This window comes from Anolis sagrei, chromosome 5, assembly GCF_037176765.1.
Source record: "Anolis sagrei isolate rAnoSag1 chromosome 5, rAnoSag1.mat, whole genome shotgun sequence".
NCBI lineage: Eukaryota > Metazoa > Chordata > Lepidosauria > Squamata > Dactyloidae > Anolis > Anolis sagrei.
In genome coordinates this window covers 3,394,163-3,466,251 of record NC_090025.1, presented here as the reverse complement: position 1 = coordinate 3,466,251, position 72,089 = coordinate 3,394,163, and the positions used below count along the sequence as shown (strand labels likewise).

At 45.0% G+C, this 72,089-nt stretch overlaps 1 protein-coding gene and 1 long non-coding RNA gene across 2 annotated transcripts; one reads left to right on the top strand and one right to left on the bottom strand.

Annotated features, from left to right (window-relative positions):
• Positions 1–41,456: 41,456 nt before the first annotated feature.
• LOC137097049 (uncharacterized) lies at positions 41,457–54,961 on the bottom strand. The gene is made up of 2 exons (XR_010909941.1): positions 54,725–54,961; positions 41,457–42,846 (listed from the first exon to the last, which is right to left on the bottom strand). It is a non-coding gene; the product is annotated as an uncharacterized lncRNA (long non-coding RNA).
• Positions 54,962–55,949: 988 nt separating this feature from the next.
• Positions 55,950–68,603, top strand: LBX2 (ladybird homeobox 2). Its single transcript, XM_067468445.1, has 2 exons — positions 55,950–56,927; positions 66,922–68,603. Exons 1-2 carry the CDS (start codon positions 56,531–56,533, stop codon positions 67,410–67,412), a joined length of 888 nt encoding a protein of 295 aa, XP_067324546.1. The 5' UTR covers positions 55,950–56,530; the 3' UTR covers positions 67,413–68,603.
• Positions 68,604–72,089: the final 3,486 nt, after the last annotated feature.

The window sequence follows — 72,089 nt, the reverse complement described above, 5'->3', positions numbered from 1 at the left end:
TGATGGATCTGGACCAAACTTGTCACTAATATACAATATGCCCAAATACGAACACTGGTAGAATTTTGGGGAAATAGACCTTGACATTTGGAAGTTGTAGTTTCTGGGATTTATAGTTCACCGACAAGCAAAGAGCATTCTGAACCCACCAACAATGGAATCAAACCAGTCTTGACACACAGAACTCCCATGACCAACAGAAAACACTGGAAGGGTTTGGTGGGCATTGACCTTGAGTTTGGGAGTTGTAGTTCACCTACATCCAAAGAGCACTGTGGACTCAAATAATGATGGATCTGAACCAAACTTGCCACTAAAACACAATATGCCCAAATGTAAACACTGGTAGAATTTGGGGGAAATAGACCTTGACATTTGGGAGTTGTAGTTGCTGGGATTTATAGTTCACCTACATGCAAAGAGCATTCTGAACCCCACCAATGATGGAATCAAACCAATCTTGACATACAGAACTCTCAACACCAACAGAAAATACTGAAAGGTTTTGGTGGGCATTGACCTTGAGTTTAGAGTTTTAGTTCACCTACATTCAGAGAGCACTGTGGACTCAAACAATTATGGATCTGGACCAAACTTGTCACTAATACACAATATGCCCAAATGTGAACACTGGTAGAATTTCGGGAAAACAGACCTTGACATTTGTTGCTGGGATTTATATTTCACCTATAATCAAAGAGCATTCTGAAGGGAAGGAAGGAAAGGAAAAGGAAAGAAGGAAGAAAGGAAGGAAGGAAGGAAGGAGTGAAAGGAACGGAAGGAGAAGGAAGGAAGGTAAAAGTGAAAGGAAGGGAAGGAAGGAAAGGAAGAGGAAGGAAGGAAGGAAGAAGTGAAAGGAAGGGAAGGGAAGGAAGGGAAAGAAGGAAGGAAGGAAGAAGTGAAAGGAAGGGAAGGAAGGAAGAAGTGAAAGGAAGGGAAGGAAGAGGAAGGAAGGAAGGAAGGCAGGAAGGAGGGAAGGAAGGAAGGAAGGAAGGAAGGAAGGAAGGAAGGAAGAAGTGAAAGGAAGGGAAGGGAAGGGAAGGAAGGAAGGAAGGAAGGAAGGAAGGAAGGAAGGGAGAGAGAAAAGAGGGAGGGAGAGAAAGGAAGGGAGAAAAGATGAAAGCAAGAAAGAAAGATGAAGGAAAGAAGAAGGGAGGGAGGGAGGGAGAGAGGAAGAAGTGGAAGGAAGGGATGGAAAGGAAGGAAGAGGAAGGAAGGAAGGAAGGAAGGAAGGAAGGAAGGGAGAAAGAAAAGAGAGGGAGGGGGAGAAAGGAAGGGAGAAAAGATGAAAGTGAGAAAGAAAGATGAAGGAAATAAGAAGGAAGGAAGGAAGGAAGAACTGGAAGGAAGGGATGGAAAGGAAGAGGAAGGAAGGAAGGAAGGAAGGACGGAAGGAAGGAAGGAAGGAAGGGAGAGAGAAAAGAGAGGGAGGGGGAGAAAGGAAGGGAGAAAAGATGAAAGTGAGAAAGAAAGATGAAGGAAATAAGAAGGGAGGAAGGAAGGAAGGAAGGAAGGAAGGAAGGAAGGAAGGAAGAAGTGGAAGGAAGGGATGGAAAGGAAGAGGAAGGAAGGAACGAAGGAAGGAAGGAAGGAAGGGAGAGAGAAAAGAGAGGTAGGGAGAGAAAGGAAGGGAGAAAAGATGAAAGCGAGAAAGAAAGATGAAGGAAAGAAGAAGGGAGGGAGGGAGGGAGGAAGAAGTGGAAGGAAGGGATGGAAAGGAAGGAAGAGGAAGGAAGGAAGGAAGGAAGGAAGGAAGGGAGAAAGAAAAGAGAGGGAGGGGGAGAAAGGAAGGGAGAAAAGATGAAAGTGAGAAAGAAAGATGAAGGAAATAAGAAGGGAGGAAGGAAGGAAGGAAGAACTGGAAGGAAGGGATGGAAAGGAAGAGGAAGGAAGGAAGGAAGGAAGGAAGGAAGGAAGGAAGGAAGGGAGAAAAGAGAGGGAGGGGGAGAAAGGAAGGGAGAAAAGATGAAAGTGAGAAAGAAAGATGAAGGAAATAAGAAGGCAGGAAGGAAGGAAGGAAGGAAGGAAGGAAGGAAGGAAGGAAGGAAGGAAGAAGTGGAAAGAAGGGATGGAAAGGAAGAGGAAGGAAGGAAGAAGTGAAAGGAAGGGAAGGAAGAGGAAGGAAGGAAGGAAGGAAGGAAGGAAGGAAGGAAGGAAGGAAGGGAGAAAGAAAGAAAAGAAGAGAGGGAGGGAGAGAAAGGAAGGGAGAAAAGATGAAAGTGAGAAAGAAAGATGAAGGAAATAAGAAGGGAGGAAGGAAAGAGGGAAGGAAGGAAGGAAGAAGTGGAAGGAAGGGATGGAAAGGAAGAGGAAGGAAGGAAGGAAGGAAGGAAGGAAGGAAGGAAGGATGGAAGGGAAAGAGAAAAGAGAGGTAGGGAGAGAAAGGAAGGGAGAAAAGATGAAAGCGAGAAAGAAAGATGAAGGAAATAAGAAGGGAGGAAGGAAGGAAGGAAGGAAGGAAGAACTGGAAGGAAGGGATGGAAAGGAAGAGGAAGGAAGGAAGGAAGGAAGGAAGGAAGGAAGGGAGAAAAGAGAGGGAGGGGGAGAAAGGAAGGGAGAAAAGATGAAAGTGAGAAAGAAAGATGAAGGAAATAAGAAGGCAGGTAGGAAGGAAGGAAGGAAGAAGTGGAAAGAAGGGATGGAAAGGAAGAGGAAGGAAGGAAGAAGTGAAAGGAAGGGAAGGAAGAGGAAGGAAGGAAGGAAGGAAGGGAGAAAGAAAGAAAAGAAGAGAGGGAGGGAGAGAAAGAAAGGGAGAAAAGATGAAAGTGAGAAAGAAAGATGAAGGAAATAAGAAGGGAGGAAGGAAAGAGGGAAGGAAGGAAGGAAGAAGTGGAAGGAAGGGATGGAAAGGAAGAGGAAGGAAGGAAGGAAGGATGGAAGGGAAAGAGAAAAGAGAGGTAGGGAGAGAAAGGAAGGGAGAAAAGATGAAAGCGAGAAAGAAAGATGAAAGCGAGAAAGAAGGAAAGAAGAAGGAAGAGGAAAGAAGGAAGGGAAGGAAGGAAGAAGTGAAAGGAAGAGGAAGGAAGGGAAGGGAAGGGAAGGGAAGGAAGGAAGGAAGGAAGGAAGGAAGGAAGAAAAGAGGGGGGAGAGAAAGGGAGAAAAGATGAAAGCGAGGAAGAAAGATGAAGGAAATAAGAAGGGAGGAAGGAAGGAAGGAAGGAAGGAAGGAAGGAAGAAGTGAAAGGAGGGGAAGGAAGGAAGGGAGAAAGAAAAGAAGAGAGGGAAGGAGAGAAAGGAAGGGAGAAAAGATGAAAGCGAGAAAGAAGGAAACAAAAAGGAAGATGAAAGAAGATAGGGAAGGGAAGGAAGAGGAAGGAAGGAAGGAAGGAAGGGAGAAAGAAAAGAAGAGAGGGAAGGAGAGAAAGGAAGGGAGAAAAGATGAAAGTGAGAAAGAAGGAAACAAAAAGGAAGATGAAAGAAGATAGGGAAGGGAAGGAAGAGGAAGGAAGGAAGGAAGGAAGGAAGGGAGAAAGAAAAGAAGAGAGGGAAGGAGAGAAAGGAAGGGAGAAAAGATGAAAGCGAGAAAGAAGGAAAGAAGAAGGAAGAGGAAAGAAGGAAGGGAAGGGAAGGAAGGAAGAAGTGAAAGGAAGGGAAGGAAGGAAGGAAGGTGGGAGAAAGAAAAGAGAAGTAGGGAGAGAAAGGAAGGGAGAAAAGATGAAAGGAAGAAAGAAGGAAAGAAGAAGGAAGAGGAAAGAAGGAAGGGAAGGAAGGGAAGGAAGAGGAAGGAAGGAAGGAAGGAAGGAGTGAAAGGAAGGGAAGGGAAGGAAGGGAAAGAAAGGAAGGGAAGGGAAGGAAGGAAGAAGTGAAAGGAAGGGAAGGAAGGAAGGAAGGTGGGAGAAAGAAAAGAGAAGTAGGGAGAGAAAGGAAGGGAGAAAAGATGAAAGGAAGAAAGAAGGAAAGAAGAAGGAAGAGGAAAGAAGGAAGGAAGGAGTGAAAGGAAGGGAAGGGAAGGAAGGGAAAGGAAGGAAGAGGAAGGAAGGAAGGAAGGGAGAAAGGGAGAAAGAAAAGAAGAGGGGCGGAGAGAAAGGAAGGGAGAAAAGATGAAAACGAGAAAGAAAGATGAAGGAAAGAAGGAGGAAGGAAGGAGGGAAGGAAAGGAAAGGAAGGAAAGAAGGAAGGAAGGAAGGGAAGAGAGTAGTAAGAAAAAGGAAGGGTTGATTGACATCGGTGGCTTTCGTGGGGTGCGAGGAACTATCTCCCCCCCCCCCGCCCCACTCCCCGTGTGGGTTTAGCTGCCCCGCTCTTTTTAATTAACCTTTCCGCGTCTCGCCCGGCAGCTCCGGGCACACGTGTGAATGGTATCGCTGACCCGCGACCAGAGCGGATCGATGCGGGGGGGGGGGGAGGCGGGAAACACCCCCCCCCCCACCCCGCAGGGATGGCTCGGAGGAAGAGGGGAGGGGGAAGGCCTGCAAATCCTGAATTCACACCTTGTCCCCTGATGGCAAGAAGGGAGGAAGGGGATGAGTACCCCCCCCCCCCCCCAATTTGGGCAAGAGGTGTGAAGCCCCCTCCCCACTTTGAGGACCAAAAGGCAGGCCCACATCTGGCCAGGTGCCAATGCTTCTGGTTAGGAAGGGGAGGAGGGCAGCATTTGGTTGGGGAGACCCCTCCCCTCCTTTCCTCTCCCTTTTCTGCAGGCAGACCCCACCCCCATTTCACATTCAAGACCCCCACCATAAATACCACTGAGAATGAATACTTTTGAAACATATTTATGACATAACTTTAGGAATTCAATCCTTTTGGAACAATTTTGGTGATGGCTTTCATGGCCAAAATCACTGGTTTGCTGTGAGTTTTCTGGGTAGCATTCTCTCCTGATGTTTCACCTACATGTGTGGCTAATAGCATCTTCAGAGGTCTGTTGGAAAGGAGGCAAGTGGAGTGTATTGTTGGATCATGTAAAAACGAGTTAGTGAGTGTGTTAACTGAAAAATGCAAGGCAAGAAGGTGATTGGTTGAGCCATGCCCGAGAGGCTAGCTGAGCCTGGGAGTTTTGGCAACAGTTACATCATTTTTCGGTTTTCTGTGCAGGAGCTTGCCAAGAAAAGTCAGAGTGCAGTTGGTGAGTGTGTTAACTGAAAAATGCAAAACACAAAGGTGATTGGTTGAGCCATGCCGAAGAGGCTGGCTGAGCCTGGGAGTTTTGGCAACAGTTACATGTTTCAGTTTTCTGTGCAGGAGCTTGCCAAGAAAAGTCAGAGTGTATATTTTCTGTTTCTGAGCTGTTGGAAGAAGATCCTTCACAGGGACTGATCTAATTTCCCTGGGAAGGGAGTTCCACAGCTGAGGGGCCACCACTGAGAAGGCCCTGTCTCTTGTTCCCACCAGGACAGAGAACAGGGCCTCAGACCACCTTAAACTCCTAGGTAGTTCATAGGGAGAGATATGTTTAGACAGGTAACCTGGGCCGGACTGATCTAATTTCCCTGGGGAGGGAGTTACACAGCCGAGAGGCCGCCACTGAGAAGGAGCTGTCTCTTGTTCCCACCAGGACCGAGAACAGGGCCTCCTCAGACCACCTTAAACTCCTAGGTAGTTCATAGGGAGAGATACGTTTAGACAGGTAACCTGGGCCGGACTGATCTAGTTTCCCTGGGGAGGGAGTTACACAGCCGAGAGGCCACCACTGAGAAGGACCTGTTTCTTGTTTCCACCAGTTGCACCTGCAAAGAAGGCAGGACAGAGAACAGGGCCTCCTCAGATCACCAAGAAGGTGATTGATTGAGCCATGCCTGAGAGGCTAGCTGAGCCTGGGAGTTTTGGCAACAGTTACATGTTTCGGTTTTCTATGCAGGAGCTTCTGAGTGTATATTTTCTGTTTCTGAGCTGTTGGAAGAAGATCCTTCACAGGGACTGATCTAATTTCCCTGGGGAGGGAGTTACACAGCCGAGAGGCCGCCACTGAGAAGGAGCTGTCTCTTGTTCCCACCAGGACAGAGAACAGAGCCTCCTCAGACCACCTTAAAATCCTAGGTAGTTCATAGGGAGAGATACGTCTAGACAGGTAAGCTGGGCCGGACTGATCTAGTTTCCCTGGGGAGGGAGTTACACAGCCGAGAGGCCACCACTGAGAAGGACCTGTTTCTTGTTTCCACCAGTTGCACCTGCAAAGAAGGCAGGACAGAGAACAGGGCCTCCTCAGATCACCAAGAAGGTGATTGATTGAGCCATGCCTGAGAGGCTAGCTGAGCCTGGGAGTTTTGGCAACAGTTACATGTTTTGGTTTTCTGTGCAGGAGCTTGCCAAGAAAAGTCAGAGTGTATATTTTCTGTTTCTGAGCTGTTGGAAGAAGATCCTTCACAGGGACACCCAAGAACCATTTGAATCTCTCTCAAACGACGACGTGTGAGTCAAAGCAACTATCCCAAGTCTCAAGTCCTCAGTGAGGAACAATTCAGTCAGCTTAGAAAAGTCTTTAAGTATCCTGTTTGTTTTTGGATGCTCTGCTATATTTTAGGGTAGTTTCCCCTAACAAGTTTCCCCTACCAGTACTAAAAAAACTCTAAAATGATAATAGTCAATTAAGAATAAAACTCAACACAAGGGAATTCCGGACAAGAAACAATCAGGGACAGGTAATCCTCTCTCAACAAAGGATTCCCCCAGGCAGTAACAAGCCAAACCTAAAAATTGTCAGGCCATCAAATGCTAATCAAGGTGGCCAATGGAAACATCCACACCTAGCTCCAAGAGACAAGAGTTCTTTCTCCCACCCTGGACTTTCCAACAAAGGATTCCCCCATGCTGTAAGGAGTCGCACCTGGAACTGCTAGGCTATTAAATGCTGATCAAGGTGACCAATGGAAAGATTCATGTCTAGCTCCTAGCTCCAAGAGACAAGAGTTCTTTCTCCCAACCTGGACTTTCCAACAAAGGATTCCCCCATACTGTAAGGAGTCACACCTGGAACTGCTAGGCTATTAAATGCTAATCAAGGTGACCAATGGAAACATCCACACCTAGCTCCAAGGGAAGGAAGGGAAGGAAGAGGAAGGAAGGGAGGAAGGAAGGGAGAAAGAAAAGAAGAGAGGGAGGGAGAGAAAGGAAGGGAGAAAAGATGAAAGCAAGAAAGAAGGAAAGAAGAAGGAAGAGGAAAGAAGGAAGGGGAGGAAGGGAAGGGAAGGGAAGGAAGAGAGAGGAAGGAAGGAAGGAGTGAAAGAAGGGGAAAAAAGAGGAAGGAAGGAAGTAAGAAAGAAGGAAAGAAGAAGGAAGAGGAAAGAAGGAAGGGGAGGAAGGGAAGGAAGAGAGAGGAAGGAAGTAAGTAAGGAAGGAAGGAAGGAGTGAAAGGAGGGGAAGGAAGAGGAAGGAAGGAAGGGAGAAAGAAAGAGAAGAAGAGGGGGGGAGAAAAAAAGGGAGAAAAGATGAAAGCACAAAAGAAGGAAAGAAGAAGGAAGAGGAAAGAAGGAAGGGAAGGAAAGGAAGGAAGGGAGAGAGAAAGAAAGAAAGAAAAGAAGAGGGAGGGAGAGAAAGGAAGGGAGAAAAGATGAAAGCAAGAAAGAAGGATAGAAGAAGGAAGAGGAAAGAAGGAAGGGAAGGAAGGGAAGGGAAGGAAGAGGAAGGAAGGAAGAAGTGAAAGGAGGGGAAGGAAGAGGAAGGAAGGAAGGAAGGAAGGAAGGGAGAAAGAAAAGAAGAGAGGGAGGGAGGGAGAGAAAGGAAGGGAGAAAAGATGAAAGCACGAAAGAAGGAAAGAAGAAGGAAGAGGAAAGAAGGAAGGGGAGGAAGGGAAGGGAAGGAAGAGAGAGGAAGGAAGGAAGGAGTGAAAGGAGGGGAAGGAAGAGGAAGGAAGGAAGCAAGAAAGAAGGAAAGAAGAAGGAAGAGGAAAGAAGGAAGGGGAGGAAGGGAAGGGAAGGAAGAGAGAGGAAGGAAGGAAGGAAGGAAGGAAGGAAGGAAGAAAGGAAGGGAGAAAGAAAGAGAAGAAGAGAGGGGGGGAGAGAAAAAAGGGAGAAAAGATGAAAGCACAAAAGAAGGAAAGAAGAAGGAAGAGGAAAGAAGGAAGGGAAGGAAGGAAAGGAAGGAAGGAAGGAAGGAAGGAAGGAAGGGAGAAAGAAAGAAAGAAAGAAAGAAAAGAAGAGGGAGGGAGGGAGATAAAGGAAGGGAGAAAAGATGAAAGCAAGAAAGAAGGATAGAAGAAGGAAGAGGAAAGAAGGAAGGGAAGGAAGAGGAAGGAAGGAAGGAAGAAGTGAAAGGAAGGGAAGGAAGGGAAGGGAAGGAAGAAGAAGGAAGGAAGGGAGAACTCCTGCTTTGGGAAGTGCCCATCTCTAATGGGAAGAGAGGCAAACCAGGGAGCCCTTGGCATTTCCAACATAGGGGGGCCACAGGGTTATGGGACCTGTGGCCATGGGCATCCACTCCCCTCCTCATTCACCCTTTCCCCCCTGAACTGCCCCCAATTTGTCATCATTTGCGAGGGGTGATGAGATGCCCCCCCCCCCCCCAACCCTCTTTTCAGGTGAGCTTGGCCTGCCTGCCTGCAAAGCTTTACTCGCCGGGGTCATCCATCTTGCATGCGCTGCGCATGGCTGTCAGCAACTCAGACAAACCATTTCCTCATTTCATTGCCCCGGCGAGGGGTGAGGTGGAGGTTCCTGGAGAAGCTCTAATTGAAGCCGCATGTTGGCGAGAGCAGAGAGAGGGCATGGGGGGGGGGGGGAGGGGATGGGGGGGGGGGGACACAGGCCGGAGGGGAGCAGGGGGGGGCCTTTCTTCCCCCCTTGGCAGCACACCTTGTCCTGGCCGCACTCTGTTAGTGTATAGGCAGGTATAGGCCAACTTGGGCCCTCCAGGTGTCTTGGACTTCAACTCCCACCATTCCTAACAGCCTCAGGCCCTTTCCTTTCCCCCCTCAGCCGCTTAATAATAATAATAATAATTATTATTTATCGTGTCATCCGCAACCAGAACATTGTATTACATTTCAAACAAACAGATTAAAAAAACCACAAATTTTGCAAACTTGGTAGCTGATTAAATGTCCTTTAACCAGTCTCTGGCCCCTTGGAGTGCTTCTGGTGTTGCCGCAAGAAGGTCCTCCCTTGTGCATGTGACGGGGCTCAGGGTGCATTGCAGCAGGTGGTCAGTGGTTTGCTCTTCTCCGCACTCGCATGTCGTGGATTCCACTTTGTGGCCCCATTTCTGAAGGTTGGCTCTGCATCTCGTGGTGCCAGAGCGCAGTCTGTTCAGCGCCTTCCAAGTCGCCCCGTCTTCTGTGTGCCCAGGAGGGAATCTCTCATATGGTGTCACCCACGGATTGAGGTGCCGGGTTTGGGCCTGCCACTTTTGGACTCTCGCTTGCTGGGGTGTTCCAGCGAGTGTCTCTGTAGATCTAAGAAAACTATTTCTTGATTTGAGTCATTGACATGCTGGCTGAGACCCAAACAGGGGATGAGCTGGAGATGTCTCTGCCTTGGTCCTTTCACTATTGGCTGCTACTTCCCAGCGGGTGTCAGGTGGTGCAATACCGGCTAAGCAGTGTAATTTCTCCAGTGGTGTAGGGCGCAGACACCCCGTGATAATGCGGCATGTCTCATTCAGAGCCACATCCACTGTTTTAGTGTGGTGAGATGTGTTCCACACTGGGCATGCGTACTCAGCAGCAGAGTAGCACAGCGCAAGGGCAGATGTCTTCACTGTGTCTGGTTGTGATCCCCAGGTTGTGCCAGTCAGCTTTCGTATGACGTTGTTTCTAGCGCCACTTGCTCTCTGCATTGGCAACCCAACTCTTGTGTTCCTTTGGAAGGCTGGCATTCCCACAAGCAGGCGGGTAATCCTACTTGAGCAGTGGAAATCCACACTCAGCGGTTGCACTACACCTCCCTCCTGCTGAATGCATGACCAATGGTGCATCTGCCCATGTGCCAGCTGCTTCCTAACAACGGGGAATCAGGCACGACGGCTGTTTCTGGAGTCCCAGGAATCCAGTGACATTGGGGAGGCACGAGCAGCTGGCAACACCATCCAGGAATGCAGAACCACAAGCCTGGAGCCCTGCAGGTCAGTCCCAGTGGGGAGCGGTGAGTCTGCTCGCAGGTAAATCCAGGTGACTCCACCTTTCTCCTCTAGTCACCATAGGTGAGTTGGTGGCTGCTGGAATCACACCACGTCTAATTCTGGACCTCACAGTTCAAAAGAGATATTGACAACTCTAAGTTTTTGGAAGTCAACCACATCCTGCACAAGTTTATAGTCCTCATCAAGGAAATAGGCAGCTGAGGAAGCTGGCAGGGAAATCCCATCCCTATTCCCTTCTTTGTCTGTCTCTTCCCCTCTTCCTCTTCTGCTATTTCCTCTTTGTTAGACTCATATTCTTAGGGATACACTTCCTTATTCAAAGTTCCCCGAGCCTTCCCTTTATTCTCCTCCTGTGAGCATGGAGAGAGACAAGATGTCTCTCCTGACTGTGAGAGCCGTTCAGCAGTGGAACTCTCTGCCCCGGAGTGTGGTGGAGGCTCCTTCTTTGGAAGCTTTTAAACAGAGGCTGGATGGCCATCTGTCAGGGGTGATTTGAATGCAATATTCCTGCTTCTTGGCAGAATGGGGTTGGACTGGATGGCCCATGAGGTCCCTTCCAACTCTTTGATTCTGTGATACTATGATTCTTTGTCTCCAGAGAGAGATAGTTAGATATCTAAGCCCTAACCTTCCTATCATAGGTCTTTCAATTAAGTCTTTTGGAACGATGTTGGCGATGGCTTTCATGGCCATAATCACTGGGTTGCTGTGAGTTTTCTGGGCTGTATGGCCATGTTCCAACAGCATTCCCTCCTGATGTTTCACCTCCATCTGTGCCTAATAGCATCTTCAGAGGTATGTTGGAAATGAGGCAAGTGGAGTGTATTGCTGGATCATGTAAAAATCAGTTGGTGAGTGTGTTAACTGAAAAATGCAAGGCACGAAGGTGATTGGTTAAGCCATGCCCAAGAGGCTAGCTGAGCCTGGGAGTTTTGGCAACAGTTACATGTTTCAGTTTTCTTGTCAAGAAAAGTCAGAGTGTATATTTTCTGTTTCTGAGCTGTTGGAAGAAGATCCTTCACAGGGACTGATGAAATTTCCCTGGGGAGGGAGTTACACAGCTGAGAGGCCACCACTGAGAAGGCCCTGCCTCTCATTCCCACCAGTTGCGCCTGCAAAGAAGGTGGGACAGAGAACAAAGCCTCTTTAGATGATCTTAAACTCTGAGGTAGTTCATAGAGAGAGATATGTTTAGACAGGTAAGCTGGGCCGGAACCACTAAAGCCAGCACTTTGAATTGTGCTCGGTAGCAAACAATTAAAACTTGTGCTCCTACCTTGGGATGCCAGATCTGTCCATGGTAGTCCATGCCCTAGTTATATCCCGTTTGGATTACTGCAGCGCTCTCTACATGGGGCTGCCTTTGAAGATAGTTGGGAAGGCTCAACCAGTCCAGAGATTGGCCCACGGGTCTTGAGTTTGACACATGTCTTGATATGTGTAAACCATTGGACTCCAGTGCAAAATCAAAGCAGGATTCCTAGAATCCTAGAATCCTAGAGTTGGAAGAGACCTGGTGGGCCATCCAGTCCAATCCCATTCTGCCAAGAAGCAGGAAAATCGCACTCAAAGCACCCCTGACAGATGGCCATCCAGCCTCTGTTTAAAAGCCTCCAAAGAAGGAGCCTCCACCACACTCCGAGGCAGAGAGTTCCACTGCTGAACAGCTCTCCCAGTCAGGAAGTTCTTAGATGATGGAATCCTAGAATTGGAAGAGACCTCATGGGCCATCCAGTCCAATGCCATTCTGTCAAGAAGCAGGAAAATCACATTCAAAGCACCCCTGATAGATGGACATCCAGCCTATGTTTAAAAGCCTTCAAGGAAGGATCCTCCACCACACTCCGAGGCAGAGAGTTCCACTGCTGGACAGCTCTCACAGTCAGAAAGTTCTTAGATGATGGAATCCTAGAGTTGGAAGAGACCTTGAGGGCCATCCAGTCCAACCCCATTCTGCCAAGAAGCAGGAGAACCGCATTCAAAGCACCCCTGACAGATGGACATCCAGCCTATGTTTAAAAGCCTCCAAAGAAGGAGCCTCCACCACACTCCGGGGCAGAGAGTTCCACTACTGAACGGCTCTCCCAGGAGCTATCCAAGGTCCTCAACCTATGAGAGAACTAACCTTCAGAACTTTGGATAGCTCCGTTAAAACCTGGAGTACATTAAAACCTGGAATAGATTCCACATATAGAACCATAGAATCCTAGAGTTGGAAGAGACTTGGTGGGCCTTCATCCAGTCCAACCCCATTCTGCCAAGAAGCAGGAAAACCGCATTCAAAGCACCCCTGACAGATGGCCATCCAGCCTCTATTTCAAAGCCTCCAAGGAAGGAGCCTGCACCACACTCCGGGGCAGAGAGTTCCAATGCTGAACTGCTCTCCCAGTCAGGAAGTTCTTAGATGATAGAATCCTAGAGTTGGAAGAGACCTCATGGGCCATCCAGTTCGACCCCGTTCTGCCAATAAGCAGGAGAACCGCATTCAAAGTACCCCTGACAGATGGCCATCCAGCCTCTGTTTAAAAGCTTCCAAAGAAGGAGCCTCTACCACACTCCAGGGCAGAGAGTTCCAATGCTGAACTGCTCTCCCAGTCAGGAAGTTCTTAGATGATAGAATCCTAGATTTGGAAGAGACCTGGTGGGCCATCCAGTCCAACCCCATTCTGCTAAGAAGCAGGAGAACCGCATTTAAAGCACTCCCAACAGATGGCCATCCAACCTCTGTTTAAAAGTTTCCAAAGAAGGAGCCTGCACCACACTCCAGGGCAGAGAGTTCCACTGCTGAACAGCTCTCCCAGTCAGGAAGTTCTTAAATGATAGAATCCTAGAGTTGGAAGAGACCTCATGGGCCATCCAGTCTGACCCCGTTCTGCCAATAAGCAGGAGAACTGCATTCAAAGCACCCCCAACAGATGGCCATCTAGCCTCTGTTTCAAAGCTTCCAAAGAAGGGGCCTCCACCACACTCCAGGGCAGAGAGTTCCACTGCTGAACGGCTCTCACAGTCAGGAAGTTCTTCCCAATGTTCAGACGGAATCTCCTTCCTTTCTTGTAGTTTGGAGCCATTGCTCCATTGCATCCTAGTCTCCAGGGCAGCAGAAAACAACCCTGCTCCTTCCTCTTCCCCTCACATGTTTGTACATGGCCCTCATCATGTCTCCTCTCAGACTTCTTCAGAAGTCTGACTTGGCCACGGTGGTCCACGCTGTTGTTACAGCATGAATAGACTACTGCAACACACTCTACATGGGGCTGCCTTTGAAGACTGCCTGGAAGCTTCAACTAATAACAATAATCTCTTCTTCAGGCTAAACATGCCCAGCTCTTTAAGCCACTCCTCATAGGGTTTGTTCTCCTGCATGGCGGCGGGGGGGAGTTGGACTAGATGGCCCATCTCTATAATTCTATGAGTCTATGATTCTATTTATCCCCCACTTTGGGCCCTTGCACACAGAAAATCATGGCAGTTATTCCACAATATATGTTTGAACTGTGTTATCTGAGTTCACACTGCCATATAATCCCTTTCAGTGTGGGTTTTATGCAACTGTGTGTGGAAAGGACCTTAATCTCTCTCAAGTGGGATTCTTCCCATTCCTGTCCCATCTTTAGTTGCATCAAGTTTGCCCACAAGGCCAATTGGCTCTGGCCGGTGACAGGCCTCAGTGGCTAGCAGAAGTGACTTGTTTGTCACCCAGAGCCAGCACACAAACACACTTTCCACAACCTCCAAATGGCCCCGGAGGAGGAGGAGGAGGCCAAATGGGGACGAAGAAGCAGGCGGCAGGCTCAGATTTCAAAGCTTCCCCAATCTGTTGGGGAAGGTCAGACAAACAGCCCCCCTGCGCTCCACACCTCCTTCCCGATGACGGATGGGACCCCTGACCTTGGGAAAGGCCAAACGGAGGGAGGGGGGAAAGGGGGGTGTCCTTTTGGCCTCTGGAGGCAGGAGACCCCTCCTTGATGGCACTGACCCTTTGGCCATGGTAAGGGGCATCGCAGAGAGCGGCCCTCCAGCCTTTGGGGTCTCCATCACCCTTAGTCTAACACTAGGCATGGGCCAACTTCGGCCCTCCAGGTGTTTTGGACTCCAACTCCCACAATTCCTAACAGCAGGTAGGCTGTTGGGAATTGTGGGAGTTGAAGTCCAAAACACCTGGAGGGCTCAAGTTTTCTCAGGCTGATCTACACTGACCATATAAAGCAGATTCAAATGGCCATAGTAGGTGGTGGTCACAAGTTAGATAGCTTCATTGTCTGATCAAAATGGGGGGGGGGGGGGTATTATGTGCTTTCATGCTATGAATAGTTTACATATTTTAACAATGGCTTCTTTTTATTTGTTTGTGTCTTCGCATGTGCTTTTATTGCACAAATGATCAGCCACTGTCAAAAGGGACAAAGAGTTTCATCTACGCTGACGATCATGCCATCACCACCCAAGCAGGGAGCTTTGAAATGGTTGAACAGAAGCTCTCCGAAACTTTAGGTGCTCTTACTGACTCTTTTCCCTGTAACAGTCAGTAAGAGCACCTAAAGCTTCGAAGAGTTTCTGTTCAACCATTTCAAAGCTCCCTGTTTGGGTGGTGATGGCATGATCATCAGCATGGATTAGGTATCATCTGGTTTCCCCTGTAATAGTCAGTAAGAGCACCTAAAGCTTCAAAGAGCTTCTGTTCAACCATTTCAAAGCTCCCTGTTTGGGTGGTGATGGCATGATCATCAGCATGGATTAGGTATCATCTGGTTTCCCCTGTAATAGTCAGTAAGAACACCTAAAGCTTCAAAGAGTTTCTGTTCAACCATTTCAAAGCTCCCTGCTTGGGTGGTGATGGCATGATCATCAGCGTGGATTAGGTATCATCTGGTTTCCCCTGTAATAGTCAGTAAGAGCACCTAAAGCTTCGAAGAGTTTCTGTTCAACCATTTCAAAGCTCCCTGTTTGGGTGGTGATGGCATGATCATCAGCGTGGATTAGGTATCATCTGGTTTCCCCTGTAATAGGCAGTAAGAGCACCTAAAGCTTCGAAGAGTTTCTGTTCAACCATTTCAAAGCTCCCTGTTTGGGTGGTGATGGCATGATCATCAGCGTGGATTAGGTATCATCTGGTTTCCCCTGTAATAGTCAGTAAGAGCCCGTAAGCTTCGAAGAGCTTCTGTTCAACCATTTCAAAGCTCCCTGTTTGGGTGGTGATGGCATGATCATCAGCGTGGATTAGGTATCATCTGGTTTCCCCTGTAATAGTCAGTAAGAGCACCTAAAGCTTCAAAGAGTTTCTGTTCAACCATTTCAAAGCTCCCTGCTTGGGTGGTGATGGCATGATCATCAGTGTGGATTAGGTATCATCTGGTTTCCCCTGTAATAGTCAGTAAGAGCCCGTAAGCTTCGAAGAGCTTCTGTTCAACCATTTCAAAGCTCCCTGTTTGGGTGGTGATGGCATGATCATCAGCGTGGATTAGGTATCATCTGGTTTCCCCTGTAATAGTCAGTAAGAGCACCTAAAGCTTCAAAGAGTTTCTGTTCAACCATTTCAAAGCTCCCTGCTTGGGTGGTGATGGCATGATCATCAGCGTGGATTAGGTATCATCTGGTTTCCCCTGTAATAGTCAGTAAGAGCACCTAAAGCTTCAAGGAGCTTCTGTTCAACCATTTCAAAGCTCCCTGCTTGGGTGGTGATGGCATGATCATCAGCGTGGATTAGGTATCATCTGGTTTCCCCTGTAATAGGCAGTAAGAGCACCTAAAGCTTCGAAGAGCTTCTGTTCAACCATTTCAAAGCTCCCTGCTTGGGTGGTGATGGCATGATCATCAGCGTGGATTAGGTATCATCTGGTTTCCCCTGTAATAGTCAGTAAGAGCCCGTAAGCTTCGAAGAGCTTCTGTTCAACCATTTCAAAGCTCCCTGTTTGGGTGGTGATGGCATGATCATCAGCGTGGATTAAGTATCATCTGGTTTCCCCTGTAATAGACAGTAAGAGCACCTAAAGCTTCGAAGAGCTTCTGTTCAACCATTTCAAAGCTCCCTGCTTGGGTGGTGATGGCATGATCATCAGCGTGGATTAGGTATCATCTGGTTTCCCCTGTAATAGACAGTAAGAGCACCTAAAGCTTCGAAGAGCTTCTGTTCAACCATTTCAAAGCTCCCTGCTTGGGTGGTGATGGCATGATCATCAGCGTGGATTAAGTATCATCTGGTTTCCCCTGTAATAGACAGTAAGAGCACCTAAAGCTTCGAAGAGCTTCTGTTCAACCATTTCAAAGCTCCCTGCTTGGGTGGTGATGGCATGATCATCAGCGTGGATTAGGTATCATCTGGTTTCCCCTGTAATAGACAGTAAGAGCACCTAAAGCTTCGAAGAGCTTCTGTTCAACCATTTCAAAGCTCCCTGCTTGGGTGGTGATGGCATGATCATCAGCGTGGATTAAGTATTAATAGACAGTAAGAGCACCTAAAGCTTCGAAGAGCTTCTGTTCAACCATTTCAAAGCTCCCTGCTTGGGTGGTGATGGCATGATCATCAGCGTGGATTAGGTATCATCTGGTTTCCCCTGTAATAGGCAGTAAGAGCACCTAAAGCTTCGAAGAGCTTCTGTTCAACCATTTCAAAGCTCCCTGTTTGGGCGGTGATGGCATGACCGTCAGTGTAGATGAAACTCTCTGTCCCTTGAGTGGTGATGGCATAATCATCAGCATAGATGAAACCAGATTATACCTAATTCCCGCTGATGATTGTGTCATCATCGTCCAGGCAGGGAGTTTTGAAATGGTTGAACAGAAGGTCTGCAAAGCTTTAGGTGCTCTTACTGCCTATTACAGGGAAAAGCAGATAATACCTAATCCATGCTGATGATCATGCCATCACCACCCAAGCAGGGAGCTTTGAAATGGTTGAATATAAGATCTTCTAAACTTTAGGTGGTCTTACTGCCTATTACAGGAAAAACAGATGATACTTAATCCATGCTGATGATTGTGTCATCACTGCCCAACCAGGGAGCTTTGAGATGGTTGAACAGAAACTCTCCAAAGCTTTAGGTCAGTGTTTCTCAACCTGGGGGTCGGGACCCCTGAGGGGGTCGCGAAAGGGTTTCAGAGGGGTCGCCAAAGACAATCGGAAAACACATATTTCTAATGGTCTTAGGAACCCTTTTGGCAGAGAAGCTGGAATATCTATCTGCCTGTCCTTCTCTTTCTTTTTGGTGTTGGTGAACTACAACTCCCAGAATTCAAAAACAGCCCTCCGCCCAACCTCACTAGTAATCAGTGTTGGCCATGTAGGTAGCATGTTGAGTTTAGTGCAGATCCCTTATGGGCCGAGTTCAGAATGCTCTTTGATTGTAGATTAACTATAAATCCCAGCAACTTCAACTCCCAAATGTCAAGGTCTGTTTTTCCCAAACTTTGGGCATCTTGAGTATTCATGCCAAGTTTGGTCCAGATCCATTAATGTTTGAGTCCACAGTGCTCTCTGGAGGTAGGTGAACTACAACTCTAAAACTGAAATCAATGGTGGAAACCCTTCCAATATTTTCTGTTTGTTCATGGGAGTTCTGTGTGCCAAACTTGGTTCAGTTCATAGTTGGTGGGGTTCAGAATGCTCTTTGATTGTAGGTGAACCATAAATCCCAACAACTACAAATCCCAAATTATGTTTCATACAGGAGCAAAATTACAGTTTTGAATTAGCAAAAGAATGTTATGGTTGGGGGTCACCACGACATGAGGAACTGTATTGAGGGGTCGCGGCATTAGGAAGGTTGAGAAACACTGTTGTAGAGGCATTCTCTCCTGACGTTTCGCCTACATCTATAGCAAGCATCCTCACAGGTTGTGAGGTTGTGAGACCTCACAACCTCTGAGGTTGCTTGCCATAGATGCAGGTGAAAAGTCAGGAAAGACTGCCTCTACAACAGTGGTTCTCAACCTTCCTAATGCCGCGACCCCTCAATACAGTTCCTCATGTCGTGGTGACCCCCAACCATAACCCGAACATTATGAATTGCCATGTAAACAATGATCTGCAGGATCATACTTTCATTCCCTGGAGCAAATTTGACACAAATACCCGGGAGGCCCAAATCTGAATACTGGTGGAGTTGGCGGGGAAATTGCTTCTGTCATTTGGGAGTTGTAGTTGCTGGGATTTATAGTTAACATGTAAACAAAGAGCATTCTGAACCCCACCAACAATGGAATTGAACCAAAGTTGGCACAGAGAACTCCCATGATCAACAGAAAATACTGGAAGGGTTTGATGGGCATTGACCTTGAGTTTGGGAGTTGTAGTCCATTGTGGCTCATGTTTAACCTCGTGGACAACAAGTTAAACATGAGCCAACAATGTGATGTGGCAGCAAAAAAAGCCAATGGGATTTTGGCCTGCATCAATAGGAGCATAGTGTCTAGATCTAAGGAAGACATGCTACCCCTCTATTCTGCTTTAGTTAGACCACATCTGGAATATTGTGTCCAATTCTGGGCACCACAATTCAAGAGAGATATTTGCAAGGTGGAATGTGTCCAGAGGAGGGCAACTAAAATGATCAAGGGTCTGGAGAACAAGCCCTATGAGGAGCGGCTTAGGGAACTGGGCATGTTTAGCCTGAAGAAGAGAAGGCTGAGAGGAGACATGATGAGGGCCATGTATAAATATGTGAGAGGAAGCCACAGGGAGGAGGAGGGAGCAAGCTTGTTTTCTGCTTCCTTGGAGACTAGGACGCGGAATAATGGCTTCAAACTACAAGAGAGGAGATTCCATCTGAACATTAGGAAGAACTTCCTGACTGTGAGAGCCGTTCAGCAGTGGAACTCTCTGCCCCGGAGTGTGGTGGAGGCTCCTTCTTTGGAAGCTTTTAAGCAGAGGCTGGATGGCCATCTGTCAGGGGTGATTTGAATGCAGTATTCCTGCTTCTTGGCAGAATGGGGTTGGACTGGATGGCCCATGAGGTCTCTTCCAACTCTTTGATTCTATGATTCTATGATTCTATGATTCTAGTTCGCCTACACCCAGAGAGCACTGTGGGCTCAAACAGTGATGGATTTGGACCAAACTTGGCATGGATACTCAATATGCCCAAATGTGAACACTGATGGGGTTTGGGGAAAATATACTTTGACATTTGGGAGTTGTAGATACTGGGATTTATAGTTCACCTACAATAAAGGAGTGTTCTGAACCCCACCAATGATAGAATTGGGCCAAACTTCCCAGACAGAACCCCCATGACCAACAGAAAATACTGTGTTTTCTGATGGTCTTTGGTGACCCCTCTGACACCCCTTCGTGACCCCCTCAGGGGTCCCGACCCCCAGGTTGAGAAACACTGCTCTAGAACATGGCCATATAGCCCAAAAAAACCTACAACAACCCAGTGAACATGTTTCCCTTTTGGTCTCAGTTTCCATTTGGGTTTGGGGCCAGATTCTCTCTCATTTCCCAGCCGTGGATCAAAGCAGACCTTTGCAGCACCTTCCCAGCCACGTTTCATGTTGCAATGGTCCTCTGACGGCCCATCCTTTCCACGGCAATTTTGCACAGACATTTTTTGGCCCATCTGTTTGGAATTGCTCCCCGAAGACACCCGCGTTGACCTCTTTCCCAGAGGGGACAATGAATCTCCATTTGTGGGTCTCAATCTCTCATAATTGTTTCTCTTTGCCTTCATTCCCCGCCGACCCCTGGGAGTGCCACGTCGATGAGACACGCTTCCTTTTTCCCCCACTGCAGTTATGTCTGGATTATTGCTTCTCATTATTTGCCCGTTTGGATCATCACGTCCCCCAGGACTTTTACATCGCAGCATCTCCTTCTGATGCACATTCCCAGTGGTTCTTTGTCAATGTAAATATTATTATTTTTTGCATAAAGGATTCCAGTGGTAACGGCTTTATTATCCGGGCGTTTCTCATAAATAAATGGAGAAGATGGGCCACAATTGCATGTTTTTCTTTACACAGATCATAACTGTTAGTAGTTGTTTTTCCCTCCAGCATTTGCCTTGATGCCGCTTGTCTGAAACATCTGTATTTAAGCCCTAAAAATAAACAAACACATTGCAACAACAGCAACATTAGCAACAGCAAACAACAACACGGACGCTCTGGAATAAATTTTCCTTGTATTGTCGAAGGTTTTCATGGCCAGAATCACTGGGTTGTTGTAGGTTTTTTCGGGCTATATGGCCATGTTCTAGAGGCATTCTCTCCTGACGCTTCGCCTGCATCTATGGCAAGCATCCTCAGAGGTAGTGAGGTCTGTTGGAAACTAGGAAAAAGGGTTTATATATCTGTGGAATGACCAGGGTGGGACAAAGAACTCTTGTCTGCTGGAGCTAGGGGTGAATGTTTCAACTGACCACCTTGATTGGCATTTGGCCTGCATCTATGGCAAGCATCCTCAGAGGTAGTGAGGTCTGTTGGAACTAGGAAAAAGGGTTTATATATCTGTGGAATGACCAGGGTGGGACAAAGGACTCTTGTCTGCTGGAGCTAGGGGTGAATGTTTCAACTGACCACCTTGATTGGCATTTGGCCTGCATCTATGGCAAGCATCCTCAGAGGTAGTGAGGTCTGTTGGAACTAGGAAAAAGGGTTTATATATCTGTGGAATGACCAGGGTGGGACAAAGGACTCTTGTCTGCTGGAGCTAGGGGTGAATGTTTCAACTGACCACCTTGATTGGCATTTGGCCTGCATCTATGGCAAGCATCCTCAGAGGTAGTGAGGTCTGTTGGAACTAGGAAAAAGGGTTTATATATCTGTGGAATGACCAGGGTGGGACAAAGGACTCTTGTCTGCTGGAGCTAGGGGTGAATGTTTCAACTGACCACCTTGATTGGCATTTGGCCTGCATCTATGGCAAGCATCCTCAGAGGTAGTGAGGTCTGTTGGAACTAGGAAAAAGGGTTTATATATCTGTGGAATGACCAGGGTGGGACAAAGGACTCTTGTCTGCTGGAGCTAGGGGTGAATGTTTCAACTGACCACCTTGATTGGCATTTGGCCTGCATCTATGGCAAGCATCCTCAGAGGTAGTGAGGTCTGTTGGAACTAGGAAAAAGGGTTTATATATCTGTGGAATGACCAGGGTGGGACAAAGGACTCTTGTCTGCTGGAGCTAGGGGTGAATGTTTCAACTGACCACCTTGATTGGCATTTGGCCTGCATCTATGGCAAGCATCCTCAGAGGTAGTGAGGTCTGTTGGAACTAGGAAAAAGGGTTTATATATCTGTGGAATGACCAGGGTGGGACAAAGGACTCTTGTCTGCTGGAGCTAGGTGTGAATGGAAACAAACAAGGACATCTAATCACCTCTCAACAAAAGATTGCTCCAGGCACAGTCAGGCCATTATAGGCTAATCAAGGTCGTCAGTTGAAACATTCACACCTAGATGACATTATCACCAGCATACTGGAGTTCTATAACAGATGTTGTAGGTCTTCTTCTAAATGTACACAGGCGACATTATCATCAGCATACTGGAGTTCTATAACAGATGTTGTAGGTCTTCTTCTGAATGAACACAGGCGACATTATCATCAGCATACTGGAGTTCTATAACAGATGTTGTAGGTCTTCTTCTGAATGAACACAGGCGACATTATCATCAGCACACTGGAGTTCTATAACAGATGTTGTAGGTCTTCTTCTGAATGAACACAGGCGACATTATCATCAGCACACTGGAGTTCTATAACAGATGTTGTAGGTCTTCTTCTGAATGTGCACAGGCTACATTATCATCAGCACACTGGAGTTCTATAACAGATGTTGTAGGCTTTCTTCTGAATGTGCACAGACTGCATTATCATCAGCATACTGGAGTTCTATAACAGATGTTGTAGGTCTTCTTCTGAATGCGCACAGACGACGTTATCATCAGCATACTGGAATTCTATAACAGATGTTGTAGGTTTTCTGAATGCACACAGGCGACACTATCATTAGTGCACTGGAGTTCTATAACAGATGTTGTAGGTCTTCTGAATGCACACAGACAACATTATCATCAGCATATTGGAGTTCTATAACAGATGTTATTGTGACCTTGGTTTTGGCTTTCTGTCAGCTGAGGTTAAATAGCCTGCCATCTGTCCGATGTCCGATAGACGATTTCCACAACAACAACAGCAACAACAAGACAACAGCTGTGAAGGGGCTTCAGGGTGTATTATCCTTTGCTGCTTTTAATAGCCTGACAATAGGTGCATCTACATTGCGGAATTGATGCAGTTTGACTCCACTTTAACTGCCATGGCTCATTTCTATGGAATCCTGGGAGTTGTGGTTATACAAAGTATTTGGGCTTAAAATCCTAGAATCAAAGAGTTGGAAGAGACCCCATGGGCCATCCAGTCCAACCCCATTCTGCCAAGAAGCAGGAATATTGCATTCAAATCACCCCTGACAGATGGCCATCCAGCCTCTGCTTAAAAGCTTCCAAAGAAGGAGCCTCCACCACATTCCGGGGCAGAGAGTTCCACTGCTGAACGGCTCTCACAGTCAGGAAGTTCTTCCTCATGTTCAGATGGAATCTCCTCTCTCGTAGTTTGAAGCCACTGTTCCATTGCGTCCTAGTCTTCAGGGAATAAGAAAACAAGCCTGCTCCCTCCTCCCTGTGGCTTCCTCTCACATATTTATACATGGCTATCATGTCTCCTCTCAGCCTTCTCTTCTTCAGGCTAAACATGCCCAGCTCCTTAAGCCGCTCCTCATAGGGCTTGTTCTCCAGACCCTTTATCATTTTAGTTGCCCTCTTCTGGACACATTCCAGCTTAGAGTCAATATCTCTCTTGAATTGTGGTGCCCAGAATTGGACACAATATTCCAGGTAAAGTGGTCTAACCAAGGCAGAATAGAGCATGGGGAGCATGACTTCCTTAGATCTAGACACTATGCTCCTATTGATGCAGGCCAAAATCCCAGTGGCTTTTTTTGGCGCCACATCACATTCCTGGCTCATGTTTAACTTGTTGTCCACGAGGACTCCAAGATCTTTTTCACACGTACTGCTCTCGAGCCAGGCGTCCCCCATTTTGTATCTTTGCATTTCGTTTTTCCTGCCAAAGTGGAGTCTCTTGCATTTGTCCCTGTTGAACTTCATTGAGTTAGTTTTGGCCCATCATCTCTCTAATCTGTCAAGATCGTTTTGGATCCTGCTCCTGTCCTCTGGAGTCTTGGCTCTCCCTCCCAATTTGGTTTCTCTGCCAAAGAATACTGGTGCTTCACTAAACTGCAAATCCCAGGGATTACTTAATTTGGAACCATGGCAATTAAAGTGGGGTCAAACTGCATTAACTCTACAGCATAGACGAATCCCACATCGTGGTTTGTTTTGCTGTGTTTCAAGGCGATTTTTCACGATTTTCTTTCTCGGCACGTCTTTTGTTGCCGGAGTGTTCAATACTTTCTTCCCTTGCACATCTGTCAATGTATTATTATTATTATTTTTCCCCCTTTGCTTTCTTTGATGTATTCAGTCACGGATCATTTCTCCGCTTCATTGGCTTCACTTTTAATAACCCTTGACCACTGATATTACAGAGCAGATAGTGTCGATCAATACTCTTTCAAGGATGTAAAAGCGTGATTTGCTCTCATAATTTTCTGGCTGGTTTTGCCTGAGTCCAAACAACCATTCCTTCTTGTTGTCGAAAGCTTTCCATGGCCGGAATCACTGGGTTGCGGTGAGTTTTCCGGGCTGCACGGCCATGTTCGAGAAGCATTCTCAAAATATTTTTGTTAGGAGAAGACTGGGGATGATGGGAATTGTAACCCAACAGCACTTGTGGCTCTATCAGCCACAGATGCAGGTGAAATGTCAGGAGAAAATGCTACAAGAACATGGCCACACTGCCTGGAAAACCCCAGTGAAATAAATAAATGCATACAAGATTGGGGATGATGGGAATTGTAACCCAACAGCACTTGTGGTTCTGCCAGCCACAGATGCAGGTGAAATGTCAGGAGAAAATGCTGCAAGAATATGGCCACATGGCCTGGAAAACCCCAGTGAAATAAATAAATAAATAAATGCATAGAAGATTGGGGATGATGGGAATTGTAACCCAACAGCACTTGTGGTTCTGCCAGACACAGATGCAGGCGAAATGTCTGGAGAAAATGCTGCAAGAATACAGCCACACTGCCTGGAAAACTCCAGTGAAATAAATAAATAAATGCATTTTTTGTTAGGGCAGGACATAAAAATTATTTTTGTTAGGAGACGACTGGGGATGATGGGAATTGCAACCCAACAGCACTTGTGGCTCTATCAGCCACAGATGCAGGTGAAATGTCAGGAGAAAACTCTGCAAGAACATGGCCACACTGCCTGGAAAACTCCAGTGAAATAAATAAATAAATAAATGCATACAAGATTGGGGATGATGGGAATTGTAACCCAACAGCATTTGTGGCTTTGCCAGCCACAGATGCAGGAAAAAAATGTCAGGAGAAAATGCTGCAAGAACATGGCCACACTGCCTAGAAAACTCTAGTGAAATAAATAAATAAATGCATATTTTTGTTAGGGCAGGACATAAATAAATATTTTTGTTAGGAGAAGACTGGGGATGATGGGAATTGCAACCCAACAGCACTTGTGGCTCTATCAGCCACAGATGCAGGTGAAATGTCAGGAGAAAACGCTGCAAGAACATGGCCACACTGCCTGGAAAACTCTAGTGAAATAAATAAATAAATAAATGCATAGAAGATTGGGGATGATGGGAATTGCAACCCAACAGCACTTGTGATTCTGCCAGCCACAGATGCAGGAGAAATGTCAGGAGAAAACGCTGCAAGAATATGGCCACACTGCCTGGAAAACTCTAGTGAAATAAATAAATAAATAAATGCATAGAAGATTGGGGATGATGGGAATTGCAACCCAACAGCACTTGTGGTTCTGCCAGCCACAGATGCAGGTGAAATGTCAGGAGAAAACGCTGCAAGAATATGGCCACACTGCCTGGAAAACTCTAGTGAAATAAATAAATAAATAAATGCATAGAAGATTGGGGATGATGGGAATTGCAACCCAACAGCACTTGTGGTTCTGCCAGCCACAGATGCAGGTGAAATGTCAGGAGAAAACGCTGCAAGAATATGGCCACACTGCCTGGAAAACTCTAGTGAAATAAATAAATAAATGCATATTTTTGTTAGGGCAGGACATAAATAAATATTTTTGTTAGGAGAAGACGGGATGATGGGAATTGCAACCCAACAGCACTTGTGGCTTTGCCAGCCACAGATGCAGGTGAAATGTCAGGAGAAAATGCTGCAAGAACACACAGCCTGGAAAACTCCAGTGATTCTGGCCGTGAAAGCCTTTGATAATACATTGATTCCTGTGCAGGTACAACTGTACCAGGAGCTCCATTTTTGTTTGCTTTGCATTGAATGTTTGTTGTAGTCCTAAGTTTCAGGGACTCTGCAGATAGGTGGCCTCTTTTGGCTGCAATCATAGGGCAAGCCACCTCTCAATTATCGTTAGGTTCACTGGTCCCGCCCCCTTTTTGGGTTTTAGAGGGAATAGGAGCCAGTTTGAGTTCAGTCCACACAGAGAAGCCTTTCATACAGGACATAAAACCAAGAGGTCCTGTAGAAAGCTTCGTTTTCTATGGCTTGGCCGGGGAGATACAGCCCACAGCTTGGCCGAGGATTGTACAGCCTTACAGCTCCTTTGCTGAAGGACTTCATTCAGCCATCATGGAAACCTGAGTTCTTTTCCCCCTGGAAGTCTACAAAGCTCTGCTTGGTAAGGGTCACTCGCAGAAGCCAGACGCAGTTGGTACCAGGTGCAGGGGCTCCACGCCAACAGAGGCAAAGACAGACTGCCCAGATTAGAAGTTAAGGATTTCCCCATTAGATACAGTTTATGAAGATAGTGCCTGTTCCCTGTGGACAAGATTGAGAGAGAGCCAACAGACTGTTAAGAAAGCCTTAAAGTACCGGATTGTTTTCATCAATAATAAAGAACTTTGTTGAACCTTTAAGCAATCTAAAGACTCTGTTTTAAGGAAATCCAAGGGCTTTTAATCTGAGGCAGCCCCAGCGTCCCATTGGGCACACAGAATTTATGTCCTGTCTACTGTCTGATGCACAGGCCCAGCGTGCGACAGATTAATTCCAGATTATCTGTTTTGAACTGGATTGTATGAGTCTACACTGCCAGACTTTGTATTTCTAGGTGCAAAGATTACTGCAGATGCAGACTGTGGCCAGGAAATCAGGAGACGCTTCCTTTTTGGGAGGAGAGCAATGTCCAGTCTCGATAAAATAGTCAAGAGTAGAGACATCAGACTGGCAACAAAGATCCATTGCCTAGTCAAAGCCATGGTCTTCCCTGTAGTCACCTACGGATGTGAGAGCTGGACCTTACGGAAGGCTGAGCCAAGGAAGAGAGATGCTTTTGAGCTGTGGTGCTGGAGGAAAGTTCTGAGAGTGCCTTGGACTGCGAGAAGATCCAACCAGTCCATCCTCCAGGAAATAAAGTCCAACTGCTCATTGGTGGGAAGGAGACTAGAGACAAAGTGGAAGTCCTTTGAATGCCACATCATGAGGAGACAGCAAAGCCTAGAGAAGACAATTATGCTGGGGAAAGTGGAAGGAAAAAGGAAGAGGGGCCGACCAAGGGCAAGATGGATGGATGGCATCCTTGAAGTGACTGGACTGACCTTGAGGGAGCTGGGGGTGGTAACGGCCGACAGGGAGCTCTGGCGTAGGCTGGTCCATGAGGTCACGAAGAGTCGGAGACGACTGAACGAATGAACAACAACACACTGCCAGATAGCCTGGGATAAACAGACAATCTGGGATCAGGTCCTGGAATATAGGACAGTAGATATCCAGCCCCAGAAGGTTGGACTGGGGGGCCTTTGGGGTCTCTTTCAAGTCCTATTATTAACGGGGGGGGGGGGATTTGGGCCTAATCTGTAATTTACTGGCCCCCACTCCTCCCCATCTCTAGATCCAGGAGAGCAGGGGGTTGTAGACCCTCTTTCCTCACCTCTTTCTGTCCCTATTTGTTGATTGGGACCACCAGCAAATGACAAATGGGTCGCCAGCCACTTGCCAGACCATCCCTTGGCCCAGAGGAGGGGGCTGCTGCCTGCTTGGTCCCCCCCCCCTTTCTCTCTCTCTCTCTCTCTCTCTACCTTCTCCCCCCACTCTCCTTGGAACTCTTTCCTGGATGTAGTTCAAGGTGTTGAGTTTATGGCCCCCTTTTATGGGTCTGGGCCTGGTTTCTCTCAGGATCACACCCCCCCTCTCTCTCTCCCTCTCCTCCATTAAGGTGAGGGGGGGCAAGGCTGTAGGGAGGGGCACCCAAGGGTAAGCTGTCCCAGGTTTGCCCAAAGGAGGAAGGAAGGAAGGAAGGAAGGAAGGAAGGAAGGAAGGAAGGAAAAAGAGAAAGACTGAAGGAAGGAAGGAAGACATAAGGAAGACAGAAGGAAGGAAAGAACAGGAAGGAAGGAAGAAGGAAGGAAGAAGCAAGAAGGGAGGGAGGAACAGGAAGGAAGAAGAAACAGGAAGGAAGGGGGAGGGAGGGAGAAGGAAAGGAAGGAAGAGAGAGAGAGAAGGAAGGAAAAAAGAAAGAAAGAAGGAAAGAGGGAAGCAGGGAAAGCAAGAACGAAAGGGGGAGGAAAGAAGGAAGGAAAGAAGGAAGGAAGGAAAAGAGAGACTGAAAGAAGGAAGGAAGAGAGGGAGGGAGGAACAGGAAGGAAGAAGGAACAGGAAGGAAGGGGGAGAGAGAAGAAAGGAAAGAAAGAAAGACCGAAAGAAAGAAAGAAGGAAGGAAGGAAGTAGGAAAAGAAGGAAGGAAAGGGAAAGGAAGGAGGGAAGGAAGGAAGGAAGGAAGGAAGGAAGGAAGGAAGGGAAAAGAGAGACTGAAAGAAGGAAAGAAGGGGAGGGAGGGAGGAAGAAGGAAAGGAAGGAAGAGAGAGAGAGAAGAAAGGAAAGAAAGAAAGACCGAAAGAAGGAAGGAAGTAAAGAAGGAAGCAGGGAAAGCAGGAAAGAAAGGGGGAAGGAAGGAAGTAGGGAAAGAAGGAAAGAAAGGGGGAAGGAAAGAAGGAGCAGGAAGGAGGGAAGAAAAAGAGAGACTGAAAGAAGGAAGGGAGGGAGGAAAGAAGGAAGCAGGAATGAAGAAGAAACAGGGAGGAAGGGGGAGGGAGGGAGGAAGAAGGAAAGGAAGGAAGAGAGAGAGAAGGAAGGAAAGAAAGAACGGAAGGAAGGAAGGACAGAAAGAAGAAAGAAAGGAAGAAGGATGGATGGAAGGAAGAAGGAATGAAAAAATGAAGGAAAGAAGGAAGGAAGGAAGGAAGGAAGGGAAGAAGGAAGGAAGGAAAGAAAGAAAGAAGAAAGAAAGGAAGAAGGATGGATGGAAGGAAGAAGGAATGAAAAAATGAAGGAAAGAAGGAAGGAAGGAAGGAAGGAAGGAAGGAAGGAAGGAAGGGAAGAAGGAAGGAAGGAAGGAAGGAAGGAAGGAAGGAAGGAAGGAAGGAAGGAAGGAAAAGAAAAAAGTGGGTGGGTGAATGGTTAGATGGAAAGTGGGTCTCGCTTGGCCAAGGACCCCCCCCCCCCCTCTGGAAAGCCCCTCCCTTCCTTCCTCCTTCCCCCTCATCCCTCTCCCATCGTCTCTCTGTATTTCCCCAAAACTGGTGGGCAATCAGGTTTTCCCCAAGAATATCAATATCATCAATATCAGGGATATTCAAGAAGGACCTTGACCAGCTGGAAGGCAATTCCATGAGCCAAGCCCTGAATCCCCCCCCCCCCCCCAGGAGCAGGTGTAGGTGAGGGGCTTTGGAGAAGAGAAGGCGTGAGAGGCATGGAAGAGCATCACGAGTGGAATAGTCTGCCTGGGACTCCCTTGGCTGAATGGGCATTTGTCGGGAGGGCTTAGATGGTGCCTCCTTGCCTGGTTGTGTCTTGCTGACCCCCCCGACCCCCCAAATATCCCTCCGGGCCAGTCTCCCCCTCCTCTCCCCGCGTGCGATTCAAAGGGAATTCAATTGGCAGGCTCTAATTGAATCACGCCCCGTGGATTTGCATTATTGAAATAGATGCGCTGCATAATAGATGAGGAGGAAGGAAGGGCTTGGGCAGCCGCCAGACACCCAAGTGCCGCCTCTCTTCCCCCCAGCACTGTGAATAGGGAAAAAACCGAGCGGACCTCAATTTCCACGCGCGGAAGGGATCCACGCGTGGGGGATCGCTCATTCCGCGTGGGGTGTGTCTTCACCAGCTCCTTATACACCCATCTGTACGGTGAGATGCAACCAAAAGGAGAAAACGGCCCTTGACCCACGCGCGTGGGAGACACGACCCCACGCGTGCACAGCCCCCTCCTTGAGCTTCTGTTGGGGGGTCGCCCATTCCGGCGTGGGGTGTGTCTTCACCAGCTCCTTATACACCCATCTGTACGGTGAGATGCTACCAAAAGGAGAAAGCGGCCCTTGACACACGCGCGTGGGAGACACGGCCCCACGCGTGCACAGCCCCCTTCTTGCCCTTTTGTTGGGGAGGTCGCACATTCTGGCGTGGGAGTGTGTCTTTACCAGCTTCTTACCCACCCATTCCTCTCCATTTTCATCTGCCACCAAAAAGGGGAAAGCGGCCCTTGACCCACGTGCGTGGGAGACACCGACCCACGCGCGCACAGCCCCCTTTCTTTGCTTTTCTGTTGGGGGATCGCTCATGCTGGTGTGAGGAGGGTGTCTTTCCAGCTCTTTTCCCACCGAGTGGACCTCAATTTCCACGCACGAAGGGGATCCACGCGTGGGAGGGTCTCTCGTTCTGGCGTGGGGGTGTGTCTTCACCAGAACCTTGCCCCACCCACCCGTCTCCATTTTCATCTGTAGGGTGAGATGCCACCAAAGGGTAAGGCGGCATTGACCCACGCGCGTGGGAGACACGATCCCACGCTTGCACAGCCTTCTTTTTTGTATTTTTGTTGGGGAGGGTCGCTCATTCTGGCGTGGGAGTGTGTCTTCCCACCTCTTTACCCACCAATTCCTCTCCATTTTCATCTGCCACCAAAAGGGGAAAGCGGCCCTTGACCCACGTGCGTGGGAGACAGGGACCCACGCGTGCACAGCATCCTCCTTGAGCTTCTGTTGGGGGTCGCTCATTCTGGCGTGGGGGTGTGTCTTCCCAGCAGCTGCCCTTTTACCCACGCGCGTGGGAGACACACCCCACGCGTGCACAGCTCTCTCCTTGTACTTCTGTTGGGGGGGGATCGCTCATTCTGGCGTGGGGGTGTGTCTTCCCAGCTTATTACCCTTCCCAGCTCTTTACCAACCGAGTGGACCTCAATTTCCACACGTGGAAAGGATCCACGTGTGGGGGGGTCGCTCATTCCGGCGTGGGGGTGTATCTTCCCTTCTCCTTGGGAAAGGAGAGTTCCTATCCAGAGGGCGGGATCTGGGCCCAAAATGACCTTAACCCTTTGCAGAAGTGACCCAAAACTACCCCGTTTTACTCAAATCTAATGCGCACCTTTCTTGCAGAAATGACCTCGGTGCGCATTAGATTCGAGTAATACAGTAATCTGTGTTACCAAAGCTTCAGGAGCATCTGGAGCTCCTCTTTGAGGGACATCATATCTGATGTGATGGCCAAGACTCAATACTATGCAGTGCCGGGATTTGGTGGACAATGACCTTGAGTTTGGGAGTTGTAGTTCACCTACATCCAGAGAGCATTGTGGACTCAAGCAACGATGGATCTGGACCAAACTTGTCACTAATACTCAATGTGCAGACAGAACTCCCATGACCAACAGAACATACTGGAAGGGTTTGGTGGGCAATGACCTTGAGTTTGGGAGTTGTAGTTCACCTACATCCAGAGAGCACTCTGGACTCAAACAATGATGGATCTGGACCAAACTTGTCACTAATACTCAATATGCAGACAGAACTCCCATGACCAACAAAAAATACTGGAAGGGTTTGGTGGGCAATGACCTTGAGTTTGGGAGTTGTAGTTCATTTACATCCAGAGAGCATTGTGGACTCATACAATGATGGATCTGGACAATATTGAGTATTGTCACTAATACTCAATATGCAAACAGAACTCCCATGACCAACAGAACATACTGGAAGGGTTTGGTGGGCAATGACCTTGAGTTTGGGAGTTGTAGTTCACCTGCATCTGGAGAGCATTGTGGACTCAAACAATGATGGATCTGGACCAAACTTGTCACTAATACTCAATATGCACACAGAACTCCCATGACCAACAGAACGTACTGGAAGGGTTTGGTGGGCAATGACCTTGAGTTTGGGAGTTGTAGTTCACCTACATCCAGAGACCACTGTGGAGTCAAAAAATGATGGATCTGGACCAAACTTGTCACTAATACTCAATATGCCCAAATGTGAACACTGGGCAGAATTTCGGGAAAATAGACCTTGACATTTGGGAGTTGTAGTTGCTGGGATTTATAGTTCACCTACAACCAAAGAGCATTCTGAACTCCACCAACAATGGAAATGAACCAAACTTAGCACACAGAACCCCCTTGAACAAATGAAGATATGGGAAGGGTTAGGTGGGCATTGGCCTTGTGTTTGGCAGCTATAGTTCGTTCACCTACATCCAGAGAGCACTGTGGACTCAAGCAATGATAGATCTGGAGTAAATATGGCATGAATACTCAATATGCCCAAATGTGAACAGTGGTGGAATTTGGGGAAAATAGACATTGACACTTGGGAGTTGTAGTTGCTGGGATTTATAGTTCACCTACAATCAAATAGCATTCTGAACCCCACCAACGATAGAATTAGGCCAAACTTCTCAGCCTGATAGTAAGCAGGAAGGCAACCAGGCTGACACTAACGAGCAGCCTGACCTTGATGCAACGGGAGACTTAGATCAGTGTTTCTCAACCTGGGGGTTGGGACCCCTGTGGGGGTCGCAAGGGGGTGTCAGAGGGGTCGCCAAAGACCATCAGAAAACATAGTATTTTCTGTTGGTCATGGGAGTTCTGTGTGGAAAGTTTGGTCCAATTCTATCGTTGGTGGGGTTCAGAATGCTCTTTGATTGTAGGTGAACTATAAATCCCAACAACTACAACTCCCAAATGGCAAGGTCTATTTTCTCCAAACTCTACCAGTGTTCACATTTGGGCATATTGAGTACTTGTGCCAAGGTTGATCCAGATCCATCATTGCTTGAGTCCACAGTGTTCTCTGGATGTAGGTGAACTACAACTCCAAAAACTCAAGGTCAATGTCCCAGTATTTCCTCTTGGTCATGGGAATTCTGTGTGCCATGTTTGATTCAATTCCATCATTGGTGGAGTTCAGAAGGCTCTTTGATTTAAGGTGAACTATAAATCCCAGCAACTCCAGCATTACCAAATGACAAAATCAATCGCCCCAACCCCACCCGTATTCAAATTTTGAGCATATCAAGTATTTAGCAAAATTTGGTCCAATGACTGAAAATACATCCTGCATATCAGATATTTACATTACAATTCATAATGGGAGCAAAATTAGTTATGAAGTAGCAACGAAAATAACGTTATGGTTGGGGGTCACCACAACATGAGGACCTGTACTAAGGGGTCGCGGCATTAGGAAGGTTGAGAACCCCTGTCTTAGATTGAGCTGACCATTTGGAATTCAGAGTTAGAAGGAGTGTGAGAATAGCCAACAAGAAGGAGGTCGGAGGCCAAAGAAATGCTTTCATGTGTTGCAAAGGGTATTAAGCAGTGTGTTTGAACACAAACCTTTGTCAGAGCAACTTTTCGCTCAACCAAGCATTTTGGGCTCGTTTGCCTGGATTATCTTGTTGTTCTTGTGTCCATACTCTCAGGACTTGCTCCATCCATGTTCAACATCTACACAAATGAACAGCCACTGCCAGAAGGGACAGAGAGCTTCATCTATGCCGATGATCATGCCATTACTGCTCAAGCAGGGAGCTTTGAGATGGTTGAACAGAAGCTCTCCGAAGCTCTAGGTGTTCTTACTGCCTATTACAGGGAAAACCAACTGATCCCTAATCCATCCAAAACACAGACATGCGCCTTTCACCTTAAGAACAGACAAGCATCCCGAGCTCTGAGGATCATTACCTGGGAAGGAATCCCACGGGAGCATTGCAGCGCACCCAAATACCTGGGAGTCACTTTGGACCGTGCTCTGACCTACAAGAAGCACTGCCTGAACATCAAGCAAAAAGTGGGCCTAGAAATAATATCATACGAAAGCTGACTGGCACAACCTGGGGATCACAACCAGACACAGTGAAGACATCTGCCCTTGCGCTGTGCTACTCTGCTGCTGAGTATGCATGCCCAGTGTGGAACACATCTCACCACAATAAAACAGTAGATGTGGCTCTGAATGAGACATGCCACATTATCACGGGGTGTCTGTGCCCTACACCACTGGAGAAATTACACTGCTTAGCCGGTATTGCACCACCTGACATCCGCCGGGAAGTAGCAGCCAATAGTGAAAGGACCAAGGCAGACACATCTCCAGCTCATCCCCTGTTTGGGTATCAGCCAGCACGTCAACGACTTAAATCTAGACATAGTTTTCTAAGATCTACAGAGACACTCGCTGGAACACCTCAGCAAGCGAGAGTCCAAAAGTGGCAGGCTCAAACCCAGAACCTCAATCAATGGCTGATACCAAATGAGAGACTCTCCCCTGGGCACACAGAAGACGGGGCGACTTGGAAGGCGCTGAACAGATTGCGCTCTGGCACCACGAGATGCAGAGCCAACCTCAAGAAATGGGGCCACAAAGTGGAATCCTCGACATGCGAGTGCGGAGAAGAGCAAACCACTGACCACCTGCTGCAATGCAACCTGAGCCCTGCCACATGATGCACAATGGAGGACCTCCTTGCAGCAACACCAGAAGCACTCCAAGTGGCCAGATCCTGGTCAAAGGACATTTAACCAACTACCAAACTCACAAGTTTTGTATTTTTCTGTTTGTTTGCTTTGTTCTGATAGAAATGTAATACAATGGACTGGTTGCTCTGACACGAGAAATAAATAAATACTTGCTTTTAAGAACTTTTATCTTTTACTTTTCAATAAACTACAAAGACTTCAGCCTGTGTGCAGCTTTTAGTGATTTCAGCAAGGTGAATCTACTGTGAGGTGCGACACGTGTGGTGAATCAAGATTAGCTTCCATTCAACAGGATGGCACAGGATTGCAGAGACAGTAGGTTCAAAATATCTATTGAAGTAAAAGGAAATCCATCCTAGATAGAACAGGGTCTTGGAGCTCACTAGCTTACCAAGCTCATCGTCTAAGGAAGGTAAAAGGATAAAATATCAAAATATCCATGCAGCTACATTTTGCCTGGAAAAAGGCAAAATGCGTCCTCACTGGAAGGGAGACAAAAGCAGAAGAAGAAGAAGAAGAAGAAAGGGCAATGGAGAATGACCACATGGCCAAAACTCAGGGCAATAAAAATACCTTTAAAGAGGAAGTTTATTTGTTTATTTATTTACACTATACACACACACACACACACACTCCGCCCCTCTCAGCCCAGAGGCGACTCGGAGCGGTTCACAATTGGCAAACATTTGATGCCTCAACAATTATACCAAGTAAAACAATCATAATATACTCTTAAAAACATTAGCATACAATATAAAAATATTAAAAACGTTATTGTGAGTGTCTCCACGTCAAGTCAGTATTCAATTGTGTTGTCAAGTGGTTCCATGACTTCGTATAACTATGCCGTATTTGGGAAGTTCTCTTATCTGTGATGCCATTGCTACATCTTCAAAGGGAGAGGAGATAGTGGCAAACGAGAAGAGAAAAGACAAATTCCTCACTCTATTCCTATATCCAAAGTCTGGCTACTCATTGAGGACTGGAGACTTGTGCAGTCCAGGGATGGAATCCATCAAAAATGTTCGAAGCACTGGAGACCATGAATCTCTATGAGGAGTGTCTTCAAGAGTTGGGCATACTTAGCCTGCAGAAGAGAAGGTGGAGACATGAGAGCCATGTTGTTTATTCATTCTGTCACATTACATGACCTCCTGGACCGGCCCAGGCTAGAGCTCCCTGTCAGCCATGGCCACCCCCAGGGGCTCCTTCAAGGTCAATCCAGTCACTTCAAGGATACCATCCATAAATCTTGCCCTTGGTTGACCCCTCTTCCTTTTTCCTTCCATTTTCCCCAGCATCCTTGTCTTCTTCAAAGCTTCCTGTTTTCTCATGATGTGGCCAAACTAGGACAACAGCATGTTGGTGAGGAAAGTAGAACAACACCATGATGATGATGATGATGATAGTAGAACGGCAACGACAACAAAATGATGATGATGAAAGTAGAACAACAACAACATGAGGACGATGAAAGTAGAACAACAACATGATGATGAAAGTAGAACAACAATAACAACGTTATGATGAAAGTAGAACAACAACAATAACATGATGATTATGATGACGACGACAGTAGAACGACGACAACAACAACATGATGATGATGAAAGTAGAACGACAACAACATGATGATGATGATGATGATGATGATGATGATGAAAGCAGAACAACAACAACAATATGATGGTGATGAAAGTAGAACAACATCATCATGATGATGATCATAAAAGTAGAACAACAACATCATGATGATGATGATGAAAGTAGGACAACAACAACATGATTATGATGATGAAAGTAGAAAACATCAATAACAACATGGTGATGATGACGAAAGGAGGACAACAACATGATGATGATGAAAGTAGAACAACAACAACATGATGATAATGAAAGCAGAACAACAACATGATGATGAAAGTGGAACAACATCATCATGATGGTGATGATGATGATGAAAGTAGAACAGCAGCAACAACAATAACAACATGATAATGAAAGTAGAACAACAACAATAACATGATGATGACGATGATGATGATGAAAGTAGAACGATAACAACAACATGATGATGACGATGATGATGATGAAAGTAGAACGACAACATGATGACGATGATGAAAGTAAAACAACAACAACAATAACAACATGGTGATTATGACGAAAGGAGGACAACAACATGATGATGATGATGAAAGTAGAACAACAACAATAACAACATGATGATGACAACAGAACAACAACAACAATGATATGATGATGAAAGCAGAACAACAACCGTGGACAGCTAGTGGAGCGGGGAGGCCTGGTCTCTGAGAGGTCCCCTCTCTCTCTCTTGTGGGGTTCCATTCTCTCCCCTCTGTTGTGTAACATCTATATGCAACCACTTGCTCAGCTGGTTCGAGGTTTTGGGCTGGAGTGTGACCAGTATGCCGATGACACTCAGCTGGTGCTGAAGATGGAAGACCGACCGGACTCTGTACCCGATTGTTTCCATCAATGCCTCGAGGCCGTGACTGGATGGCTGCGTGCCAGCAGGTTGAGGGTGAATCCAGCAAAGACGGAGATCCTATGGCTGGGTGGACTGGGCAGTGGGGACATCCAGCTGCCCACCCTGGATGGCGAGGCGTTACACCCGTCCTCGTTGGTCAAGAGTCTGGGAGTCCCTTTGGACCCTCTGCTGAGGATGGAGGCCCAGGTCTCTCTCCGCCGTGAGCAGAACCGCCTTCTTTCTTCCACCTGCGGCAGGCTAGACGGCTGGCCCCCTCCCTGTCCAGGGACGACCTCGCTACGGTGATCCAGTCCACGGTCATCTCAAGACTGGACTACTGTAACGCCCTCTACATTGGCCTCCCTCTGTCGGTGATCCGGAAGCTCAAGTTGGTACAAAATTCAGAAGGGAATTCCAATGAGATGCCATATCACCCCAATCTGACTGCAGCTGCATTGGTTACCCATTGAGCACCGGATCACTTTCAGAGTGATGGGACTCACCTTGAAGGCCTTGCATGGTCTGGGGCCGATGTACCTGAGGGACCGCCTCCCCCCCTCCCAACCCCAGAGATCCCTCCATTCTGAGGACCAAGATCTGTTGGAAGTCCCCAGTGTCAAGACCTTGCGTCTAACGGCAACCAGACGCAGAGCCTTCACAGCAGTGGCACCATCACTCTGGAATACTCTGCCACCTGAGGTTCGTGCCCTGCGGGACTTACCAGCTTTCCGCAGGGCATGGAAGACATATCTGTTTCGACAGGCTTTTAATGTTTGATACTGTTGTTTTTAAATTGTTTTAAATTGCTTTTAAACTTTGTTAGATTTTAGCCATTCTTGTAAGCCGCTCCGAGCCCCAGGGGAGTGGCCGCATAGAAGTTCAAATAATAAATAAATAAAATAAATAAATGATGAAGATGAAAGTAGAACAACAACAACATGATGACGATGATGAAAGTAGAATAACAACATGGTGATGATGACGAAAAGAGGACAACAACATGATGATGATGATGATGATGATGAAAGTAGAACAACAACATGATGATGATGAAAGTAGAACAACAACAATAACATGATGATGATGATTATGAAAATGATGAAAGTAGAACAGCAACCACAACAAGATGATGATGATGATGATGATGATGATGATGATGATGATGATGAAAGTAGAACAACCACAACATGATGATGGTGGTGGTGGTGGTGGTGATGATGGTAGGACAACATGATGATGATAATGATAAAAGTAGAACAACAACATGATGATGATGAAAGTAGAACAACAACAATAACATGATGATGATGATTATGAAAATGATGAAAGTAGAACAGCAACCACAACAAGATGATGATGATGATGATTATGATGATGATGAAAGTAGAACAACCACAACATGATGGTGGTGATGGTAGGACAACAACATCATGATGATGGTGATGATGATGATGATGATGATGATGATGATGATGATGATGAAAGTAGAACAACAACAACAACATGATGACGATGATGAAAGTAGAATAACAACATGGTGATGATGACGAAAAGAGGACAACAACAATGATGATGATGATGATGATGATGATGATGATGATGAAAGTAGAACAACAACATGATGATGATGAAAGTAGAACAACAACAATAACATGATGATGATGATTATGAAAATGATGAAAGTAGAACAGCAACCACAACAAGATGATGATGATGATGATGATGATTATGATGATGATGAAAGTAGAACAACCACAACATGATGGTGGTGATAGTAGGACAACAACATCATGATGATGGTGATGATGATGATGATGATGATGATGATGATGATGATGATGAAAGTAGAACAACAACAACAACATGATGACGATGATGAAAGTAGAATAACAACATGGTGATGATGACGAAAAGAGGACAACAATGATGATGATGATGATGATGATGATGATGATGATGATGATGAAAGTAGAACAACAACATGATGATGATGAAAGTAGAACAACAACAATAACATGATGATGATGATGATTATGAAAATGATGAAAGTAGAACAGCAACCACAACAAGATGATGATGATGATGATGATGATTATGATGATGATGAAAGTAGAACAACCACAACATGATGGTGGTGATAGTAGGACAACAACATGATGATGATGATGATGATGATGATGATGATGATGATGATGAAAGTAGAACAACAACAACATGATGATGAAAGTAGAACAACATGATGACGATGTTGATGATGATGATGATGATGAAAGTAGAACAGCATCCACAACAAGATAATGATGATGATGAAAGTAGAACAACCACAACATGATGGTGGTGGTGATGGTGATGGTAGGACAACAACATCATGATGATAATGAAAGTAGAACAACAACAATAACATGATGATGATGATGATGATGATTATGAAAATGATGTAAGTAGAACAGCAACCACAACAAGATGATGATTATGATTATGATTATGAAAGTAGAACCACCACAACACGATGGTGGTGGTGGTGGTGATGGTAGGACAACAACATGATGATGATGAAAGAAGAACAACAACAATAGCATGATGATGATGGTGATGATGATGATGATGGTGATGATGATGATGGTGGTGATGATGATGATGATGATGAAAGTAGAACAACCACAACATGATGGTGGTGGTGGTGGTGATGGTAGGACAACAACATCATGATGATGATGAAAGTAGAACAACCACAACATGATGATGGTGGTGGTGGTGGTGATAATGGTAGGACAACAACATGATGATGATAATGATAAAAGTAGAACAACAACATGATGATGGTGAAAGTAGAACAACAACAATAACATCATGATGATGATTATGAAAATGATGAAAGTAGAACAGCAACCACAACATGATGATGATGATGATGAAAGTAGAACAACCACAACATGATGATGATGATGATGATGATGATGATGATGATGATTCTCCCTCCCTTTCTGCCCAGATGTGAAGAGTCTGCAACCCCCCCACCCCCCACCCCCATCCCCACATCCCACCCTAGCAGGCCTCCTCCATTCAATGCGCAAATCATAAAGCGGATGCAATGAAAACCAGAGGCCATAAAACTGCAGCATGCCCGCTGCTGTGGGGCCCAGATGTGGGGAGCTATTATGGGTCGGGGGTGGGGGTGGGGGGCTTAGAAGAGATGGAGTGTGGGGTGTCAGCCAAAGAAGCACCGTCAGCTCGGCTCATCTGGGGACCCCCTCCCCACCCCACCCTGAGCGCATTCCTTCCTATTGTGTCAGAAGATGAAGTTTCAGGAAGGCGGAGGAATGGCTTCAGCAGATAATACACAACTGTGGTAGATGAGGCCTGGGCCAACTTGGGCCCTCCAGGTGTTTTGGACTACAACTCCCACAATTCCTAACAGCCTACCGGCTGTTAGGAATTGTGGGAGTTGTAGTCCAAAACACCTGGAGGGCCCAAGTTGGCCCAGGCCTCATCTACCACACCAAGTACCATTAATTCCAGATGATCTGCTTTGAACCGGATTATATGAGTCCACACTGCCATATAATCCAGTTCAAAACAAATCATCTATTTGCGTGGGAAAGTCCCACGCAAAACCCACTCTCTCGCTATTTTTGCGGGTAACAAAAGCAACTCAAGCGAGTGACCACTTGCCACTTTGAGCAAGGGAAGGAGAAGAAAGAAAGAGTGCAAAAAGAAGAGGGAATGGGGACACGCGTGGGAGGCTTCAGACACGCGTGGGGGGACCCACGGTCACGTGGCGTGGGCGGTTGGATACAGGGACGTGTTTATGCCTATGCATTGACTCTTTGTCGGAAGATTAAGTAATGGGGACACGCGTGGGAGGTTTCAGACACACGTGGGAGGACCCACGGTCACGTGGGCTGAGCAGTTGGATACAGGGACGAGTTTATGCCTATGCATTGACTCTTTGTCGGAAGATTAAGTAATGGGGACACGCGTGGGAGGTTTCAGACACGCGTGGGAGGACCCACGGTCACGTGGGCTGAGCAGTTGGATACAGGGACGAGTTTATCTCTATGTATTGCATCCTAATAGGGAGACTAAATACGTGAGTGGGGGAAAGTCTGCGCCCAGACACGCGTGGGAGTCCTTCTGCCTCACAAAAAATATCCAAATCCCACAATTTGGACTCCAACTCCCAATATTCCTAATAGTGAGCTCTCCACGTGCTCACTCAAGCGAGTGGACACTTGTCACCTTGAACAATGGAAGGAGAAGAAAGAGTGCAAAAAGGAGAGGGAAAGGGGAACACGCGTGGGAGGGTTCAGACACGCGTGGGAGGCCCCACGGTCACGTGGCGTGGGCGGTTGGATACAGGGACACGTTCATCCCTACACATTGAGTCTTTGTCGGCAGATTAAGTAAATGAGTGGAGGAAAGTCTCGGCCCAGACATGCGTGGGAGCCCTTCTGCCTCACCGAAAATATTAAATGTTCTCCACGTGCTCACTCAAGCGAGTGAGCACTTGTCACCTTGAACAAAGGAAGGAGAAGAAAGAAAGAGTGCAAAAAGGAGAGGGAAACGGGGACACGCGTGGGAGGCTTCAGACACGCGTGGGAGGCCGCAGTGTCACGTGGCGTGGGAGGTTGGATCCAGGGATGCATTCATCCCTTTGCATTGCGTCGTAATAGGGAGACTAAATAAGTGAGTGGGGAAAAGTCTGGGCGCGGACACGAGTGGGAGCCCTTCTACCTCACAGAAGATATTAAATGCTCTCCACGTGCTCACTCAAGCGAGTGAGCACTTGCCACCTTCAACAAAGGAAGGAGAAGAAAGAAAGAGTGCAAAAAGGAGATGGAAAGGAGACAGGGCTTCAGACATGCGTGGGAGGCCCCACGGTCACGTGGCGTGGGCGGTTGGATAAAGGGACGCGTTCATCCTTATGCACTGCGTTGTGATAGGGAGACTAAGTAAGTGAGTGGGGGAAAGTCTGTGCCCAGACACGCGTGGGAGCCCTTCTGTCTCACAGCAAATATTAAATGTTATCCACGCAAAAAAACAAAACAAATATTTTCTGTCCCTTTATTTGGTGATGTTTGCTTTCTTTCCTTGTTATATATGTGATGAACCACTTGAGTTAAGGACATAAATAAATAATGTACTGTTTCCACCAAGAGAATAAAAACCGTTTACTTTAGAGGCGTGGAAATCCCTCCCGTGGGAGGCCCCAGGGACCTCCAAAGTCTCCTTTGTGTAAAAAGAATGATGTCCCGATCGTTTCCAGGAATTAAAAGGCATTAATTCTCTATTTGAGTTAAACTCCGTGGAAAGGAAGTGTCTCCCGTGGGAACGAGGATCCTTTTGGGAGAGACACGCGTGGAATGGCTCGATCTGGCGGCTCTTTGAGGCCGTGAGCTTCTGCTTCTGGGGAGGCTTCCAGTCGCGGGATCCCGTTCTCTGCCGCGTGTTTCCATTTCCTGCGCGAACAGATCCCGTGGATCTCGCAGTTCCTCTCCTTTCCCAAAGCGCCAGCCTTTCATTTCACGGAGGGTCGCAGAAATGCCGTGGATTCGATTGGATTAGAATCCTAGAATCCTTAAAATGGAAGAAACCCACGAAGGTCATCCAGTCTGACCTCATTCTGCCGTGAAAAAAAGGTACAATTAGAGGAAAACATAGAAATTATAAAACACCAATATTGGCGGTAATATATTGATGCAAAATAATAATAATAATAATTCCACTCAAAACTGGGGATTTCTTTAATTTCCTCTTCTCAAGGTGCCTCATCACCTGCGTGGGTATTTCTGTTTGTAGAGCCATTCGGTTCTTCTAATTTTCCTCGGTATTGGTTTCGCGTGGGATCAATCCCACCTCCGTGGGCTCTTTCCGCATGGCTTTCGAGGGTCTTTTTTGCGTGGGAAGCTTGGTCTGACTCTTTTAGGTATTTTCCCCGTGGGAAGCTTGGTAGCACAATTTTTCCAAGTCGTCGCTGTATTCGGGAGGAATTCTGGCACTTGTGTGGGTTTCCTTCCCACGCGCGTTGGCGTTTTCCCGGTCCTCGCGCGTGGGAGGCATGGAGTGAGTGTTTGTGCCACGGAGCCCCATGGAGAGGTCAACCGAAGTCGTTGGATTAGGCCCTCTTTTCTTTTCCACTTTGCCCAGAATGTGGGAAGGACTCCACGCGTGGAGATTCCACCCTCAGCTCGTTTTCGACTTTGGGGATACTGCCCCCCAAAGTCATGGAAGCCACGCGTGAGATTTTTCTCGCGTGGGGTATATTTCCGACCAAGTTCCCGTGGAAAGGTCCTGGAAGCCATGCGTGAGATTTTCTCGCGTGGGGTATATTTCCGACCAAGTTTCCATAGAAAGGTCCTTGTCTGTCGGCAGAGGATACTTCTTTCTCTCCTGCCTTTGTCAGAAAGGCACGCCCGTCCACGCGTGTCCCCCGTGGGTCCCTGGGGAGGAGAGAAAATATTGTCTGAGGAAAGGAAGGCGCTCCCCCCACCCGCCCCTTCCCCAAAGCAGACCGAGGGTCTCTCTCAACGGATCCCTCCCCTTCTCAGAGAAAACAGCTGCGGCGTCGCGCGGGGATTTGTCACGACAGAAAGTCACCAGCTGCTTCTGCCTCGCTTTGCCCCCCCCCCCCCGCCTCTCGCGGCAGCCCTTGGGATTCTTTCCCCTTCTCCATCGATCCCCGTGGGTGGGGGGAGCCATTGCAAATTGGGGGGGGGGGGTCGTGGGCATTTTCGGGGGTCTCCCTTAGCTGCGGTCTGTGGCGTTTGGGCAGCAAAGGGGGCTTTTTTATGGAGCTGAGGGGCGCCTTTGGTCAGGGCCTACAGCTGACCCGCTTGGAGGTCCGAGGCGGCGTGACCGTTCCACGTCACGCGTGGAAACGGACAGCGCGCGTGTTTCTCGCGGCAGGACTCTCAAAAGGTCGAAAAACTCTCAAAAGAGCGAAAAAATAATTTAAAGTAAGACTTCTTTCTGTTTCTGTTCATACTGACCCTATTATTATTATTATTATTATTATTATTATTATTATTATTTCCACCAAGGAAATCAATACAGCATAATCAATACAGCAAAACCACTTTCTTCAATATCAATAGTCAATGTTTTGTGTCGTCCGTCGCTTTGGTGGAAAGCAAAGGGATTTATTAATACTTCCCACGATTCAAGAAGAAATCATTTCGGTGTGTTTCGTGGGCCCGGGTCAGTCCCGCGTGGGGCAGTTCTGGCCTGTTCTCACATAACCCTGACGCGTGTCCTGGTTCACGGAAATGAAAGGCCACATTAAACCCCCCACCCCCGTTTTTGCTTCGCCGTGGGGCCTGGTTTGAGCTCGAACACGCGTGGGCAGCGCGGAAAGGGCGTGCAAAAGCTTTTCCTGGGATCAAACCTTACTGAAAGATGCGCATGCACACGAGCAACAACAACAACAACAACAACACAATAAATCACTAGGAATCATTGCGGTGTCTTTCGTGGGCCTGGGTCAGTCCCGCGTGGGGAAGTTCTGGCCTGTTACCACATAACCCTGACGCGTGTCCTGGTTCACGGAAATGAAAAGCCACCTTAACCCCCCCCCCCGTTTTTGCTTTGCCGTGGGGCCTAGTTTGAGCTCGAACACGCGTGGGCAGAGCGAGACGGGCATGCAAAGGCCTTTGCCAGGACCAAACCTTACTGAAAGAGGCACATGCACACGAGCAACAACAACAACAACAATACAATAAATCACTAGGAATCATTGTGGTGTGTTTCGTGGGCTTGGATCAGTCCCGCGTGGGGCAGTTCTGACCTGTTCTCACATAACTCTGACGGGTGTCCTGGTTCACGGAAATGAAAGGTCATATTAAACCCCCCGTTTTTGCTTCTCCGTGGACCCTGGTTTGAGCTCGAACACGCGTGGGCAGCGCGGGACGGGCGTGCAAAGGCCTTTCCCGGGACCAAACCTTACTGCAAACTATGTTATATGGTGAGTGTAGACTTCTATGGAGTATGCATTGAAACTACATTACATGGTGAGTGTAGACTTTTATAATGCATGCATCACATGCAGATGGAAACTACATTATCTGGTGAATGTAGATGTCTATAATGCATGCCTTGAAACTACATTATATGGTCAGTATAGACTTCTCTAATGCATGCATTATCTGCAGATTGAAACTACATGGTATGGTCTTATAAACTTCTCTAATGCATGCATTCTATACAGTTTGAACACATTATATGGTGAGTTTAGACTTCTATAGAGTATGTATTGAAACTACATTATATGGTGAGTATAGATGTCTATAATGCATGCATTGAAACTGCAATATATGGTCAGTATAGATTTCTATAATGCATGCATCATGTGTAAACGATATTATATAGTGAGTGTAGACTTCTATAGAGCATGTATTGAAACTACATTACATGGTAAGTGTAGACTTCTATAATGCATGCATCACATGCAGATGGAAACTACATTATATGGTGAGTGTAGATGTCTATAATGCATGCCTTGAAACTGCATTATATGGTCAGTATAGACTTCTCTAATGCATGCATTATGTGCAAACTATATTATATAATGAGTGTAGGCTTCTGTAGAGTATGTATTGAAACAACACTATATGGTGAGTGTAGATGTCTATAATGCATGCACTGAAGCTACATTATATGGTCAGTATAGACTTCTCTAATGCATGCATTATGTGTAAACTATATTATATGGCGAGTGTAGACTTCTATAAAGTATGTATTGAAACTACACTATATGGTGAGTGTAGATGTCTATAATGCAAACATTGAAACTACATTATATGGTCAGTATAGACTTCCCTAATGCATGCATTATCTGCAGATTGAAAATATGCATTCTATACAGTTTGAACACATTATATGGTGAGTGTAGGCTTCTATAAAGTATGTATTGAAGCTACATTATATGGTGAGTATAGATTTCTATAATGCATGCCTTGAAACTACATTATATGGTCAGTATAGACTTCTCTAATGCATGCATTATCTGCAGATTGAAAATATGCATTCTATACAGTTTGAACACATTATATGGTGAGTGTAGGCTTCTATAGAGTATGTATTGAAACTACACTATATGGTGAGTGTAGATGCCTATAATGCATGCCTTGAAACTGCATTATATGGTCAGTATAGACTTCTCTAATGCATGCATTATCTGCAGATTGAAAATATGCATTCTATACAGTTTGAACACATTATGTGGTGAGTGTAGGCTTCTATAGAGTATGTATTGAAACTACACTATATGGTGAGTGTAGATGCCTATTATGCATGCCTTGAAACTGCATTATATGGTCAGTATAGACTTCTCTAATGCATGCATTATCTGCAGATTGAAAATATGCATTCTATACAGTTTGAACACATTATATGGTGAGTGTAGGCTTCTATAGAGTATGTATTGAAACTACACTATATGGTGAGTGTAGATGCCTATTATGCATGCCTTGAAACTGCATTATATGGTCAGTATAGACTTCTCTAATGCATACATTATCTGCAGATTGAAACTACATGATATGGCCTTATAGACTTCTCTAATGCATGCATTATATACAATTTGAACACATTATATGATGAGTGTGGATGTCTATATTATTATTATTATTATTATTATTATTATTATTATTATATACAGTTTGAACACATTATATGATGAGTGTGGATGTCTATATTATTATTATTATTATTATTATTATTATTATTATTATATACAGTTTGAACACATTATATGATGAGTGTGGATGTCTATAATGCATGCATTGAAGCTACATTATATGGTCAGTATAGAATTATCTAATGCATGCATTAGGTGCAAACTATATTATATGGTGAGTGTAGCCTTCTCCAATGCATATGATATAGTCAGTGTGTAGAGTCTTTGGGGGGAGCTGGAAGGGGGTCTCCCCGCCCCTCCCCCTTAGAGACCCCCTCCCCTCCCCCCCCCCCGTATCCGAGGGGGGGGTCCTTGCTTGCCGGCTGGGCTTTACGAGCGCGGGGATCATGGAGCGATTTGTCGGCGGCTTTTACGGCCGCAGTGAAACCCAAAACCCGGCCGGGCCTTAATGGCTCCCAGACGCGGGTGGGTGGGTGGGTGGAGGGCCCACTCGGGAGGGTGAAGAAGGGAGACCTCCGCCGCCGCCGCCGCGGGACCCCCCCCCCCTCTCTCTCTGCCTGCCTGCTGGGAGGCATCCGCGGGGGCTTTGAAAAGCTCTTTGCAGGCCGCTTTTTATGGCCCCTTCCCCTTTTTACGGGCCTGTCGCCCGTCTGCCTTGCATTAGCCGGAGGGGAGGGGAGGGGGCGGCTTGGGGGGCAGGCAGGCAGGCCGAGGGGCCCGATCCACGGATGGACTTCCAACGGGGGACCCCAGGAAAGTGGGGAGGGGGAGAGAGGGGGCAAGGGAGGAGGAAGGGGCGCCGGACAACAGACCTGGAGGAGAGTGAGGAAGGGGCTTCTCCGAGTAAGGAAGCACAGCCTGGGGGAAATATAGATAGATGCCATTAGTAGTATTAGTATAGAATCATAGAATCATAGAATCAAAGAGTTGGAAGAGACCTCCTGGGCCATCCAGTCCAACCCCATTCTTCCAAGAAGCAGGAATATTGCATTCAAATCACCCCTGACAGATGGCCATCCAGCCTCTGCTTAAAAGCTTCCAAAGAAGGAGCCTCCAACACACTCTGGGGCAGAGAGTTCCACTGCTGAACGGCTCTCACAGTCAGGAAGTTCTTCCTTGTGTTCAGATGGAATCTCCTCTCTTGTAGTTTGAAGCCATTGTTCCGCATCCTAGTCTCCAAGGATTATTAAGGTCATAACCATCATCATCATAATCAACAGCAACAACATTTAGGGTGGGCCAAAAGTCACAAATGATTCATTATTGTTATTATTATTATTATTATTAGGCACAAAATCTCAATGTGGCCCTATATCACTATTAAATAATAATAATTATCATTATCATCAACATTCCGAGTGGGTCAAAAGTCACAAAGGATCCATTATTATTATTATTATTATTATTATTACTATTACTATTATTATTGGGCAGAAAAGTCTCAATGTGGCCCTATACCATTATCAATATCATTAAATTATTATTATTATTATTATTATTATTATTATTATTATTATTTAGAATGGACAGAAAAGTCTGAATGCGACCCTATATCATTATCATTGAATTATTATTATTATTATTATTATTATTATTATTATTATTATTATTATATAGAATGGACAGAAAAGTCTGAATGCGACCCTATATCATTATCATTGAATTATTATTATTATTATTATTATTATTATTATTATTATTATTATATAGAATGGACAGAAAAGTCTGAATGCGACCCTATATCATTATCATTGAATTATTATTATTATTATTATTATTATTATTATTATATAGAATGGACAGAAAAGTCTGAATGCGACCCTATATCATTATCATTGAATTATTATTATTATTATTATTATTATTATTATTATTATTATTATTATTATTATATAGAATGGACAGAAAAGTCTGAATGCGACCCTATATCATTATCATTGAATTATTATTATTATTATTATTATTATTATTATTATTATTATTATATAGAATGGACAGAAAAGTCTGAATGCGACCCTATATCATTATCATTGAATTATTATTATCATTGAATTATTATTATTATTATTATTATTATTATTATATAGAATGGACAGAAAAGTCTGAATGCGACCCTATATCATTATCATTGAATTATTATTATTATTATTATTATTATTATTATTATTATTATTATTATTATTATTATATAGAATGGACAGAAAAGTCTGAATGCGACCCTATATCATTATCATTGAATTATTATTATTATTATTATTATTATTATTATTATTATTATATAGAATGGACAGAAAAGTCTGAATGCGACCCTATATCATTATCATTGAATTATTATTATTATTATTATTATTATTATTATTATTATTATATAGAATGGACAGAAAAGTCTGAATGCGACCCTATATCATTATCATTGAATTATTATTATTATTATTATTATTATTGGGCAGAAAAGTCTCAATGTGGCCCTATATCATTATCAATATCATTAAATTATTATTATTATTATTATTATTATTATTATTATTATTATTATTATTATTATTATTATATAGAATGGACAGAAAAGTCTGAATGCGACCCTATATCATTATCATTGAATTATTATTATTATTATTATTATTATTATTATTATTATTGGGCAGAAAAGTCTCAATGTGGCCCTATATCATTATCAATATCATTAAATTATTATTATTATTATTATTATTATTATTATTATTATTATTATTATATAGAATGGACAGAAAAGTCTGAATGCGACCCTATATCATTATCATTGAATTATTATTATTATTATTATTATTATTATTATTATTATTATTGGGCAGAAAAGTCTCAATGTGGCCCTATATCATTATCATTATCATTAAATTATTATTATCATCATCATCATCATCATCATCGTATAGAATGGACAGAAAAATCTGAATGCGGCCCTATATCATTATCATTGAAATATTATTATTATTATTATTATTATTATTATTATTATTACCATCATCATTATATAGAATGGGCAGAAAAACCTCAGTGTGGCCCTATATAATTATCATTGTTATTATTATTATTATTATTATTATTATCATTAAATTATTATCATCATCATCATCATCATCGTATAGAATGGACAGAAAAATCTGAATGCGACCCTATATCATTATCATTGAATTATTATTATTATTATTATTATTATTATTATTATTATTACATCATCATTATATAGAAAGGGCAGAAAAGTCTCAATGTGGCCCTATATAATTATCATTGTTATTATTATTATTATTATTATTATTATTATTATTATCAACATTTCGGGTGGGCCAAAAGTCACAAAGGATCCATCATCATCATCATCATCATCATCATCATCATCATCATCATATAGAATGGGCAGAAAAGTCTCAATGTGGCCCTACATCATTATCATTGTTGTTATCATCATCATCATCATCATCATCATCATCATCATCATCATCATCATCATCATTATAAGCAACATTTCGGGTGGGCCAAAAGTAAAAAAGGATCCATTATTATTGTTATTATTATTATTATTGTTATTATTGTTATTATTGTTATTATTATTATTGCCCCCCCCCCCCCGCGCAGTGGGCTGAACTTGCTGACCAAAAGGTCTGCGGTGGGGCGAGTTCCCGCTGTTAGGCCCAGCTTCTGCCAACATAGCAGTTCGAAAACATGCAAATGTGAGACTTAAGAAAAGGAAGGAAGGAGAGAAGGAGGGAGAGAAAGAGAGAAAGTAAGAGGGAAAGAAGATGGGAACGAAGGCGGGAAGGAGAGAAAGTAGGAAAGAAAGAAGGCTAGAGAAGGAAGGAAGGAGAGGAGGGAGAAAAAGAGAGAAAGAAAGAGGAGAAGAAGAAGGGAAAGAAGGAAGGAAGGAGAGAAGGAAGGAAAGAAAGAAGGGTAGAGAAGGAAGGAGAGAAAGAGAGAAAGAAAGAGGGAAAGAAGAAGGGAAAGAAAGACGGAAGGAGAGAAAGAAGGAAAGAAAGAAGGCTAGAGAAGGAAGGAAGGAGAGAAGGAGGGAGAGAAAGAGAGAAAGAAAGAGGGAAAGAAGAAGGGAAAGGAGGGAAGGAAAGAAAGAAAGAACGAAAGAAAGGAGAGAAGGAGGGAGAGAAAGAGGGAAAGAATGAGGGAAGGAAAGAAAGAAAGGTAGAGAAGGAAGGAGAGAAGGAAATAACAAAGTGAAAGAGAAAAGGAACGAAAAAGAGAAAGAGGGAAGAAAGGAAGGAAGGAGACAAGGAAGGATAGAACCAAAGAGCAAAAGAAGCGAGAAAGAAACAGGTAGAGAAGGAAGAAAGTAGAAGGGAAATAAAAAGAGGGAAGGAAGGAAAGAGGGAGGGAGGGAAGGAATGAGAGAAAGAAAGAAGGAGAGAAAGAGGGAGGGAAGGAAGGAGAGAAAGAAGGAAAGAGGAAGGGAAGGAAGGAGAGAAAGAAAAAAGGAGAGAAAGAGGGAAGAAAGGAAAGAGGAAGGGAAGGAATGAGAGAGAGAAAGAAGGAGAGAAAGAGGGAGGGAAGGAAGGAGAGAAAGAAGGAAAGAGGAAGGGAAGGAAGGAGAGAAAGAAAAAGGAGAGAAAGAGGGAGGGAAGGAAGGAGAAAAAGAAAAAAGGAGAGAAAGAGGGAGGGAAGAAAGGAAAGAAGGAAAGAAAGAAGGCTAGAGAAGGAAGGAAGGAGAGAAAGAATGAAGGAGAGAAAGAGGGAAGGAAGGAGTGAAAGAAAGAAGGAGAGAAAGAGGGAGGGAAGGAAGGAGAGAAAGAAAGAAAGAAGGAAGGAAGGAAAGAAGGAAAGAAGGAAAGAAAGGAGAGAAAGAGGGAGGGAAGGAAGGAAGGAGCGAAAGAAAGAGAGAGGGGGGGAGGGAGGGAAGGAAGGAGAGAAAGAAAGAAAGAAAGAAAGAAAGAAAGAAAGAAAGAAAGAAAGAAAGGAAGGAAGGAAGGAAGGAAGGAAGGAAGGAAGGAAGGAGAGAAGGTTGGCCACAGCAACGCGTGGCGGGTACAGCTAGTATCAACTAAATACATGGATTAAAATTTTAAAACCTAATACACATAATTAAAATATATTTCAATTAGGTTGCTGTGAGTTTTCCGGGCTGTCTTATTGTTGTTATTATATAATAATAATATCATCTTCATACAGAGTTGGCCAAAAAGTCACATTATTGTTGTTGTTGTTGTTGTTTATTTATTATATCTGGGTCTCCCCTCCTTAAGGGGATTACCATATACGAAGCTATGGTACTGGACGTCATGTAAATGTATGTCCTACATATAGTGCATCTATAATGTTATTGTATGGGAACTCAAAGCAAAACCATCCCCAAAGTTGCCTGCTGCCCGAGGCTGCTCTCTATCTCTGGCCCTGAAGTTGGTCAACCGGCTCCTTTAATCTCATTCAGATTCAAACAAATGTAAAGCTTCCAGGTATTTACTTACAGGTGACTATATATATTTTGAAGAGAGTCACCTGGCATTTCAGACTAAAATCCTGGAGAAATTAACCCACTTCCACGGGCGGTGAAACGGATTCTATGGATTTTTTTCCTTCACTCTGTTATTGACGGGTTTGTATTTTTCTGGGAAGGAAGACACCCCCTCCTCTCCATTTTGCCGGACTTAAAGTGACCGGAAGTGGACCAGCGTGGGAGTGGGAGGGGGCGCGAAGGAAACCCACTCCCCTCCAAAGAAGAGGGGAGGTCAAATTGGCCATTATTATTATTATTATTATTATTATTATTATTATTATTATTATTATTAATGTCCAAGCGACAATCTCCCTTTTCCAAAAGGGGCAAAAAAAAGAGGGGGGGGGTCCCCATTTTTTCAGCTTTCAAGGGAGGGTGGTCCCCAATTTCCCCACGTCTGAGGGTCAACAAACCCTCTTTCCAAATAGTCCCTCCAGAATTAGTAGATCATTATTATGAGGGACCCCCAAGGTCAAGGGGGGAAATCGTATTTCCAAACACATAAGTAAATATATAAATGTAAATATAAATATAAATATAAATATAAATATAAATATAAATATAAATATAAATATAAATAGATATAAATATATAAATATATAAATATATAAATATATAAATATATAAATATATAAATAGAAATAGAAATAGATATAGATATAGATATAAATATAAATATATAAATATAAATATAAATATAAATGTAAATATAATAAATATAAATATAAATGTAAATGTAAATGTAAATATAAATACAAATATAAATAGAAATAGAAATAGATATAAATATAGATATAAATAGAAATATATAAATATATAAATATAAATATACATATAAATATAATAAATATAAATGTAAATGTAAATGTAAATATAAATAGATATTGATATAAATATATAAATATAAATATAAATATAAATATAAATGTAAATGTAAATATAAATACAAATATAAATATAAATAGAAATAGAAATAGAAATAGAAATAGAAATAGATATAGATATAAATATAGATATAAATATATAAATATAAATGTAAATGTAAATAGAAATATAAATACAAATATAAATATAAAAATATAAATATAATATATATATATATATATATATATATATAAATATATAAATATATAATATGAATATGAATATGAATATGAATATAAATATAAATATAAATATAAATATAATGGGGAGGGGTCCCTAATCCCTTGCAGAAAATAGAGAGAGAAAGATTAAAGGGTATATTGTGAAAAGGGGCTTCCAGGAAGGGAAAGGGAAGAAAAAGAAAGGAAATTGAGGGGAAGGGGCAACGAGACCCCCCCCCAATTTAATTGAATGGCTTAGTAGATTATTATTATGAGGGAACCCCCAAATCAAGGGGGAAAATAATCTTTCCAAATACATAAGTAAATATAATAGTAATAATAATAATAATAATAATAATAATAATAATAATAAAGGGGAGGGGTCCCTAATCCCTTGCAGAAAATAGAGAGAGAAAGATTAAAGGGCATCTGGTGAAAGGGGGCTTCCAGGAAGGGAAGGGGAAGAGGGAAAAGAAAACTGACGGGGGCAGCGAGGAGACCCCTCCCCAAACTAATTGAATGGCTTAGTAGATCATTATTAAGAGGGAACCCTCGGGTCAAGGGGAAAAATCATTTTTATTACTACTAATAATAATAATAAAGGGGGGGGGTCCCTAATCTGAGGGAGAATCCTTCTAGAAAAAAGAGAGAGAAAGGTTAAAGGGGCTTCCGAGAAGGAAGAGGAAAGAGGAAAAATAAAATGGGGGGGGGGGGGGGCAGCGAGGAGAGCCCCTCCCAAATTAATTGAATAGCTTATGAGATAATTATTATGAGGAACCCCTAGGTCAAGGGAAGAATCATATTTCCAAATACATAAATCAATACAATAATAATAATAATAATAATAATAATAATAATGGGGAGGGGGTTTCTAATCCCAGAAAGGATAGAAAGGGCATCTTGTGAAAAGGGGCTTTCGAGAAGGGGAGGGGAGGAGGAAAAAGAAAATTGAGGGGGAGGGCAGCGAGGAGAACCCACCTCCCCCCCCCCCCGAATTAATTGAATAGCTTAGATCTTTATTATGAGGGAACCCATAAGTCAAGGGGAGGAAATAGTTTTCCAAATACATAAATTAATAATAATAATAATAATAATAATAGACAATTGAGAGGTGGGGGTAGCGAGGAGACCCCCCCTCCCAAATTAATTGAATAGCTTGGAAGATCATTATTATAAGGAACTCCAGGTCAAGGGGAGGAATCATCTTTCCAAATACATAAGATAATAATAATAATAATAATAATAATAATAATAATAATAATAATAATAGACAATTGAGAGGTGGGGGTAGCGAGGAGACCCCCCCTCCCAAATTAATTGAATAGCTTAGAAGATCATTATTATAAGGAACTCCAGGTCAAGGGGAGGAATCATCTTTCCAAATACATAAGATAATAATAATAATAATAATAATAATAATAATAGAGAGGTGGGGGCAGTGAGGAGACCCCCCAAATTAATTGAATAGCTTAGAAGATTATTATTATTATTATTATTATTATTGAGAGGTGGGGGCAGCGAGGAGACCCCTCCCCAAATTAATTGAATAGCTTAGCAGATCATTATTATGAAGGAACCCATAAGTCAAGGGGAGAAATTAGTTTTCCAAATACATAAGTAAATAATAATAATAATAATAGTAATAATAATAATAATAATAATAGAAAATTGAGAGGTGGGGGCAGCGAGGAGACCCCCCCCCCAAATTAATTGAATAGTTTAGTAGATCATTATTATGAGGAACAAGGGGAGGAATCAACCTTTTAAATGCATAAGTAAATATAATAATAATAATAATAATAATAATAATAATAATAATAATAATAAAAAAAACAGAAGAAAATTGAGGGGTGGGAGCAGCGAGGAGACCCCCCCCCCGAATTAATTGAATAGCTTAGCTGATCAATATTATGATGAACCCCCAGTTCAAGAGGAGGAATCAACTTTCCAAATATATAAGTAAATATAATAATAATAATAATAATAATAATAATAATAATAATAATAATAGAAAATTGAGGGGTGGGGGCAGCAAGGAGGACTCCCCCTCGCCGAATTAATTGAATAGCTAGAGAGTCGTGCCCCCCCCCCCTTCTCTTAAAAGCCGCCGGAGTGTCACTCACCGGAGCCCCCCGGCTTCTTCCATTCTGAGGAGGGAAAGAAAGAGGGAGGGTCCTAGGTCTTAGATTGGGGGGGGGGGCGTCAGTGGAGGAGAAGGCTCCGCCCGGAAGTGGCGGCTTAGCGCCCGGGGCTGTTGCCCTTCGGCGAGGGACAGGAGGAGGAAGAGGAAAAGGGAGGAGGAAGAGGAGGAAGAAGAGAGAAAGGGAAAGGAAAGAGGGGGCTGCTCCCCACCTGCGACCCTCCCTCCTTCCCTCCCTCCCTCCCTCCCTCCGCTTCCCGCCTCTTTGCAACTTGGTGGGGAAGTGAGCCTCCCTCTCCTCCTTCTTCTCCTCCTTCTCCTTCTTCTTCTTCTTCCCAAAAGGCTTCTTCCGCCGCCGCCGCCCGCCCGCCCGCCTTCCAGGCTGCAACGCCGGGGCGGGCGGCGGGGTCTTCTTGCCAAGGAAGGAAGGAAGGAAGGAAGGAAGGAAGGAAGGAAGGAAGGAAGGAAGGAAGGAAGGAAGGAAGGAAGGAAGGAAGGAAGGAAGGAAGGAAGGAAGGAAGGAAGGAAGGAAGGAAGGAAGGAAGGAAGGAAGGAAGGAAGGAAGGAAGGAAGGAAGGAAGGAGAGAAGGAAGACAGACCCAGGAACTGGAGAAGGAAGAAAGGGAAGAAGACAGACCCAGAAACTGGAGAAGGGAGGAAGACCCAGGAATTAAAGAAGGAAGGGAGGGAGGAAGACAGACCTAGGAACTGAAGAAGGAAGGAAAGGAGGAAGACCCAGAAATTAAAGAAGAAAAAAAGGAAGGGAAGGAGGAAGAAAGACCCAGGAATTAAAGAAGAAAGGAAAGGAGGGACGGAGGGATAGAGAGAAGGGGAGAAGGAAGGAAGGAGGACCCAGGAATTAAAGACGAAAGGGAGGGAGGAAGACCCAGGAACTGAAGAAGGAAGGAAGAGAGGAAGACCCAGGAATTAAGGGGGGGGGGGGAGGAAGGAAGGGAGGGATAAGAGAAGGAAGGACCCAGGAATTAAGGGAGGAAAACCCAGGAATTAAAGAAGGGAGAAAGGGAGGAAGACTCAGAAACTGAAGAAGGAAGGAAGAGAGGAAGGAAGGGAGAGAGAGAAGGAAGGAGAGAAGGAAGGAAGACCCAGAAATTAAGGGAGGAAGGGAAGAAGGAAGGAAGGAAGGAAGGAAGAGGGAGAGAGAAGGAAGAAGGAAGGAAGACCTAGGAATTAAGGGAGGGAGGGAGGGAGGGAGGGAGGGAGGGAAAGAGAGAAGGAGGGAAGACCCAGGAACTAAAGAAGGAAGGAAGAAAAACCCAGGAATTAAAGAAGGAAGGGAAGGAGGAAAATCCAGGAATTAAGGAAGGGAAGAAGAACCAGGAATTGAAGAAGGGAGAGAGGGAGGGGGGAGAGAGAGAGAAGGAAGGAAAACCCAGGAACTGAAGAAGGAAGGAAGGACGGGAGAGAGAGAAGGAAGGAAGACCCAGGAACCGAAGAAGGAAGGGAGGAAAACCCAGGAATTAAAGATGGAAGGGAGGGAGAGATAGAGAGAAGGAAGGAGAGAAGGAAAACCCAGGAATTAAAGAAGGAAGGGAGGAAGAACCAGAAACTGAAGAAGGGAGGAAGGGAAGGAGAGAGAGAAGGAAGGAAGACCCAAGAATTGAAGAAGGGAGGGAAGGAGGGAGGGAGAGAGAGAGAGAAGGAAGGAAGACCCAGGAATTAAGGAAGGAAGGGAAGGAGGGAGGGAGAGAGAGGGAGAGAGAGAAAGAGAAGGAGGAGGAGGAGAGGCAGCAGCAGCCCTGGCGGCGTGGGCCTCCCCCCGCGGGAAGCGATGACCTCGGCCACGGAAGGCACGGCGTCCAGGCGCGAGGGAGGGGGCGCGGGGGAGGAGGAGGAAGAGGAAGGGGCGCCCCCGCCGCCCCCTCCCCGCTTCCCGCCCCCCGCCGCCCCCGCTTCCGGGAAGCCCCTGACGCCCTTCAGCATCGCCGACATCCTGGGGAAGCCGCCTTGCTCCGGAGAAGAGAGGGCGCGGGGGGTGGGGAGGGCCCGGAGGGGGGCCCCCTGCTCCTCGGCCTCGGCCTTCGCCTTCCTGGACGCCCCCTCCCCTTCTTCCCCTTCCCCTCGAAGGAGCCCCGGCCCGTCCTCGCCGCTCTGCGCCTTGGAGCAGCTGGCCAGCAAGACCTTCCGCGCCCTCGAGGGAAGCCCCCTCCTCCAGGCCGCCGCCAACGGTGAGTAGGGGGTCCAAGTGGGGAGAGGGCCCTCGTGGAGACCCCTCGGGTTCACCTCCAGGAGCTGGAACTACCCTACAAGGCCTCCCCTGGCTGCAATTATCAGGATCTATTACTAATACTCCTTGAAGGAGCTGGGGGTGGTGACGGCCGACAGGGAGCTCTAAGACGACTGAACGAATGAACAACAACAAAATTACTAATACTATACCAGGCCTAGGTAGAAGCCCCCCCCCCCCCCCCAAATGAGTTAAACCCTTGTGCCGGCAGGACTGCTGAGCGAAAGGTCGGAGGTTAAAATCCTTGGAGTAGGGTGAGCTCCCGCCTGTCAGCTCCAGCTTCCCATCTGGGGACATGGGAGAAGCTTCCCATAGGATGGTAACACACCTGGGCAACGTCCTTGCAGACGGCCAATTGCCCAGGCCTGTTGCATCCATTACTGTTACTGTTACTATTACTACGATCGCTATTCCTACTACTACTACCGCTGTTACTGCGATTGGTAATTATTAATATTATTACTACTATTACTATTGCTACTATGATCACTACTATTATTGCTGCTGCTACTATTGATACTACTGTTTCTACGAGTACTAGTATTATTACTGCTACTACTTTTGCTACTACTGTATCCACGATTACTACTACTTCTACTATTACTACTATTACTGCTATTATTATTGCTACTATTACTACTACTGCTACTACTATTACTACTGTTTCTACAATTACTACAATTACTATTATTGTTTATATTGCTACTATTACTACTGCTATTGCTACTACCATGTCTACGAGTACTAGTATTATTACTACTACTACTACTACTTTTGCTGCTACTACTATTACTATTACTGCTATTATTACTGCTGCTGCTATTGCTACTACTCTTTCTACGAGTACTAGTATTATTATTACTATACTATTGCTACTGCTACTACTACTTTTGCTTCTACTGTTTCCACGATTACTACTACTACTATTACTGTTATTATTATTGCTACTATTATTATTACCGCTACTAATATTACTGCTACTGTTTCTACAATTACTACTATTGCTAGTATTATTATTACTATTATTGCTACTGTTACTATTACTGCTGCTACTATTACTATTACTGTTTCTACAATTATTAGTACTATTATTATTATTGCTGTTGTTGTTATTATTATTATTGCTACTATTACCACTACTATTACTACTATTACCATTATTACTACTATTATTGCTACCACGATTACTATTACTATTGCGCTATTGTTACTACAGTTACTACGATCACCCGTACTTTTAGTACTCCCAGTCTGGCCGCTTTGTTGGAGGGAGCTGTCTCGCGTGGATGTGGGGGGAGAAAGAGCGAGTTCCCTCCCACGCAAAGCTCCCACGCGGGGACCTGAAGGAAATCCAAATTAGTTCCGAATCACTTTTACTCCTTACTCGGGCTTCATCTGTTGTTGTTGTGTTTATTTACGCCCATCCCCGGACACTGAGGGCAGGGGATCCCCGACTGGACCCGCTCTCGAAGGGAAACCCACTCGCGATCGTGGTTTCCTGCGAGGTTTATTCCCGAAGCCCAATTCCTCCGATATTCTTCCATTTCGAAGTGACTCGACTCTTGAAAACAGAGAGAAAGAAAGAGCAGGTTTACTAACTAATGAAGGGTGGGTGGATCCCGTGGAACTGCAGGCGTGGGCCGCGACCAGGCCCCTTCCCCAAATCGCCACGCCAAAGGAAGGAAGGAAGGGGCCTTTCGGGGAAGTCCTTTTCCCGGGTTACTTTCTCGGCTTTGGACCGTTTGAAAAGATCTCTGGGATTCTTGGCTCTCGATCTCCACGCGTGAGAGTGGTTTTGCGCCTTCTCCTCCTCCTCCTTTGGCTGTTTTCTAAAGGCAAGGAAAGACAGCGTTTTGGGCAGTTTGATAAGTAACCTTTCCCCATCTGGTTTTATGATGTTGCCTGGTGTAGTGATTCCACGAAGGGGTTTCTTTAGCGAGGGCCCCGTTCCCGCCGTGGGAGTGGGTTGACGCGGCTTTCTTGTGCGGAAAGGAAGGAAAGGGAAGGGGAAAGAAGAGGGGAAGGGGCGGAAAGGACCGGCATTCCCAGCCCCGCTTGCAGAGGAAGAGGCGGAAAGGTGTCCCCAGTCCCCACTCCTCAGGGGCATCCTCGCGTGGAGGCATCTCCATCATCATCAACAACATTATCGAGAGAAGGCCGCGTCCGCCGGCCTCCCCTATTTCCCGCGGGGAAGAGGCTGGAAATGCCCCAGGCCGCCTTCCTTCCCTCCTTTCTCTCGCTTTCTCTCTCTTTCTCTCCCTTCCTCTTTCTTTCTTCCTTTTTTCCTTCCCCCTTCTTCTTTCCTTCCTTTCTCTCTCTCTCTTCCTTCCTTCCTCTTCCGTCCTCTTTCTTTCTTCCTCCCTCCCTTCCTTTCTCTCTCTTTCTCTCTCTCTCTTCCTTCCTCTTCCTTCCCCCTTCTTCCTTTCTTCCTTTCTCTCTCGCTGTTTCCTTCCTTCCTCTTCCTTCCTCTTTCTTTCTTCCTCCCTTCCTTTCTCTCTCTTTTTCTCCCTTTCTCTTCCTTTTCCTTCCTTCCTTCGTTCCTTCCCTCCTTCTCCCTTCCTTCCTTCCTCTCTCACACTCTTCCTCTCCCTTCCTTCCTCTTCCTTCCTTCCTTTCTTTCTCCCTTCCTCTCTCTTTCTTCCTTCCTTCTTTCTTTCTTTCTTTCTTTTTCTTCCACCCTCCCTCCCTTCCTCTTTCTTTCTTTCCTTATTCCTTTCTTTTTTTTCTTTCCTTCTTCCTTCGCTCCTTCTTTCTTTCCTTCTTCATTCCTCCCTCCTTCTTTCTTTCTAGCTTTTTTGTCTCTCCCTTCCTTACTTCCTCTTTCTTTTTCTTCCTTCCTTTTTTCCTTCCTTCCTTCCTCTTTCTTTCTTTCTTTCTTTCTTTCTTTCTATCTTTTTCTCTTTCTCTCTTCCTTCCTTCCTTCCTCTTTCTTCCTTCCTTTCTTTTTCTTCCTTCCTTCCTCTTTCTTTCTTTCTTTCTTTCTTTCCTTATTCCTTTCTTTTTTCTCTCCTTCATCCTTCGCTCCTTCTTTCTTTCATTCTTCATTCCTCCCTCCTTTTTCCTTCTAGCTTTTTCTCTCTCTCTCTTCCTTCCTTGCTTCCTTCCTTTTTCTTTCTTTCTTTCTTTCTTTCTTTCTTTCTTTCTATCTCTCGTTCTCTCTCTTCCTCCCACCCTCCCTTTCTGTCTCTTCCTTCCTCTTCCATCCTCTTTCTTTCTTCCGCCCTCCCTTCCTTTCTCTCTCTTTCTCTCCCTTTTTCTCCCTTCCTCTTTCTTTCTTTCTTCCTTCCTTTCTTCCTTTGTCCCTTCCCTTTGTTTTCTTTCTCTCCATCGATCTGTCTCTTCCTACAGACCCAAGGAAAGGCTTTCCATAATCTTGTCACATCAAAAGCTCAAAGCGAAACTGAGAACCTAATCTTCTCCGGCCATTCTTCTGACATCTCCCCACACTCTCTTTCTCTCCAAAAGGATTCTGAATGGATCCACGTTAGGCTTGAAACCTAGGATAAAATGCCTATTATTATTATTATTATTATTATTATTATTATGATACAACTCCCTATTCCTAGGATTATTTTGGAGCTGATTCATAACATTGCACTGGATGGACTGCTTTCTCTCTCATTTCTCAGATATTGCTATCATGGTTTTCTATGGGTTCTATATCACTAGAACTAGAGGGGTTTTTTGGGGTGGGGGGGGGGCTTGTGCCATTTTGGAATCGGCAGGTCAAAGAGTCCCAGAAACATGTGGGTGTTTATGTTGTAAGTAATGCTGTAACCCGCCTCCAGCCCAGAGGAGAAAGAAAACTATTATTATTATTGTATTGTCGAAGGCTTTCATGGCCGGAATCACTCAAAAACTCAAAAATTACAACAGCAAAACAGCAGAGAGTAAACGTTAGCCTCATTACCTCTAGGGATGCTTGCCATGGATGCAGGCGAAACGTCAGGAGAAAAATTGCCTCCAGAACATGGCCATATAGCCCGGAAAAACCTACAACAACCCAGAGAGTAAACAATCAGGCACATCAAATCACCTCTTAAAAAAAAAGATTCCCCCAGGCACTTCCAAGCCATTAAATGCCAATCAAGGTGGTCAGTTGAAACATTCACCCCTAGCTCCAGCAGACAAGAGTCCTTTGTCCCACCCTGGTCATTCCACAGATATATAAACCCACTTTCCTAGTTCCAGCAGACCTCACTACCTCTGAGGATGCTTGCCATAGATGCAGGTGAAACGTCAGGAGAGAATGCCTCTAGACCATGGCCATATAGCCCGAAAAAACCTACAACAACCCATTCCCACCTAGCTCCAGCAGACAAGAGTCCTTTGTCCCACCTTGGTCATTCCACAGATATATAAACCCTTTTTCCTACTTCCAACAGACCTCACTACCTCTGAGGATGCTTGCCATAGATTCAGGCGAAACGTCAGGAGAGAATGCCTCTAGAACATGGCCATATAGCCCAAAAAACCCTACAACAACCCACCATTATTATTATTATTATTATTATTATTATTATTATTATTATAGGCAGAAAAATATATATTAGCCAGTGTTGTTGTTGTTGCATCTCGTCCCAGTTATGGAAATCTGCATCCTCTCCTTTAGAGTCTGGTGGAAAGGGGAAAATCCACTCGGGCCCAGTGGGTTAACCATTTCTCTGGCCTTCCCTCCGACTCACTCTCGCCCTGAGGGTATTGTGACTTGCAGCGTTGCTTCCCGAGGAATCTCCGTGGAAAGCCCTTTCCACGCGTGGATCCCGTGGGAGGTGGCCTTCGAAGATTCCCCCTTCCCAATGCTGCCAAACTGTATTAAGTCTACAGTCTAGAGCACCCGGGGGGTCTTTGTGTTCTTTGTTTTCACCCTTACTAAGCGATGGCCAAATCTCAAATTATTTTCAATACCCGACAAGAAAAGAGAGGTTGGATGGGCCTCTGTCGGGAAGGCTTGGATTGTGCCTTCGAAGACTCCCCCCTCTCCACTCATGTCCCGGGGTCGTAGAGGCCAGAAGCTTCTGTTCTGGCTCCGCTTTGCGACTTTTGGCGCATCCTCTCCTTTGGAGTCTGATGGAAAGTGGAAAGGGGAAAATCCACTCGGGACCCGTGGGTTACCCATTCCTCTAGCCTTCCCTCCGACTCAGTCTCGCCCTGAGGGTATCGTGACTTGCAACGTTGCTTCCCGAGGAATCTCCGTGGAAAACCCTTTCCACGCGTGGATCCCGTGGGAGGTGGCCTTCGAAGATTCTCCTTCCCCATTCATGCCCCAGAAGCTTCTGTTCTGGCTCTGCTTTGCGACTTTTGGCGCATCCTCTCCTTTGGAGTCTGATGGAAAGTGGAAAGGGGAAAATCCACTCGGGACCCGTGGGTTACCCATCCCTCTAGCCTTCCCTCCGACTCAGTCTCGCCCTGAGGGTATCGCGACTTGCAGCGTTGCTTCCCGAGGAATCTCACTGGAAAACCCTTTCCACGCGTGGATCCCGTGGGAGGTGGCCTTCGAATATTCTCCTTCCCTATTCATGCCCCAGAAGCTTCTGTTCTGGCTCTGCTTTGCGACTTTTGACACATCTTCTCCTTTGGAGTCTTATGGAAAGTGGAAAAGGGAAAATCCACTCGGGGCCCCGTGGGTTACTTCCTCCTTTGGCCTTCCCTCCGACTCACTCTCGCCCTGAGGGTATTGTGACTTGCAAAAGGGTGTGTTTAGATAGCCTTTGGATCCTGTTTTCTGCACGTTTGGTTCCCACACGCAACCTCCTCCCGTCTCGCAGGGTCACGGAGGCTCCACGGCGTGTTTCTCGAGCCCGCGCGTGCCTTTTGTTCTCCCTTCTTCTCGAAGGGATACCCCTTTAACTGCCTTCTCTGTCAAAGAAGGTTGATGCCTCACTAAGCTACAGCTGTCAATCAAGAAAGGCAAAGGGGAAAATCCACTCGGGCCCCGTGGGTTATCCCCTCCTCTGACCTTCCCACCGACTCACTCTCGCCCTGAGGGTATTGTGACTTGCAGCGTTGCTTCCCGAGGAATCTCAGTGGAAAACCTTTTCCACGCGTGGATCCCGTGGGAGGTGGCCTTCGAAGATTCCCCCTTCCCAATGCTGCCAAACTGTATTAAGTCTACAGTCTAGAGCACCCGGGGGGTCTTTGTGTTCTTTGTTTTCACCCTTACTAAGCGATGGCCAAATCTCAAATTATTTTCAGTACCCGACAAGAAAAGAGAGGTTGGATGGGCCTCTGTCGGGAAGGCTTGGATTGTGTCTACCTGCCTGGCAGAAGGGGTGGACTGGATGGCCTTTGGAGGTCCCTTCTAATTGTACGATTCTATGGTGCTTTGGGTTGATCTCCATGATTGTGAGGAAGGGGCTGCTTTCCCTTCCCACACCTGACCTCAAGGACCCATCCATCATCATCATCATCATCATCATCATCATCATCATCATCATTATTATTATCCCGGATGTTGGAGAGGGAAAGTCCAAATTGTAGAAGGAGAGTCCAAACTGCATTGATTTTTGCAGTATTGTGAGCTGGGATAGAAGTGGAATGCAAACAACAACAACAACAACAACAACAATTTAAAGGGGGGTGCAAATTATTGTTATTTTTTTTCTAATTAGGGAAGTTATGGAGATTTTTTTCTCTAGTTCATTAGTTGCTTTGTTTTCTTTTCCAGTCTGGAGAAAAGCGAGATACAAATAATAATAACAAATAATAACAAATAATAACAAATAATAACAAATAATAACAAATAATAACAAATAATAACAATAACAATAATAATTACAACAACAACAAACAAACAAGGACATCTAATCACCTCTCAACAAAAGTTTGCTCTAGGCAATGTCAGGTCATTATATGCGAATCAAGGTGGTCAGTTGAAACATTCACCCCTAGCTCCAGCAGACAAGAGTCCTTTGTCCCACCCTGGTCATTCCACAGATATATAAACCCAATTTTCCTATTTCCAACAGACCTCACTACCTCTGAGGATGCTTGCCATTGATGCAGGCCAAATGCCAATCAAGGTGGTCAGTTGAAACATTCACCCCTAGCTCCAGCAGACAAGAGTCCTTTGTCCCACCCTGATCTTTCCACAGATATATAAACCCTTTTTCCTAGTTTCCAACAGACCTCACTACCTCTGAGGATGCTTGCCATAGATGCAGGCGAAACGTCAGGAGAGAATGCCTCTAGACCATGGCCATAGAGCCCGAAAAACCCTACAACAACCCAATAATAATAACAATTATTATTAATTAGAAGTGGGAATTGAGTATATTGTTTGCTTTAGATAATGCAAATTGTTGAGAGGGAATATTATGGGATTATGTTTGTAGTTGATGAGCTGTTCTGTCTCTCTCTGAGAAAAAAGTGAGATAATAATAATAATAATAATAATAATAATAATAGAATACAACAGCCAGCAAAGTGATCTTGTCTGCTGTGGACTCATCTTGTTGTGTTTCAAATAATAATAATAATTATAATTATAATTATAATTATAATTATAATTATAATTATAATTATAATTATTATTATTTAAAAACCTTATTATTATTATTATTATTATTATTATTTAAAAGTGGGAATAGAGTGCATTGTTAGCTTTAATATTTTTGTAATTAATTAGTTGTTCTGTGTTCAGTCTCTCAATCTAAAGCGAAAAGGTGGGATACTACTACTACTACTACTACTACTAATAATAATAATAATAATAATAACAGCAATAATAATAATAATAATAATAATAATAATAATGTAAAGGAAATAAAGTAAGTTTCACTGTGGGGAGAAAATGTGGAGATATAAGCCTAAACCTAAATGTAAGCCTAAATCTAACCCTAAACCTAACCCTAAACCTAAACCTAACCCTAAACCTAAACTGAAACCTAATAATAGTGTATTGTTATCTTTAGCTAATGGGGGAAGTTGTGGGCAGGGGATATTATGGGGTTCTGTTTCCAACTGAGTTCTGCTTTCAGTCTCTCAATCTAGAGAAAAAAGGAGGATACAAATAATAATAAAAAGAAGAACAATAATGTAATAAAGCCTTAAATCTAAACCTAAGCCTAAACCTATACCTAAGCCTAAACCTAAGCCTAACCCGAACCCTAAGCCTAAACCTAAGCCTAAGCCTAAACCTAATAATAAACCTAAGTCTAAGCCTAAATCTAGCCTAAGCCTAAACCTAAGCCTAAACATAAACGTAAACCTAAGCCTAAACCTATACCTAAGTCTAAGTCTAAGCCTAAACCTAAACCTAGCCTAAGCCTAAACATAAACATAAACCTAAACCTATATCTAAGCCTAAGCCTAAGCCTAAGCCTAGCCTAAACCTAAACCGACCTAAGCTTAAACCTAAGCATAAACCTAAACCTAAACTTGAACCTAACCATAAACCTAAACCTAAATCGAGGCCTAAACCTAAACCTAAAGCTTAACCTAAGTTTAAAAAGCTAAAAGGCTAAACCTTAGCCTAATAATATCTTTAGCTGATGGGGGAAGTTATGGGCAAGAGATATTGCAGGTTATGTTTCTAGTTGATTAATTGTTCTATTTTCAGTCTCTCAATCTAGACCAGGCCTGGGCCAACTTCGTCCCTCCCTCCAGGTGTTTTGGAAAGAAAGAAAGAAAGAAAGAAAGAAAGGAGAAAGGAAGAAAGAGAAAGAAAGAAAGAAAAAGAAAGGAAGGAAGGAAGGAAGAGGGAGGGAGGGAGGATGGAAAGAAGAGGAAGGGAGGAAGAAAGGAAAGGAAAGAGAGAAAGATAGATGATAGAGGATTGAAGGAAGAAGGAAAGAAAGAAGGAGAGAAGGAAGGAAGAAAAAAGAAAGGAAGTGGAAGGAAGGAAGAGAGAGAGAGAGGAAGGAAGGAAGGAAGGAAGGAAGGAAGGAAGGAAGGAAGAGAAAGAGAGAAAGAAAGAAACATAGAAAGAGGAAGGGAGGGAGGAACAGAGAAAGAGAGAAAGAAAGAAAGAAAGTGGGAGGGAGGAAGAGAGAAAGAGAAAGAAAGAAAGAAAGAAAGAAAGAAAGAAAGAAGAAGGAAGGAAGGAAGAGAAAGAGAGAGAAAGATAGATAGAGGGATGAAGGAGAGAGAGAAAGAAAGAGGAAGGAAGGAAGAGAAAGAGAGAAAGAGAGAAAGAAACAGTAAGGAAGGAAGAGAGAGAGAAAGAAAGAATGTGGAAGAAAGAGAGAGAGGAAGAAAGAAAGAGGAAGAAAAAAGGAAGAAAGATAGATAGATAGAAAGAGGGATGAAGGAAGAGAGAGAGAGAAAGAGGGATGAAGGAAGAGAGAGAGAGAAAGAGGGATGAAGGAATGAAGAAAGAAAGAAAGAAAGAAAGGAGGAAGAAAGAAAGAAAGAAAGAAAGAAAGTGGGAGGGAGGAAGAGAGAAAGAGAAAGAAAGAAAGAAGAAGGAAGGAAGGAAGAGAAAGAGAGAGAAAGAGAAAGATAGATAGAGGGATGAAGGAGAGAGAGAAAGAAAGAGGAAGGAAGGAAGAGAGAGAGAGAAAGAGAGAAAGAAAGAAGAAAGAAGAAAGAGAGAGAGGAAGAAAGAAAGAGGAAGAAAAAAGGAAGAGAGAAAGAAAGATAGATAGAAAGAGGGATGAAGGAAGAAAGAGAGAGAAAGAGGGGTGAAGGAATGAAGAAAGAAAGAAAGAAAGAAAGAAGGAAGGAAGGAAGGAAGGAAGGAGGGAAGGAAGAAAAAGAAAGAAAGGAAGGAAGGAAGGAAGGAAGGAAGGAAGGAAGGAAGGAAGAAAGAAAGAAAGAAAGAAAGAGGAAGGAAGGGAGGGAGGAAGAAAGGAAGAGAAAGTGGAAGTGTAAACCAGTGGAGGGCGGGCCGAGGTTGTCCCAGGCTGGTCTGGAGGGTGCAGGTGATGCTGAGCCTCTCGTGACGTGTGTCCCGTGTCTCCTCTCTCCCTCCCCCCCCCCCCCCCCCGTTCCAGGTCGCGACCCCCTCTCTGCGCTGGTCCCACGCGTGGCGGCCAAGAAGCGCCGCAAGTCCCGCACGGCCTTCACCAACCACCAGATCTTCGAGCTGGAGAAGCGCTTCGTCTTCCAGAAGTACCTGTCCCCGGCGGACCGCGACCACCTGGCCGCCCAGCTGGGCCTCAGCAACGCCCAGGTCATCACCTGGTTCCAGAACCGGCGCGCCAAGCTGAAGCGAGACCTGGAGGAGATGAAGGCCGACGTGGAGTCCCTCAAGAAGCTGCCCCCCGACGCCCTCCAGCGCCTCGCACGCCTCCCCGAGGAGGAGGCCCCCCACGCCCACGGAGGAGCCCACGCCGCCCCCGCAGGGGCCGGGAAGGGCGCCCCCAGGGGAAAGGACCCCCACGCGGACCCCGAGCCCAGGCCCAGGGACGCCCTCTCCGACGGGGAGGACGAGGAGGAGGACGAGGAGGAGGAGGACGAGGAGGAGATCGACGTCGGGGACTGAGGGACCCCCTCTCCCATCTAACCCACTCCCACGCCTGACTCCATTGCTCTCGCCTCCCTCCCTCCCACCCTGAAAATGTGGGGATTGGTGCAATTTTTTTCTCTCCCCCCTCCATCCCGTCGTCCTGTCTCAGTGGTCGTGGATATCTCTGTCTCGCGTGTGCGTGTCTTGGACTTTTCCACTCGTGACCGTGTGCGGGGAAGAGTGGGATCCCCCTTTGGAACACTAGGCAGGGGAAGGGTGAAGAGGGGGATCTCTTTCGGCACATTCCCACACACCCGACTTTTCCACGCATGATCGTGTGTCCCGACTTTTCCACGCGTGATCGTGTGTGGGGAAGAGTGGGTCCCCCTTTGGAACACTAGGCAGGGGAGGGGTGAAGAGGGGGGCCTTTTCCGGCACATTACCACACACCCGACCTTTCCACGCGTGATCGTGTGTGGGAAGGAATGGGTTCCTCTTTCAAACACGAGGGAAAGAAGAAGTGAAGAGGGGGACCTCTTTCGGCACAATACCATACACCCGACTTTCCACTCGTGATCGTGTGTGGGAGGAATGGGTTCCTCTTTTAAACACGAGGGAAAAGTGAAGAGGCACAATCCCACACACCCTTTTCCACGCGTGATCGTGTGTGGGGAAGAGTGGGTTCCCCTTTGGAACACCAAGCAGGGGAGGGGTGATGAGGGGACCCTTTTTTGGCACATTGCCACACACCCGAATTTTCCACGCGTGGACGTGTGTGGGAAGGAATGGGTTTCTCTTTCAAACACGAGGGAAGAGAGAAGTGAAGAGGGGGACCTCTTTCGGCACAATCCCACACACCCGACTTTCCCACTCGTGACCGTGTGTGGGGAAGAGTGGGTCCCCCTTTGGAACACTAAGCAGGGGAGGGGTGATGAGGGGGACCCCTTTCTGTACATGGGTGATGAGGGGGCCCTATTTTGGCACATTCCCACACACTCGACCTTTCCACTCGTGACCGTGTGTGGGGAAGAGTGGGTTCCTCTTTCGAACACTTGGGAAGGGAGGGGTGAAGAGGGGGACCTCTTTCGGCACATTCCCACACACCCGGCGCCCCCTGACCCGCCCCACGCGTGACAAGGGGAGCGGGTAACTGGAGCCTCCCCCCCGCCCCACTCTCTGCCGTGTGCGCGTGTATATAGTTGGAATAAAAGGACACACCCAGCTGAACCTGAGTCCCCCGTGTGGTGCAGCAGAGGCTCAGAAAGCCCACGCCTCGTGCCTAGAGATGGGTGGGGAGGGGTCTTCGCCTGCCTCTGGGGGAGGGCCCAAAGGGAGAGGCGGTGGGGGGGGGGGAGCGCGCGGTGAGGGAGGGATTCCTTGGAGGGAGTCCCCCCTCCCTTCCTCCAGGTCACGTGTCGGACAAGGGGTCCTCGCCCCACCCGACCCCCTCCCCCTTCCCTTGGGGGTCTCCTTTTGCCAGGCGGGGAAAGTCCGGCTGAGGCAGGTAAGTCAATAGCTAGGAAAAAAATGACTAGAGGTCATAGAAAGGTAGGCAGGTAGGTAAACAGATAAGATACTAGGTAGGTAGAGGAACGCCTGACAATAGATGATAGATAAGCTAGCCAGCTAGATAAATAAATACATAGATAGATAAGATAGATCTGAGAGAGGGGGGAATGCCTAAGGACAACATAGATAGATAGATAGATAGATAGATAGATAGATAGATAGATAGATAGGTAGGTAGGTAGGTAGGTAGGTAGGTAGGTAGGTAGGTAGGCAGGCAGGCAGGCAGACAGACAGATGGATAAGGTAGGTAGGTAGGTAGGTAGGTAGAGGGATGCCTAGGGGCAATAGATGATAGATAGACTAGCTAGCTAGCTAGATAAATAAATAGAAAAGATAGATAAGAGAGAGGGGGGAATGCCTAAGGACAACAGATAATTAGATAGGTAGACAGACAGACAGACAGACAGACAGACAGACAGACAGACAGACAGATAGAGTAGGTAGGTAGGTAGGTAGGTAGGTAGGTAGGTAGGTAGGTAGAAGGATGCCTAGGGGCAATAGATGATAGATAGACTAGCTAGCTAGCTAGCTAGATAAATAAATAAATAAATAGATAAGATAAGATAGATAAGAGAGAGGGGGGATGCCTAAGGGCAACCGATAATTAGGCAGATAGATAGATAGATAGATAGATAGATAGATAGATAGATAGATAAGGTAGGTAGGTAGGTAGGTAGGTAGGTAGGTAGGTAGAGGGTAGGGGCAATGGATGATAGATAAGTTAACTAGCTAGATAAATAAATAGATAAATTAGATAAGAGAGGGGGGATGCCTAAGGACAACAGATAATTAGGTAGATAGGCAGATAGATATAGGATAGATAGATAGATAGATAGATAGATAGATAGATAGATTAGGTAGGTAGGTAGGTAGGTAGGTAGGTAGGTAGGTAGAGGGTAGGGGCAATGGATGATATATAAGTTAACTAGCTAGATAAATAAATAGATAAATTAGATAAGAGAGGGGGGATGCCTAAGGACAACAGATAATTAGGTAGATAGGCAGATAGATATAGGATAGATAGATAGATAGATAGATAGATAGATAGATAGATAGATTAGGTAGGTAGGTAGGTAGGTAGGTAGAGGGTAGGGGCAATGGATGATAGATAAGTTAACTAGCTAGATAAATAAATAGATAAATTAGATAAGAGAGGGGGGATGCCTAAGGACAACAGATAATTAGGTAGATAGGCAGATAGATATAGGATAGATAGATAGATAGATAGATAGATAGATAGATAGATTAGGTAGGTAGGTAGGTAGGTAGGTAGGTAGGTAGAGGGTAGGGGCAATGGATGATATATAAGTTAACTAGCTAGATAAATAAATAGATAAATTAGATAAGAGAGGGGGGATGCCTAAGGACAACAGATAATTAGGTAGATAGGCAGATAGATATAGGATAGATAGATAGATAGATAGATAGATAGATAGATAGATAGATAGATTAGGTAGGTAGGTAGGTCGGTAGGTAGAGGGTAGGGGCAATGGATGATAGATAAGTTAACTAGCTAGATAAATAAATAGATAAATTAGATAAGAGAGGGGGGATGCCTAAGGACAACAGATAATTAGGTAGATAGGCAGATAGATATAGGATAGATAGATAGATAGATAGATAGATAGATAGATTAGGTAGGTAGGTAGGTAGGTAGAGGGTAGGGGCAATGGATGATATATAAGTTAACTAGCTAGATAAATAAATAGATAAATTAGATAAGAGAGGGGGGATGCCTAAGGACAACAGATAATTAGGTAGATAGGCAGATAGATATAGGATAGATAGATAGATAGATAGATAGATAGATAGATAGATAGATTAGGTAGGTAGGTAGGTAGGTAGGTAGGTAGGTAGGTAGGTAGGTAGAGGGTAGGGGCAATGGATGATAGATAAGTTAACTAGCTAGATAAATAAATAGATAAATTAGATAAGAGAGGGGGGATGCCTAAGGACAACAGATAATTAGGTAGATAGGCAGATAGATATAGGATAGATAGATAGATAGATAGATAGATAGATAGATAGATAGATTAGGTAGGTAGGTAGGTAGGTAGGTAGGTAGGTAGAGGGTAGGGGCAATGGATGATATATAAGTTAACTAGCTAGATAAATAAATAGATAAATTAGATAAGAGAGGGGGGATGCCTAAGGACAACAGATAATTAGGTAGATAGGCAGATAGATATAGGATAGATAGATAGATAGATAGATAGATAGATTAGGTAGGTAGGTAGGTAGGTAGGTAGGTAGAGGGTAGGGGCAATGGATGATATATAAGTTAACTAGCTAGATAAATAAATAGATAAATTAGATAAGAGAGGGGGGATGCCTAAGGACAACAGATAATTAGGTAGATAGGCAGATATAGGATAGATAGATAGATAGATAGATAGATAGATAGATAGATAGATAGATAGATAGGGTAGGTAGGTAGGTAGGTAGGCAGGCAGGTAGGTAGAGGGTAGGGGCAATGGATGATAGATAAGTTAACTAGCTAGATAAATAAATAGATAAATTAGATAAGAGAGGGGGGATGCCTAAGGACAACAGATAATTAGGTAGATAGGCAGATAGATATAGGATAGATAGATAGATAGATAGATAGATACAGTAGATAGATAGAGTAGAGGGATGCCTAGAGGAAATAGATGATAGATAAGCTAGCTAGCTAGCTAAATAAATAAATAAGATAGATAGATAGATAGATAGATAGATAGATAGATAACAGAGGGGGATGCCTAAGGACAACAGATAATTAGATAGGTAGGTAGATAATGCAGGTAGGTAGGTAGCTTGCTTATTTATTTATTTATCTAGCTAATAGATAAATAAATAAACAAGATCGATAAAGGGGGGGTGTCTAAGGACAACAGATAATTAGATAGATAGATAGATAGATAGATAGATAGATAGATAGATAGAGTAGGTAGAGGGATGCCTAGGGGCAATAGATGATAGATAAGCTAGCTAGGTAGCTAAATAGATAGATAGATAGATAGATGGATAGATAGATAAGGTTGGTATTTAGGTAGAGGGATGTCTAGGGGCAATAGATAATAGATAAGCTAGATACATAAATAAATAAATAGATAAGATAGATAAGAGAGGGGGATGTCTAAGGACAACAGATAATTAGATAGG

What these genes read in the sequence shown, in the direction of transcription:
- LBX2 (XM_067468445.1), top strand. Translation starts at nt 56,531, where the DNA reads ATGACCTCGGCCACGGAAGGCACGGCGTCCAGGCGCGAGGGAGGGGGC. An exon ending in CCTCCAGGCCGCCGCCAACG is followed by an intron (nt 56,928 to 66,921) that starts GTGAGTAGGGGG and finishes CCCCCGTTCCAG; the next exon opens with GTCGCGACCCCCTCTCTGCG.